Here is a 71,125-nt window from a genome sequence, read left to right as displayed (position 1 = left end):
GAAACAAAGAAAGATCACAATCTATCCCATTGGTTTTCCAAGTGTCATTTTTAAAATACTCTCTTCTCTTCCAAGTGCAACAAAGATAAGAATTTCACAGCAGCCTAGGGGATGTGGCTGACCAATTCCCACTCATTTTAATTGGAGTTGGGTGTTCAAATATATTAGGTAGTTTTGAAAATCTCAGCTAAAAAACACAAATGTAGTACAATATGAGAAAAACAACAATGAATCATAAACCTAATAGCCCTAAAACTGCATTAGCTGAGAAACCAAATATTTCAATACCACTTAATCAAAACTCACATTCATTCTTAAAAGGTCAGAATCTTCCACTCTTTTACTTACTAAGTGGTACTTTGTACTGCAAATATTCCCATTGAGGTAAAGAGTTATATTGTAGTGCTTAGCACAAGAAAGCACTTCTACCAATGAATGGTACAGTAACTGAATTTTAGTGTTAAGCTGTTGCCTTGTACGTTGTTATGTTATCATATTTGAGGTTGCGGTGAGGGTTGTGTGTTAGCAGGAAGTTCAGTCCTGCCTATGTGTGCTTGAGTTGGTAATTACATTGTTCCAATAAATCCCTGGGATTCTATAAGTGAACGTTACAATATACCACCCAATGTGAGGAATGGTTGGCCCATCAGGGCGGCACATATGCCTCTGCCCATTATTTTCTAAATGGCTGATTCTGCCACAATTACTGTGAAAGTTCTTGAGACCCCCAGCTACAATACTGTGCCCACTTCTGGTATCTGCACCTCAACGAGTACATTGAAAAAATGGAAAGGGTTCAGAAAAGAGCCACAAGAATGATCTGGTGTCTGGAAAACGTGCCTTATACTAAGAGACTCAAGCAGCTCCATTGATTTAGTTTATCCAAGAGAAGGTTAAGAGGTGCATTCATCATGGGCTACAACTGCCAACATGGGGAAGCTATTTCTGGTGTTGATAGTGTTTTTAATCTAATAGAAAAAGGCCTAACTAGAGCCAGTGAGTGGCAGGTGAAGCTAGACAAATTCCGATTAGAATTATGGTGCAAAGTTGTAACAGTGAGCGTACTGAACCATTGGAACAACCTACAAAGGCCTGGGATAAATTCTCCATCGCTTGAAGTCAGCAGTGGATGTTTTCTAAATGACACAGCTCTGAACCAAAAAGAAATTATGGGCTTCCTGCCGAGATTACTGGGTCAGGTTCTTCTGCCTGTGTTATATAGGCGGTCACAAGATGATCACTTCTAGCCTTATAATCCATGACTCTGAGAAGTGTATCTTATGCCATAACTTGTCCTATTGTGCTAGATTGTAACTTAACCCCTCCCCCAGGCACGTCACTCAGTAAGAGGGAGTGAGAACTCACTTACGACTCCATTTCTGCTTCCAAGACCTTGCATCCAAGAATCTTAATTCCATATCCCTTGAACACAGTTTGAGCCAGCTCAGGCCAAGGGGAGGGAACGATTTACTGCTCTAATATTTCAGCAGAAAAAAGCCCACTCCACCCCCCAGTAAAGTCAAAGGGAGTCCTTCCAGTGACCCCAATGGGAGTTTTATCAGTCTTTTTATGCTACAACCTTGGAAGGATAAATGTGAAAAATGTTGATCAAGAAGCCTATCTCTGAGATGCAATGACCTCTGGCGCTATTCCTCTGTGGTAGAAGCCTCGTTTCAAATGCTGCCTAAATTAAGGATCCTACCCTTTGCCCTAAAAGGCGCTGCTGAGGGGATGAGTGAATCCACCCCATGAGCAAGCTGAACAGAATCTGGGCCAGTGTCATGCTACTTTTTATCCACACCTGCTTCTGAAGGTCTGGAGTGTTTATGCAAAGTCAGCGGGGAGCTTCCTGTTTAAAAAGCCAACTTCTTGTCCACTCGGCGATAACCTCATTGAAAAACCAGGCCTGTCACCTCCTCTTACAGTGGAGAATATTAGCACTTGGCTTCACGGCAGAGGATAATTATGAGGCATTTTTTAATTTACCTTTGCTTGATGGCGGCTTATGCCGGTAAATTGAAAACACGGGGAATTTATAGGAAACTGGGTTAATGGGGATAAATCTGGAATGTTAATATTTATGATCTACTTTTCCTACAGGTGTCCAGTCAGAGGTTCAGCTGGTCCAATCTGGGGCAGAAATGAAGAAGCCCGGCGAGTCTGTGAAGCTATCCTGTAAAACCTCAGGGTTCACTTTCACTTCTGTGTACATGCACTGGATCAGGCAGGCCCCCGGGAAAGGCCTGCTTTGGTTAGGAAGAATTGACCCTGCAGATAGTGAAACAAAATATTCCGAGTCCTTTAAAGACAGAATCGCCATCACCACAGATAATTCCATCAGCACTGCGTATCTGCAACTCAGCAGCCTGAAAACAGAAGACACGGCTGTGTATTACTGTGCTAGACACACAGTGAGCAGAATCCAATTCATAGCCATGCAAAAACTCCCAGTGCGAGGGCAGGGCTGGATCACAGACTGTACATATGATGCAGCCCTTCCAGGCCATGTCTGCTCGATTTCCATTGTAGGGGCTGTAGGGATATCCGCTGTACACATTTCTAGTCTGTTCTGTTCTAGTCACATTCTTATGTGTTCAAGCCTTTGTATCGCAAAATGTTACTTGTTCCTAATTATGTGGTGTGCACCACTTCCCCTGAAATGTCCTTGCACTTACTTTCTTTCTTTCTTTCTTTCTTTCTTTCTTTCTTTCTTTCTTTCTTTCTTTCTTTCTTTCTTTCTTTCATTTTGTCGTGTTCAGTAGAATTTTGTAATATTTTCTTCCTGGTGAGATGTTTCTCTTTGTGCGACAATATGGATTTTAAGTATTTTTTATGATTTTCACCTATTTATATTTTCACAGTTGTGAAAAATTGTAAGTTGTCAGCTAACGAGAAGGTGCGAATCACTATTGACTGACAGAAGACGTCGAGATTCAAAAATGTAAACCTTTATAACTGTTAAAACACAAATTGTCAATGTATGCAAAGGAAATATCTTTAAAATAAACTCCAAGAAGTTCTTAAGCAGTGTTTTTCTTACTTTGCCTGTCTGCAACTTTCAGTTTTTATTGAGGGAAATGTTTTTGGTTGGTTTCCGTGTGCGGGGTCAAACTGACATTTGTCGACATTTACCTAGTCACACAGGAGGTGAGATGAGATGATCAGAGTGGCCTGGGACATAGTGAATCTATGAAAGGGAAAATATATCTCAAGTGGCCCGATCTGGGTGCAGAGGTATGAGGCAGGGCTAATCAGCTGCTTACTCCTTCCCCCGGGAAGAGGTGGAAAAGCAGGACTGGGGATTGGCAGAGTCCTGCCGCCACTCCCCTGCTCAAAGGTCACTGTAGCTGATGTTAGGGACAAGGAGTTATTTAGTGCTGGTAATTTCCAGCCGTAAAGGCCTGATCCAAACCCACTAAAGTCAGTGAGACTCCTTCTGGAATTGTAAGAAGAGGAACTGGATTAGATCCTGTATCACTATGCCCTGGGAAGGCGAAGGGAGCAAAGGAAGAGCTGTGACTCAGAACCGTATCTCTGAGCTGAGGCACAACGTCTCCCAGGGTTAGCCCTGGGTTACAGCAGATCCTTTCAGGGTTTTGCCTAAAATAAAAGCCTAACTCATTGTCCTCAGAGGCTCCACCGAAGGGGTGAGCGACTCCCCCACATGAGCAGGTGGATCAGAATCTGGGCCCAAGTGTCTTGCTGCTTTTTATCCCCCTCTGCTTCTGAAGGTGATGAGTGTTTATGCAAAGTCTGTGGGGAGCTTCCTGTTTAAAAAGCCAACCTCTTTCCCCTCTAGAATAACCACATCGAAACGACAAAGCTGTCACCTCCTTTTCCAGCTCAGACTATCAGTGCTTGGTTTGGCTGCAGAGGATAATAAATATGAGGCGTATTTTAATTTATCTTTGCTTGATGGCAGCTTATCCAGGTAATTTGAGAACATGGGGAATTCACAGGATGCTCGGATAATGGGGATAAATCTGCTGTTCCAATATTCATAATATGCCTTCCCAACAGGTGTTCAATCAGAGGTTCAGCTGGTCCAATCTGGGGCAGAAATTAAGAAGCCCGGCGAGTCTGTGAAAATATCCTGTAAAACCTCAGGCTTCACTCTCACCGAGTACTATATGGGTTGGATCAGGCAGACTCCTGGGAAAGGACTGGTTTGGCTTGGAAGAATTGACCCTGAAGATGGTGCCACTATCTATGCTGACTCCATGAAAAACAGAGTCACCATCTCGACAGATAACTCCATCAGCACCGTGTATCTGCAACTCCGCAGCCTGAGTGTGGAAGACACTGCTGTGTATTACTGTGCAAGAGACACAGTGAGAGACAACTAGTTCTAGCCATGCAAAAACTCTCAGTGTGAGGGCAGCACTAATTCATATACTTCTGATTTATGAAAATCTAGTGGGGTTATGTCTATTCCATCCCCACTAGGGTTCAGTGTAGACTCATCCCATAGACACAGATACATTTTAGTTGAGTTTATATTAATTCAGGGACTTGTCCCATAGTTTGATTGTTTTTTAATCATGATTAAGAAATTTAGGATTAGAAGCATTACAAGGGAATACCAACAAGGCAATTATACACGTATTGAATGACTAACAAACAGTAATAAGAACTATGGTTCTGTATTCTATGAATGGCTATGTGTGGGGAGAGACAGCTTTGGAGAAAAGAGAAAATGTGAACAATCTCAAGCTATTCCAGGAATTAGAGAAGAGAGGGAGAATTTTGTGTAAAGTCATGTGGGAAGAATTCAGATACAACAGAGAGAAAGAGAGGGGGCGGATGGGGATAGATAGATAGATAGATAGATAGATAGATAGATAGAGTGTATCGGGATAGATTCAATTTAAGTAATTTATTAGAAATTGGGTGTCCAAATCCCCTTTAGCAGCTTTGAAAATCTCAGCCTATATGTACATCTCCACTTACGACATCATGCAGCATACAGACACCGAATGCCCAGCTAACCCAGGTTTAGCAGCAGTGTAGATGGTGAGGCCCAGCTTTGGCGGGCAGAGAAGATGAAAGTTCCCCACATACCTTCACCCCCAGGGCATATACCCTACGTGGGCTCTCCACACACCCAGGCAGTGCCTTCCACATCTACACTGCTGTTGGTAGCAGTGTCGTGTCCCACTGCCCTCCCCTGCCTCTGCCGGAGCCTGTCACTGCGGTGTGGCAAATCTAGACACAGCCTGCCTTTTACTGTGGCAGGTGGCAACACATGCAGTGCCTGTACCCCACATGCCGCCCCAAGTGTAGACATCACCTCAGAGTCTACGACAGCTGGGTGCTAAAACAGCGACCCACTAGGTGCCTGGGTTTAGAGCTGACGATAGTCCTTGTTTCGAACCTCAGTGACCGTCCTAGAGGGGTTTTACCATGAAAGTGCAACTTCTACCTCCAGAGGCGTAGCTGGAGTGCTGGGCAGTTACCAGGGGATACACAATGGGCTTATGAGTCTAGCAAGCTGCGAGCAAAGCTAGGACTTGAGTCTACCCCCATCCCCCAATTAAAACCAAATAAGCAAATAAAAATCTTCACCGAGCAATGTAATGGGGCCACCAGGAAGGTTTCAGTAGCTTCCTCACAGGAACACTGGCGATTTCACTGAAAAATACACCCGAGTTACCAACCTAAAGAGCGTTCCAAGGGTGAAATTCCCCTGGATGTACAGCGCCAGCACAAGATCTACTCTATAGTCTAGAGGTTTTGGCAATCACCTGGAATTTGGGAGCTCCAGCTTCAAGTCTGTGATCTGAATCAGGATCTTCCGTATCGCTGGTAAGTACCCGTATCACCCTGCTAATTGCTATTCTGTAAGAACATTACAACATAAGACTGCCCATACTGGGTCTGACCAAAGGTCTTTCTAACCCAGTATGACAGTGGCCTATGCCAGGTGCCCCAGAGGGAATGAACAGAACAGGGGAATCATCAAGTGATCCAACATCCTCTGGCAAGGAGTTCCTCAGGTTGACTGTGTGTTGTGTGAAGAAATGCTTCCTTTTGTTTGTTTTACACCTGTTGCCTATTAATTTCATTGGGTGACCCCCTAGTTGTTATGTTACGAGAAGGAGTAAATAACACTTCCTTATTTACATTCTCCACACTAGTCATGATTTTATAGACCTGAATCATATCCCACCTTAGTTATTTCTTTTCCTAGCTGGAAAATGTGGGCTTGCTTTCAGAAATTCCAGCCTGGACATGCATTGAGTCTGTTTGACTGCACTCCTGAAGGTCACGGGCTTGAGTCTCGCTTGATCTCATAGTGAAAGGCCATGTCTGGTTTACCCGTCTGCAGAAGGGTACCTGATCCATTCGGTTTGGGCATTCAAAGGCAGGTTGACATGATGCTGGCCCCATCACGCCCCTATGTACTGTTAGCTATAGAACTGACGTGCCTTAACTGAGTCAGCCCGATGAGCCATTAGCTTGGGAGAACTTCTGGTGTCAGAAACCTTCCCGGAAAAGTTTCATTGGAACAGATGCAGCAAAGAATCCTGTGGCACCTTATAGACTAACAGACGTTTTGCAGCATGAGCTTTCGTGGGTGAATACCCACTTCTTCAGATGCAAGTGGTGGAAATTTCCTGGGGCAGGTATATATAAGCAAGCAAGAAGCAAGCTAGAGATAACGAGGTTAGATCAATCAGGGTGGATGAGGCCCTGTTCTAGCAGTTGAGGTGTGAAAACCAAGGGAGGAGAAACTGGTTCTGTAATTGGCAAGCCATTCACAGTCTTTGTTTAGTCCTGAGCTGATGGTGTCAAATTTGCAGATGAACTGGAGCTCAGCAGTTTCTCTTTGAAGTCTGGTCCTAAAGTTTTTTTGCTGTAGGATGGCCACCTTAAGATCTGCTATTGTGTGGCCAGGGAGGTTGAAGTGTTCTCCTACAGGTTTTTGTATATTGCCATTCCTAATGTCTGATTTGTGTCCATTTATCCTTTTCCTTAGAGACTGTCCAGTTTGGCCGATGTACATAGCAGAGGGGCATTGCTGGCATATGATGGCATATATTACATTGGTGGAAGTGCAGGTGAATGAACCGGTGATGGTGTGGCTGATCTGGTTTGGTCCTGTGATGGTGTTGCTGGTGTAGATATGTGGGCAGAGTTGGCATCGAGGTTTGTTGCATGGATTGGTTCCTGAGCTAGAGTTACTATGGTGCGGTGTGCAGTTGCTGGTGAGAATATGCTTCAGGTTGGCAGGTTGTCTGTGGGCGAGAACTGGTCTGTCACCCAAGGTCTGTGAAAGTGTGGGATCATTGTCCAGGATGGGTTGTAGATCCCTGATGATGCGTTGTAGGGGTTTTAGCTGGGGACTGTATGTGATGGCCAGTGGAGTCCTGTTGGTTTCTTTCTTGGGTTTGTCTTCCAGTAGGAGGCTTCTGGGTACACGTCTGGCTCTGTTGATCTGTTTCCTTATTTCCTCGTGTGGGTACTGTAGTCTTGAGAATGCTTGGTGGAGATTTTCTAGGTGTTGGTCTCTGTCTGCGGGGTTAGAGCAGATACGGTTGTACCTCAGTGCTTGGCTGTAGACAATGGATCTTGTGGTGTGTCCGGGATGGAAGCTGGAGGCATGAAGGTAGGCATAGCGGTCGGTAGGTTTTCGGTATAGGGTGGTGTTGATGTGACCATCACTTATTTGCACCGTGGTGTCTAGGAAGTGGACCTCCTGTGTAGATTGGTCCAGGCTGAGGTTGATGGAGGGGTGGAAGCTGTTGAAATCGTGGTGGAATTTTTCCAGAGTCTCCTTCCCATGGGTCCAGATGATGAAGATGTCATCGATGTAGCGTAGGTAGAGAAGGGGCGTGAGTGGACGGGAGCTGAGGAAGCGTTGTTCCAGGTCGGCCATAAAAATATTGGCATATTGTGGGGCCATACGGGTGCCCATAGCGGTGCCACTGATCTGGAGATATATATTGTCATCAAATTTGAAATAGTTGTGTGTGAGGATAAAGCCACAGAGCTCAGCAACCAGGTGTGCTGTGGCATCATCAGGGATACTGTTCCTGACAGCTTGTATTCCATCAGTATGTGGGATGTTTGTGTAGAGAGCCTCTACATCCATGGTGGCCAGGATGGTGTTTTCTGGAAGGTCACCAATGCATTGTAGTTTCCTCAGGAAATCAGTGGTGTCACGGAGATAGCTGGGAGTGCTGGTAGCATAGGGTCTGAGTAGAGAGTCTACATATCCAGACAGTCCTTCAGTGAGAGTTCCAATGCCCGAGATGATGGGGCGTCCAGGATTTCCGGGTTTGTGGATCTTGGGTAGTAGATAGAATAACCCTGGTCGGGGCTCTAAGGGTATGTTGATTAGTTCTGGTGTTAGTGTAGGGAGTGTCCTGAGTAGATGGTGCAGTTTCTTAGTGTATTCCTCAGTGGGATCTGAGGGAAGTAGCTTGTAAAATTTAGTATTGGAGAGTTGTCTGGCGGCCTCCTTTTGGTAGTCAGACCTGTTCATGATGACAACAGCACCTCCTTTATCAGCCTCTTTGATTATAATGTCAGGATGGTTTCTGAGGCTGTGGATGGCATTGCGTTCTGCACGACTTAGGTTGTGAGGCAAGCGATGTTGTTTTTCCACAATTTCTGCCTGTGCACGTCGGCGGAAGCATTCAATGTATAGGTCCAGACTGTCATTTCGACCCTCAGGAGGAGTCCATGTGGAGTTCTTCTTCTTGTGCTGTTGGTGGGAGGGTAACTGTGTATCCGTGCGCTGTTCAGTGTTGTCCTGAAAGAATTCTTTGAGTCGGAGACGGCGAAAGTAGGCTTCCAGATCACCGCAGAACTGTATCATGTTGGTGGGGGTGGCAGGGCAGAAAGAGAGTCCCCGAGATAGGACAGACGTTTCTTCTGGGCTGAGTGTGTGGTTGGATAGATTGACGATATTGCTGGGTGATGTTGTGGCTGATCTGGTTTGGTCCTGTGATGGTGTTGCTGGTGTAGATATGTGGGCAGAGTTGGCATCGAGGTTTGTTGCATGGATTGGTTCCCATCTGAAGAAGTGGGTATTCACCCACGAAAGCTCATGCTGCAAAACGTCTGTTAGTCTATAAGGTGCCACAGGATTCTTTGCTGCTTCTACAGAACCAGACTAACACGGCTACCCCTCTGATACTTGACACCATGCAAGGCACTGCATTTAGCCGTATGGAGTGGAAATCCATCAACCTCATGAAGAAACTTGCACAAATACAGACAGATATCATCTTCCTTTCCAAATGCAAACGGATGGACATCATACCTAATGGACTAAAGGTAAAAAATCCACTACTATCTACATACTGGGTGACAGACCAGTTCTCGCCCACAGACAACCTGCCAACCTGAAGCATATTCTCACCAGCAACTGCACACCGCACCATAGTAACTCTAGCTCAGGAACCAATCCTGTTAGTCTATAAGGTGCCACAGGATTCTTTGCTGCTTCTACAGAACCAGACTAACACGGCTACCCCTCTGATAATTGGAACAGATGTGTTTTCACAGAATGGTTTGGTTTTGATGAATCGGCATTCCCCAATGGAAAACTGTTCATTGAAAAATCCCCGACCAACTCTGATGTTTATCCCATTCTAGTGGTAACAGGTTTCAGTAAGGCAGTAGCAAAAGCTCAGGATTTTAGCACTGAGGCTTCAACTCCTGCTGATGTCTGTGATACACAGGCCTTGTGCTGCCCCTCTGAGCTGTAGGGTTCTTGGTCTCACTTCAATCCTCAGCACTGGCTGCGTAGGGGGATGCACTGGTTTGATTAATATTTGATGGCCCTCTGCTCAGCGAGTGAAACTTATTCTGGTATTTATCATTTGGGTATCTCTTGGTCACCTCATGTAGGCTGGGATTTTCAAAGCAGCCTAAAAGATTTATGCACACTAACCCCTTTGAATTAATGTGCTTAATTCCCTTAGTCTTCTTTGAAAATTCCAGCCCTAGCAACTAGGGTTTTTTCCACCAGAGAAAAGCAGCCAGGCTTCAGGAAACCCATGTTTTTGCTCACTGCATTCCAGAAGGCCGCCTTCACCTCCTTCTTTCTTATCGTGTAAATCAAAGGGTTCAGCGAGGGGATCAAGATGGTATTTAGCACTGACACTGCCTTGTTGAGACTGAATGAGGAATGCACACTCAGCCTCAGGTGCATAAACAGAACAGCCCCTAGAGTATCGAGACTACAGTCAGCTATGAAGCGCAGGTAGAAAATACCTTCTGGTGGCCTGTTGCAGAGGGGATGTGGAGGATGGTGGACATTATACAGATGTAGGATACCACAGTGAACATCAAGGAACTGAGAATAACTGTGATCACAGCCAGGAATCCCAGCAACTCAATGAGGCAGGTATCAGTGCAAGCTATTTTTAAGATTGACCCAATGTCACAGTAGAAATAGTTGATAATGTTGGAGTCGCATAAAGGCAGCTGGAAGACCAGAATAGTTTGGAAGAATATAGACATGAAGCCCCCGAACCAAGCCCCTATGGACAGCTGGAGGCAGACCTTGCTGGTCATGATTGTGGCATATAGCAAGGGTTTGCATATGGCCAAATAGTGGTCAAAGGATATCAGGGCCAGGATGAAGAATTCCGTGCTGCCCAGGAAGAAATGGAAGAAAGCCTAAACGAGTCAGCAGTGCATGCAAATTTTTGTCTCGACTGCTACAAAGGTTTCTAGCACTTTGGGCACCATGGCAGTGGTGTACCAGATCTCAAGGAATGGGAGGTTGCTCAGGAAAAAGTACATTGCGGTGTGCAGCTTGTGACGGGTCATCATGATGGTCAGCATGTACGTGAGTAAAATGATGAGGAGAACACAATGTGAAAACTGACCAATGGGGAAGCTCCGGAGAATGAACTCGTTCACTGTTATAGTGTTGCACATCAGGTCTCTGTCTCCTTCCTCCTTCAAGCCACGACTCGCAGGGACAGTAAAAGGTGCAGTCGTTTGGAGGTGGGAGTTCAGTTCAGTGGTGAGTCAGGGGAAGCAAAAATTGGTTTGGACCAAATCTGACCAAATCTGAACCTTTTCGGAATTAAGTATCAGAGAGGTAGCCGTGTTAGTCTGGTTCTGTAAAAGCAGCAAAGATTCTTCTTCGAGTGATTGCTCCAATGCATTCCAGTTAGGTGTGCGCGCTGCGTGTGCACGGCTTCTCCGGAACTTTTTCCCTAGCAACCCCGGCGGGCCGGCTGGCGCCCCCTGGAGTGGCGCCGCCATGGCGCTAAATATATACCCCAGCCGGCCCGTCCGCTCCTCAGTTCCTTCTTACCGCCCGTGACGGCAGTTGGAACTGTGGAGTGCTTGATAGCTCTTCACGTCCCTAGCTTTCTCTAGTTCATTGTTGTACATAGTTAGCATAGTTAGTTATAGTTGTTAAGTTAGCATAGTTAGTGTTGGTTAGATAGGCTAAAAAGGGGGGGTTCCCCCTTTTTTTGCCTTAGCCGGTGCGGGCTCATGCCCAAAGCGCCGGGCTTTAAGCCCTGCACGGGGTGCCAGAAACCGATGCCCGTAGGAGACCCGCACGACGCGTGTCTCCGCTGCTTAGGCGAAGGGCACCGAACTGACAAGTGCCAGATCTGTTTGAAATTCAAGCCGCGGACCCGCAAGGATCGAGATAGCCGCTTAAAACAGATCCTCATGGAGGAGTCCCTCCAACCGCCGGCACCGCCCGCGCCGCCTCCGCGGCCTCCTCCCGTGCAGGACACACCGCCGGCACCGACTGCGGCACCGCCGGCGAAGAAAGCGGCTCCGAAGACTCGGCACCGCTCGCTCTCGCCCGCCAGGAAACAAAGACTGGCGAAGGCTTTGGCTCAGGCGCGCGTGCAGGACTCCGCCAAGGCGACTCCACAGCCTGCAGCCCCTGTGGTGCCTCTGCACAAACAGTGCATTGCACCTATGACTCCGGCGCCGCAAGGGCCGTCGAGTCCGGCGCCGCCTCGCTCCCCGGTGCCGTCCGTGGTCGAGCCTCGGCGGCCGTCGACGCCGGAGACGTTCGCCTCTGCGCGAGAGCTGATACAGCTCATAGAGGCTCCAGGCCTCCGGCCCCCGGCACCGCCGGCGCGGGCTGTCGTCTCCAGAGGAAAACCGGCGGCAATGGTCCGACCACCCTCCATGGAATCAAGGCGTGGACGTCGGTCACGGTCCCGGTCTCGCTCCCGCACCGTCGACAGCTTGCCGTCCCGCCGATCGCGCTCCCGGCACCGCACCCCATCGAGGCACCGATCGCAGTCTCCTCGTCGGTCGAAGTCCCGGTACCGCTCCGTTTCACGGTACCGGTCGCACTCCCGACGCCGCACCAGATCGAGGTCGCCACCAGCTAGGCACCGCCGGTCTCAGTCCCGGCACCGTTCCCGGCACCGAGACTCCCGCGGTCGCTCCAGGCGTCGCAGTTCGCACTCTCGGTCGAGCTCCCGACACCGGTCGAGCTCCCGGCACCGCGGTGACCATGGTCGGTCTCGGCATCGGAGATCTTACTCCCGGTCGAGCTCCCGACACCGGACCAGCCCCCGGCACCGGCGCAGCTCCCGGCACCGGTCGAGCTCCCGGCACCGGTCGAGCTCCCGGCACCGTGAAGACCGTCGAGCGAGGTCGCCTTCCCAGCGCCGAGGGGAAGAGCATGCCCCGGCAGTGTGCCCTGGACCCTCTTTGGCACCTCCTTGGCCTTCCCGCCCTGAGTCGATCGCCTCCGGCGCAGAAGCCTATGGGCTCCCGCCTCCAACGCCACCAGCCCAGCCTAGCGGGGCTCAGCAGTGGGGTTTTTGGGTCCCATGGGCACAATATGAGTCGGACGCTATGCCTGCTCCGCCGAGGCCTCCAGGGGCCCACCGCAGAGTCCCAGAGGCGTCGATATCTCGACCACCGCCATCCCCACCGCCAGCCGTTCCGGTGGTGCCAGAGTGCCCCTCCAAACCCCCAGCCCACCACGCAGTGGACCCCTCTTCGGCTGAGGTCGTTCAGGAGTTATCCTCCTCATCCTCTCCCGATGAGGCGGTGGCCGGTGCGGCATCAAGGGAGCCGCCCCCCGTTGATGCGAAGGCGCATCAAGACTTACTCCGCCGTGTGGCGACGGCTATGGACCTCCCTATAGAGGAGGTAAAAGAGGACGAGGACCCCATCACAAACGTGGTGGGGTCAGACGTGCCACTCCGGGTTGCGTTACCTTTTGTGCGCACGGTCCAACGAAACACCACCACCATTTGGCAAACGCCCGCTTCCGTGCCTCCCACAGCCAGGGGAGTGGAAAGGAAGTACTCAGTCCCTCCCTCGGGCTATGAGTACTTGTACGTGCATCCAACTCCGGACTCCCTGGTGGTACAGTCCGTTAATGATAGGGAGCGTAACGGCCAGCCGGCCGCTGCCCCAAAGGCGAAAGAGGCACGACGGATGGACCTTCTCGGCCGAAAGGTCTATTCTGCAGGGGGCCTGCAGATGAGGATCGGTAACCAACAGGTCCTCCTGGCCAGATACGTGTTCGACATACTCACGTCCCTGGCCAAGTTCACTGACCTCCTGCCGTCAACATCCCGCCAGGACTTCACCACAATGTTGGAGGAAGGGAGGCGGTCCTCTCGCTCCTCCATTACAGCCGGCCTCGACGCGGCGGACTCAGGGGCACGGACCTTAGCAACAGGGGTCACGATGCGGCGCATCGCCTGGCTCCAATCTTCCACCCTGCCTCCAGAAGTCCAGTTTACTCTCCAGGATTTGCCCTTTGACACCAAGGGGTTGTTTTCGGAGAAGACGGATTCGCGGATCCAGTCGCTCAAGGACGGCCGGGTGGCGATCCGGACACTCGGGATGCATACGCCGGTTACGCAGCGTAGACCTTTCCGCCCGCAGCCCTCCCGCTATCAGTCGCGGTACCGACCCTACCCGGCTCGGCGACCGGCCCAAAATCGCCGTCGCCCGTCGGGCAACCGCCGAAACCGGGGCCAGGCCGCTTCCAAAGCCCCACAGGCGGCGAAGCAACCCTTTTGATGGGACGCACGAGGGCTGCACATCACTCTCCCCTACGGATCCTCCTCGTTTATTTCACAACCGCCTCTCCCGTTTTTTCTTGGAGTGGTCCCGAGTAACGTCGGACGGCTGGGTGCTCAGCACGGTCCACTCGGGATACCGTCTTCAGTTTGTTTCGCCCCCTCCTTCCCACCCACCTTCCCTGTCCCTCTTCAGGGACCCCTCTCACGAGCAAGTCCTCCTACAAGAGGTCCAGACTCTGTTGAGCGTGGGTGCCATAGAGGAGGTGCCTCCCTCCAGGCGGGGCAGGGGATTTTACTCCAGGTATTTCCTCATCCCCAAGGCAAAAGGCGGGCTATGTCCTATCCTGGACCTTCGCGGGCTGAACAGATACCTACTCAAGCCCAAGTTCCGCATGGTCACCTTGGGGACCATCATTCCCTCCCTGGATCCGGGAGACTGGTTTGCGGCCCTCGACATGAAGGATGCCTACTTCCATGTCGCTATCTACCCCCCTCATCGGCGCTACCTTCGGTTTGTGGCCAACGACGCCCACTACCAATTCGCCGTGTTGCCATTCGGCCTTTCGACCGCCCCCAGAGTATTCACCAAATGCATGGCGGTCGTCGCCGCAGCACTGAGACGGAACCAGATACACGTATACCCGTACCTGGACGACTGGCTGATTCGCGGTCTGTCCAGGCAGCTCGTGGAGACTCAGATAATAGAGGTCCTGGCTCTCTTCTGGCGCCTCGGTCTTCTTGTCAACACCGACAAGTCAACTTTGATTCCGACGCAGCGAGTCGAATTCATTGGGGCGGTCCTCGACTCCACGATGGCCAGAGCCTGTCTCCCTCGCGCTCGACACCAGACGATGGTCTCCATCATCCGAGACCTCGTCAATTTCCCGACCACGACGGTGCGGTCATGCCTCCGCCTCCTGGGCCACATGGCATCGTGTACATACGTCACCGCGTACGCACGACTTCACCTTCGTCCGTTTCAGTCCTGGCTCGCGACGGTGTACCGCCCGCATCGCGACGCCATCGACATGGTGGTCACAGTCAACAGGACGGCTCTCGACTCCCTCCGCTGGTGGCTCGACCCGGAGGTCGTGTGCGCCGGAGTCCCGTTCCACCCTCCACGGCCGTCGGCAACGCTGACCACGGACGCCTCTGCGCTCGGATGGGGGGCTCACCTGGGAGACCTCCACACTCAAGGCCTCTGGTCAGCAAGCGAGCTCACACTCCACATCAATGTCCGCGAGCTCCGAGCAATCCGTTTTGCATGTCACACCTTTCGGACCAAGCTGCAAGGCCGCTGTGTGACAGTATTCACGGACAACACAACAGCAATGTTCTACGTGAACAAGCAGGGCGGAGCCCGCTCGTCACCCCTCTGCAGGGAAGCGATCCTCCTGTGGGAATTCTGTGTGGCCCACTCCATTCACCTGGAAGCGTCCTTTCTTCCGGGAGTGCAGAACACGCTGGCCGACCATCTCAGCAGGTCGTTTCTCTCCCACGAGTGGTCCCTCCGTCCCGACGTTGCTCACACAATCTTCCAGAGGTGGGGGTTTCCCCGGGTCGACCTCTTCGCCTCCAAGGCGAACAGGAAGTGTCTCCAGTTCTGCTCGTTCCGGGGGCACTCGCCGGGCTCTCTGTCGGACGCTTTCCTGTATCCGTGGCAGACTCACCTCCTCTATGCCTTCCCTCCGTTTCCACTCGTGCACAGAGTGCTCCAGAAGCTTCGGAGGGATCGAGCCACCATGATACTCGTGGCTCCAGCCTGGCCGAGGCAGCATTGGTACACCCTGCTGCTCGAGCTCTCCGTTCGGGAGCCCATCACCCTCCCGTTGTGGCCGGACCTCATCACGCAGGACTTCGGCAAACTCCACCATCCGAACCTGCAGTCCCTCCATCTTACAGCCTGGTACCTGCGTGGTTGACCCACGCAGAGAGGGGCTGTTCGGCGGCGGTGCAGCAAGTCCTGCTTGAAAGCAGAAAGCCTTCCACTCGTACCACCTACATGGCAAAATGGAAGAGGTTCGCGCTCTGGTGTGACCAGCAAGGGCTCAACCCATTCGTGGTACCGGTCCCTACCATCCTAGATTACCTGTGGTACCTTAAGGAACAGGGTCTGGCGGTTTCCTCCTTGCGGGTCCACCTCGCATCACTGTCCGCCTTTCGTCCGTCGGTCGAGGGTCGAACCATCTTTTCCAATCCGATGGTCTCCCGCTTCCTGAAGGGCCTCGACCGCTTGTACCCGCCAGTACGTCGCCCTGCCCCGACCTGGGACTTGAACCTCGTCCTGGCCAGGCTCATGTGTCCGCCGTTCGAGCCTATGGCCACGTGTTCTCTCCTCTACCTCTCCTATAAAACGGCCTTCCTGGTTGCCATAACATCGGCAAGGAGAGTCTCGGAGCTCCGAGCGTTGACGGTGGGCCCCCCCTACACCGTCTTTCACGCTGATAAGGTGCAGCTTCGTCCTCACCCAGCCTTCCTACCAAAGGTGGTCTCGGCCTTTCACCTTAATCAGGACGTCTTTCTCCCGGTTTTCTTTCCGAAGCCCCATGCTTCGCCCCGGGAGCAACAGCTCCACATTCTCGACGTCCGTCGGGCGCTGGCGTTTTACATCGACCGGACAAGGTCCTTTCGGCGTTCCACGCAACTCTTCATCGCAGTCGCTGATCACATGAAGGGCGAACCGGTCTCTACCCAGCGCATTTCCTCCTGGGTGACTCAATGCATCAGGTCATGCTACGAGCTGGCTCACGTGACACCATGCCGACTCACCGCTCACTCTATGAGGGCGCACGCCTCGTCAGCCGCCTTCCTGAGCCATGTCCCCATCCAGGACATCTGCAGAGCGGCCACCTGGTCTTCGGTCCACACCTTCGCCTCCCACTACGCGTTGGTGCAGCAGTCTAGAGACGATGCAGCCTTCGGCTCTGCGGTATTGCATTCCGCCACGTCTCACTCCGACCCCACCGCCTAGGTAAGGCTTGGGAATCACCTAACTGGAATGCATTGGAGCAATCACTCGAAGAAGAAAGAACGGTTACTCACCTGTAGTAACTGTTGTTCTTCGAGATGTGTTGCTCCAATCCATTCCAGACCCGCCCTCCTTCCCCACTGTCGGAGTAGCCGGCAAGAAGGAACTGAGGAGCGGACGGGCCGGCTGGGGTATATATTTAGCGCCATGGCGGCGCCACTCCAGGGGGCGCCAGCCGGCCCGCCGGGGTTGCTAGGGAAAAAGTTCCGGAGAAGCCGTGCACGCGCGGCGCGCACACCTAACTGGAATGGATTGGAGCAACACATCTCGAAGAACAACAGTTACTACAGGTGAGTAACCGTTCTATCCTGTGGCACCTTATAGACTAACAGACGTTTTGCAGCATGAGCTTTCGTAGGTGAATGCCCACTTCTTCGGATGCAAGTGGGCATTCACCCACGAAAGCTCATGCTGCAAAACGTCTGTTAGTCTATAAGGTGCCACAGGATTCTTTGCTGCTTTTTTCGGAATTAGTGGGGAATTAAAAAAGTTGTCAAAAATTTCTGTTTGGGTCAAAGAAAGTATTTGTCATCAGACGCTACCGATGCGGTGCTCTGCTCTGTACAATGATGATAACAGTCGGCTGCATGCGTGTGTTCCCTCTGTGTGCTGCCCCGGCTCCACAGATCGCTGGCACAGCAAACCCTGAGAGAACCCCCAATGACCACAGACCCCGATAAGGTACGAAGGCACCGGCCAGGTTTATTGTCAAATGAAGCACAGTAATAGTTCCCTGCAGACTCTACAGGACATACTCCGAATATGAGCCCCTGACAATGGACTGGCTCCGTCAGTGGTGGGACTCTCCACTGCCCCCTAGGCCAGACAAAGACACCGCCCCAGGGATGCATTGTTATACACAAGTACAAACAGGTTTTGCATCATTGAATGCACTGATGTATAGCCCCTCTATGCCTTTCTCATGGTGCACAAATAAGTCTATCCATCATACTATCTATTCATCGTATTGTTCTTTCATATTGTTTATCCATCATATCATCTATCCATCCTATTGTCCTTTTATACTGTCTTTAGACTGGGTCTGCCTGTTCCTTGTTATCTGTGTGGGATGTGTTCGTACCCAGCAGTTCTGGTGCTGTCCTGGCACACGTTCTTTGAGCAGCCTCCCTCTTGCCAACTTCTGTGAGCAGGGCCTGCCTCTGGCTCACAGCCTCCTTTGCTTTATGTTAGCAAAGTCTTGACCATTACTTCAGTTCAGGCCTCAGGCCTCAGACCGGGCTTCTGATACCAACGGTTTATGTCTCAGGACCTCATCTTACTACAGTATTTTGTTATTTTGGGCTAGATTCACAACACCCAAGGAAGATGTTCCTCTGACCAATGTGGTGTCCGGGCTAAATGCAGTCTTGACCCCCATGTTGAACCCTTTGATTTACACAATAAGAAACAAGGAGGTGAAGGCAGCCTTCTGGAATGCGGTGAGCAGAAAAAAAAAGTGGGGGGTTCTCTGAAGATTGACTGCTTTTCTCTGGTGAAAAATACCTAGTTGCTAGGGCTGCAAAGAAGCCTAAGGGAGTAAAACACCTTAATTCAAAGGGGTTAGTGTGCATAAATCTCTTAGGCTGCTTTGGAAACCTTGGCCTAGAGGAGGTGACCAGGAGATATACCAGAGTAAGATTCCCTAAATGTCCTTTAGCTCAAGGGAGAAGCACTCACCTGGGATGCAACAGACCTATGTTAAAATCTGCTTTGGAAGAGAGATTTGAACTTAAGTCTTCCCCTTCCTGAGTAACCACAGGACAATGGGGCACTGCCTGATGGGGGTAGGGCTGTTCTTAATTTGTATAACAAATTAAACAGCCACTGGTGCAGGGACTTGAACTTAAGTCTACAACAGCCCAAGTGCTCACCTAACCACAAAGGTTCAAAGCCAACTTTCAACTGACTCTTCTTGGCCTGCTGATTTTATTGTTATAAGAGGGCCCTCACCATCTCCTCCTCCCCTATTTTGAGTGTGTTGCCTAAATCCCCTTGTGAATCTGGCATGATTTATTAATGTGTTATAATTAGTAATAGTACTACTACTACTACTACTACAGGGAAACCATTTGGCAAACGCATATCCAGGGGGCAAATTATTTCGAGGTTGATCAAAATTGCATTTTGGGGTGAATAAACTATTTTGTCTCAAATATTTCAAGCAGGTCTCCAGACATTAGCTGGTGTCTCATAAAAACTAGAATCAGCAAAGGAGATCAGGGCTTCTGCTACAACATTTTCTTATGAATATATATATGCAATTCCCAATCACCATCTATCTATCCCTCTATGTGCATCTCTCTCTCTCTCTCTCTCTCAAAGCTGATGAATTGTTGACTATATCGCTCTATCTACCATGGCACTAAAGACCAGATTTTGCTATCACTGCAGTCAATGGGGGATGAATAACAATTAATGCTTGTGAGGCACTCAGATCCTATGGCACTGGGAGTGATACGAGAAGCTAGATTAATAAAATGGGATCTTAGCTCTATAGGGTTAATCAAGTATAGTATCTGGATGTTTACTTCAAAAGAGATTAAATAATACCAATAAATAACTTGGCATTTCTATAACCTTTGAACACTGTATCATTTTATATACCAGTAGCCAAACTTCCACTGACTTAAGCATGAGCTGGAATGCCTCTGACCCTGAGCCTTTCGCTGCACTGGGTACACTCTCACTTCTTTGCACGGTCTCAGAGAGACAAAGCAGCTGCTGTATCCTCAGCTTAACTGCCCTGTTAAATTGTGTTCACTCTTGAGCTATCTGATCAGAGAGGCACAAAACATCTGGGATGTATTCAGTGACTCTGACCCCAAGTTTAAATTGCAGAGGAAGGGGTGACGAACTTCTTTAGCTAAGACAACAAGTTAGGAATCGTGTGCTATATTCGCTGGTAACCTCTAGCTACTTCGGTTAAGTCTGCTCTGCAAATGAGGGGTCTGATTGCAACACATGTAGGCATACCTCAACTAGCTTCAATCTTGGGTACCAATAGCAGTGAAACGATGGCAGCATGGACCTCAGCGTGGGCTATACAAGTCCACCCAGGACGCTGAGTAATGACTCACGGGACACTGCTGCTGGTACCTGAGCTAGATAGATGAAAGCTAGCGTGAATATGTCTACTGATGCTGAAATCATAACTCCGATTGCAGTGTAGACAGAGTGGCGCTCCACTGACATGGGGCAGTTGTGAATGACCAGACTGTACCCTGTGTCTGCTGTGTATCACCAGAATGGCACAAAACAGCCAGAGACTATCGATGAGTCTATGCCCACAATCTCCAGGAAGAACACAAGGAATTACTCACATCAGTGCTAGAATGTTCGACCTCCAGAATGAGATATCTGGGAGCAGGGGAGACAGCTTTCTCAGGAACGGGGCCATGGCTGCAGAACTTTCCTCTGGAATTGGTTGGAATGCTCAGAGCCTCCCAAAGATATAATCTCCACTTCTTCAGTCTGTCCGGGGCCGGCTCCAGGCACCAGCTTACCAAGCAGGTGCTTGGGGCGGCCAATTCAAAGGGGCAGCACGTCCTGGTGTTCTGCGGAGATTCGGCGGCGGGTCCCTCATTCCCTCTCTTCCTCTTTGAGCTGCTGCTGAATTGCCTCCAAAGAAGCAGCGCGGTTGAGCTGCCGCCGAAGTGCCGCTGCTCGTCTTTTTTTTTTTTTTTTGTCCGCTTGGGGCGGCAGAAATGCTGGAGCCGGCCCTGAGTCTGTCAGTAACCCGACTGAAATCAGACATTTAAGAAGCAAAACAAAGAAAACGACAACCTCTCATAAAATAGGGAAAGGGGAATGAAGGGACTACAGCTCTCTCAGTGTTCCATTTATGAATATCTATGGGCTGGTCCACACTAAGAAGCGGGGTCGAACTAGGGTACGCAAATTCAGCTACGTGAATAGCGTAGCTGAATTCGAAGTACCCTAGTTCGAACTACTCACCCGTCCAGACGCCGCGGAATCGAAGTCCGCGGCTCCAAGGTCGACTCTGCCACTGCCATTTGCAGTGGTGGAGTACCGGAGTCGACCGGAGCGCGCGGGGAGTTCGAACTATCGCGTCCAGATTAGACGCGATAGTTCGAACTCCGAGAAGTCGAACTCACCGCGTCGACCCGGCAGGTAAGTGTAGACTAGCCCTATGGCTTTTATATAGCTTCCTAGTGGTTGTGGTTTACCTGCCTGTGTAGGTGGGTAGATATGTAGCTTGATAGACAAACTGATGGATACGTCAGATAGAAAAAGAAAAATAGACAGATAGGAGGATTAAGAGAAAATTCCTTCAAGGAGAAGAAGATGAAGAACACTGAAACTGCCCATTTGAAATATTATAGGATATAACTTTTTATTTGCAAAGACGTGTGTTTTGCTTGATATAAAGAAAGCCTATTTTAGATCTAATGGTCCTAAACTACTTTCTGCAAATTTTAATCTCTGCAAAACATCCCTCTGAACTCAACAATGTTAGCACCCTTTCTCTGCTCACAGTACTCAGTTCAGGATGTTGCCAACACCAAGTAAAATATACAATGACATGGAGGTAATGTGCAATGTGGATTTGAATCCAACTAGTTCCAGCTAATTATTATATCTCCACAGAATCTTCTATTTTAAGCCTAATTTCTTTGCTGGCAGTATTTATTGTTGAGGAAGAAAAGTTATTTTGCATTTGCTCAACATCTTGTCTATACAGATTCCTCTGTTAATTCTCAGAGGACAAATGATCTAATGTTCCATATTTTAGATGCTGTCGCATATTCACAGCATGTGTCATTATGTGTTAAGCATTGCATGTCACTGAACTTGATTTTCCAACAAGTTTTTATAATAATATCCTTGCCGAGGAGGTATAGCTCACACTCATTCTAATGACTATGTCAAATCCTCAGACCTTACTATTAAAAATCTTTTTTCTTTCTCTTTCTTTCTTTCTGAACAGAAAACTAATGAGTTGTTTAAAAAAAACAACAGGAATCATACAAAAAACCCCACCTTTCCAAATATTTAAGTACAAATTCTATTCCTTGGAGCTCTCATGTAAAAATAAAAATTAAGATAATTTTTGTTTTTATATATTTATTTCTTTGGATTTATAACTTTTTAAAACTCACCTGTGTTCTAAGCACCTGTTTACATACATTAAACATACCACTCTTAAAAGGATATCCATAGCTTGGCAGTTGTAGGTCAGACAAAGGTATCATACACAAATGAAAACACTTTATCATCCCTCAAATGCCCAAACCTCACCATCTTCTGCACTTCTCTAAAGCTCAGGGAAGCAACATCTTTGCATCATGTTCTTAAGATCAATAGACACGTCCTAGATTGGTATATCTCCAATTATTACCTTTATTACCTTAGATTGAACCAAAGGCAATTTCAGTCACACAGATCCAGATTATCGTTTCACAAACAAATGAAAGGATCCAGTGACCTTTGGAGTTTGATTTGGGGTTAGATTTTGAAGGTATTTAGCTGCCTAAATTTGTAGATAGGTGCCTATAGGGATTTTCAGACGTACCTAGGCACCTAAGTCCCATTGGGAATTAGGCACTTTTGAAAATCCAAATAAGGACCGATGTGGATCTTTAGATGCTTAAGTATCTTTAAAACCCTGGCCCTTTGTTTTTACTCAACGCTGTGAAGGAATCTGACCCTTCATCCCTAGAGTCACTGGATCATATCTCCAGCCAGTGTCAATTGGAGTTGATCCAAGTCAGTGGGCCTGATTCCAGACAGTGTAAATTGCCCACAGCTCCACATAAGTCAATGGGGCTGAACTGGGTCACACCAGATGATGCTCTGATCCAATGAGATGTAGAATCATATCTTACCTGCTCTTTATCTTGACCTAGGAATGGGCAAGATTCTCAACCTGTGTAAATTGGCACCGCTTCATTTGCTTCACAGGAGCTGCACCAGTTTACACCAGAAAACGTTAGTGGAGAAGTGTATCTCTAGTATAGGCACACTCTGAGCATTCAGAATAGTGACATCTTAAGGGTGCTGGTAGTTCAAAAGCATCTCAGGGATTTAAGAGCAAAAATCTCCCATTGATCTTCAATGGGACTTGTCCTTCTAAATCCCCTAGGTGTTGTTTTAAATCTCCCCTAAATGAATAGCATAGCTTGATATACAAATACGAAAAGTTGGTAGCAGTTTTCACATTCATTGCTCAATTTAAACACAACTCATGATTAAGCCTATTTGTATTTTTCCAAAATAATATGGGGAAGAACTTCAGTGTCATGAAGAATATTCAACCTTTCAGTAAAACAGGCTTCAATTCTCTAAGGTGATTTGTGTGAGAGCAATTCAGACTTCTTAACAACAGAGCAAGACTGGCTCTAAACTATGGACTAAGAGACAGGAAATTAGAAAAGCCTGAAATCTACTTACCCTACCAGACTGACAGAACGTTACAGAGATAGACAGATTCTGGTTCATTTCCTGGGTATGTTTTACAGAACAGTCATTAGAAAGAATATGAGTGGAGAAAAGATTGTAATGTCAAAGAATTTAACTTAACATTGGGAGACTGATTCATGCTTTTTCACCAATTGTTGGATGCTGCTCTTATGTTCCTAGAAAAGAGAAAGAGAACTGAACCTACCATAACAAGGAGAAGTTAGATCAGATACCACAGGGATCTTTATGCTAGCATAAAAATGTAAAAAATTCTCCAATTCTTGGAGGGTATAAAAAAGACTGGATGACTTTCAAAAGGACATATTTTGTAACTCAAACACAAGTATTGTGCCCAGCACAGAATTACTGGGTGAAATTCTATTTTCCATCCCATAGAGATGTTCAGTGGGAAAATAATTGATTAGTAGATAGATGCCTACTGGGAATCAATGGTAGTTCAGTGCCCAGGCACTTCTGAAAATCCCACTAGATATACACTTGTTTTTTTGGTGCCTAAATTCTTTTGAAAATTTGGTCTTAAGTTACACAGTTACATTAAGCTTCATTGGAACTTGGGCACCTAAACCCCTTAGCTCATATGAAAAGCTCAGCTTTTGTTCTTACTATCCTGAATCTTGTTAGGAAGGAAAATTGGTTTTAGAGGATTGGCGTGCTAGTCTTGGACTTTGCTCTGCTACTGTCAATGCCGCATTTGTTCTGTGGATAATTGTACATTGATCTCAAATGTCTGACAGTTCTGCACTTTCAAGAAATGCTAAATTATTTTAATTGTTTCCATGAACATTAGAATTGACTAAATGTTTATTTATGAAAAATATAACTGGAGAAAGGACTATTACACAGAACTGTACTAGACATTAACAGATTGACTCAGGCCTTCTCATTATCATTTTGTTGCTTTACTTGTAGCTATCCAGAAGCATTTCACAGATTGGGGAACAACTTTGTTGTGCTCCGACTAAAGGTTTCTCCCAGGGCGAGTTTCACAGTCTTGTTTCTGAGGCTGTAGATAAAGGGGTTGAGGAAAGGGTACAGTACGGTGTTCAGCAGAGCCACCCCTTTGTTGACATCCGAGGAGAAACTTCCTGAAGGCCTGGCATACAAAACAATGCAGCTTCCATAGACAACAGCCAAAGCTGTGAGGTGGGAGCCACAGGTAGCAAAAGCTTTCTGTCTGCCTGTGGCTGTTGGGATTCGCAGAATAGAGAAGAAGATGCTCACATACGACAACATTATCAAGCATAATGAACTCAGCACTATAGTTGTGCTCAAAATGGAGTCTTCCCTCCTAATCCCACTGGTGTCTGTGCAGGAGAGTTGGAAGAGGGGAGAATTGTCACAGAAGAAATGATTGATCACATTTGACCCACAGAATCTCAGCTTTGAAATCAGGAGCATCCGTACACTTATGACTGTGAAACTTCCCAGCCATGAACCAAGGACTAGCTGGATGCAGAGTCTCTGCGTCATGATGGTGGCGTATTGCAAAGGGCGGCAGATGGCAACATAGCGATCAAAGGACATGACCACTAGGAGGCAGAACTCTGTACCACCCAAGGCAAAATAGAAATATGACTGGGCCATGCAGCCATTGAATGAAATGGTTCTGCTAACTGACAGAAAGTTCAGCATCAGCTTAGGGCTTGTGACCGAGGTGAACCAGATTTCCAAGAAGGACAAATTGGCAATGAAAAAGTACATGGGAGAGTGGAGTCGGCGATCCACCCACACTATGAAAATGATGACCACGTTGCCCGTCACTGTGAACAGATAGGTGAGGAGAAGAACCAGGAAGAGTAAAATTTGCAGTTTCTCACGAAGGCTGGAAAATCCCAGTAGGATGAACTCAGACACAGTCGTTTCATTTCTATCCTCCATGTCCAACGTCAGCCTGGGCTGTAGAAAGAGTAAAAGTGAAAATAAAAGGCATTTTCACAGATACAGTGATATTAATGCCAGAGGGAACCTTGTTAGTTTCTAATCTATGTTCATAGTCATATGACATAGGATTTTACCTAGTAACTCCTCCGTTAAACCCTAACTTGTTGCCATGACCTGCTCCTCCCTGGGAACACCCTTATTCAACACCACGTTTGGTACTGCAGCCTTTTGACCCCTCTAAACTTCCTCTACTGATGCTTGCAGCTAAATAAAAGGTGCCGTTTTTTTCCTAATTCTATTTCAAGGGCCCTGCAGGTCGTTTTAAAAAACACCGACAGACTGTGCCCCTGAGTTCTGTTTGAAAAACCAGTAATCTTGCATTTACCCTGACCAAACTTACATATAGACAAAGAATTTGGTCACCTTCTAGTTTCACGCTGCTAGTGAAGTCAGATTTTATCAGAGTCTGGCAACTATTCACTTCCTGATCAGAGTCCAAGTCCCTGAATGACCTCTTTCATCCAGCTCCCCCCGTCCTCTAGAGACAACTGGTGACCCTTTAAATAAATGAATGAAAACAAATAAGGCATCCAGGATTCCAAGCCTCTGTGAGTCTGAGCATTCAGCAGCATAGATTCTTTTTGGACTTTTTTTTTTTTTACAACGTACTCCATCTTAGATTCCAGGGCCTGAGGGAACCTCTCTGATCACTCTGATCATCTAGTCTGACAACATATATAACTCCAGATGTTGAATGTCCCAAAATAATACATTTTGAATTAGAGCCTATCTGTTAGAAAAACACCTAATCTTCATTTAAAAACTACTAGTGTTTGGAGAATTGTAAATTGTTCAGATGGTTAATTCCCCCTCTCTATTCAAAACTGTGCATCTTTTTTGCGGTCTGAATTTTTCTAGGTTTGACGTCCAGTCATTTGACCTTGTTATACCTTTTTCTGCTACGCTGAAATATTTGTCCTTCATGTACGGACTTACAGACTGGGATCAAGTTACTTCTTTGTTAAGCTGAGTATATTGTACTCCTTGAATACAACACTCTCAGGAATGTTTTCCAAATCTTTAATCAGTCTTGTGACCCATCTCTGAACCTCCCCAATTCATTAACATCCTTCTTCAACTGTGGACTCCAAAACTAGACACAAGTATTCCAGCAGCGGTTGCGCCAGAACCAAATACAAAGGAAAAACAACCTCTCTTCTCCTTCTCAGGACTTCCTGTGTTTATACCCAAAGACGGCATTCACATGTTTGGCCACAGGACCGAGCTAGGTGCTCATGTTCAACTGATTATTCACCATGACCTCTCAGTCTTCTCAGTCAATTTTCCTTAAGATTTATTCTACAATACATCTCACACAATGCAATTTCAAGTTAACATAGTCCACTCTTCACATTTATGCTTGATCTGAAGGAATATCCACCACATCTCTAGGTAAATTGTCCCAATAGTTAATAATTCTCACCCTTAAAAATGTGCACCATTCTTCTTGTTTGAATTTCTCTATCCTCAGCTTCAAATCACTGGATACCTTTTTCTGATAGTTTAAAGAGTCTTCTACTATCAGAACTGTTTTCCCTAAGTAGCACTGGTATGCTATGAAAAAGTCATGTATGTAGTTTTTCTTAGATAATCTAAATAGACTGAGTTTCATTACTGTATTCTATTGCTCCAGCACTACATCTACCTTCCTGAATTTTACCTTTGTACACCTTTTCTACAGCAGTGACATAACTAATGTGGTAGCTAAAGACCCACTTGAAGAAGCCATATGGACTGAAGAAGCTCAATCTATTTAGCTTAACCAAGAGGAGTGTAAGGGGTGACTTGGTTAGAGTCTAGCATATTAATTTGGGATGCAGGTGGGCTCTTCCACATAGCAGAGCAATGCATAACGTGATCCATTGGATGGAAGTTGGAACAAGACAAATTCACTCTGGAAATAAGATGTGCATGTTTAAGAGGGCAAATAATTAACAACTGGAACAACTTACCGAGAATTATGGTGGAGTCTCCATCAGTGACCATTTTTTCCTCTGGGAATTTTTAGTGGGAATTTCTATGGCTTGTGTTAAAAAGGAGACCGGCCTGGATGTTGACAAAGCTCCCTTCTAGCCTTCTAATCTGAATTTATGAACCACAGAACAGCATAGGCATAGCCATGCCATAGTTTCACATCTTTACCTTTCCAGACTGACCAAGCAATTGATGCTGTCGTTTAGAAAAGAAACAGAAAACACCTTTCTCTTTCTCTGAAAATCTCTCTCTCTCTCTGTCTCTGTTGCTCTCTCAGCATCTCTCCTTCTCTGTGCAACTGGAGAAAATCTTTGCCTTCACCCACTCTATAAATAAGTTTTGAAAGTGTGATGATTTCATCTGAGGACTGGCAACACCAATAGAAAATTACCAGAGGCAAGAAATCTCCTAGGACAACCTGAAATGCATGATCAAATTGAACACAAAAACGGTCATCTTTATAGCTCAGATTTTTAAGATGACTAAGGCAGTTAGGTGCAGAGCTCCCATAATCTTTCCATAGGATTTAGGTGCTCAAATCCCTTATGAATCATTGATAATCCCACCATATACTGTTAAGGGAGAACTGGGTGATTAATTCAACTTTTTTTAATTTCGCAACTTTTCATCTTTTTCATGATTATTTCCATCAGAGATTGGAATCATGCTGTCAAAGGAAACTGAAATATATTATTCTTAAACATGCATGAAGTTCTTTACCCATTTGCAAACCTTTCTGTTGATCATGTTCTAAAATAAACAGATTGTAGGTGGAATGACAGAGTAATGTGTTTTTGAGAGTGTAAGTGTGTGAATAATGGTTTTGCAGATAGCTGGTATCTGAAAAAAATAAAAATAATTTTTGGTGCAACTTGAAACTAATGGGAAAAAAAAGTTTGGTGAATGCAAATGATTAAAAAAAACCCTGCACATTTCTTTTGAGGCAAATAAAAAAATTGAAGTGTATAGCTTTGAATATTGACCCCATAAACTGTTTTCTATTTTTTTAAATCAAAGCAATGGAATTTTGCACTGAAGAACAGAAACATTTCATGTAGAAAATGCTGCAATGAGACATTTTGATTTTTTTTTAAACAAATGGCTAATACACTTCAGTGAAACCAACATGAATTTGCAAAACCTGTATGTGTTGCTAAATGTGAATTTGAGACCAAAAATAGTTTCAGCCACCAAAGGTCACTCACTTCTATTTCTGAGCTTCTGGATGTGTGTTGTGCCATTTTTTCAATGTGAATCACTTGATATTGAGATGGGACAGAATGACATTCCCTTTAGCAAATCAAATGGAAATATTGTTCTAATAGCAGACTGCTAACAGTATATTTTGGAGGCCAAGAACAGAGAACAGGTTATTATCCAAAGATACACAGAAAGACTGGGGAAGTTCGGTGCAGTCTCCCAGAGAAACCTGTCTATAATAAGTTACTTTTTAAAAAAAGGAATGTAGCAAACCCAGAATATTGTACACCAGTCAGCCTCACTTCAACACCTGGAATGATATTGGAACAATTTGTTAAACAATCCAAGTGCCAGCACTGAGATGACACTAGTGAAATAAGGAATGGCTGGCGTAGATTTATCAAGAACAAATCTTGTCAAACAAACTTAATTTCCTTCTCTGAGAGGTTTAGTGTCCCTGTAGACCAGAGTTTCTCAAAGAGGGGCAGGGACGTGCCTGTGGGAGGTCCACCGGAGCCGCGGGACCAGTGGACCCTCCGCAGGAACGCCTGCAGGAGGCCCACCGGAGCCGCCTGCCGCCCTCCCAGCAACTGGCAGAGCCCAAGCACGTGCTTGGCGTGCTGGGGCCTGGAGCCGTCCCTGAAGAGGGGTCGCTGCTTGTGTAGGGAAAGCCACTCGCGGGCCGGGCCGGTGTGTTTACCTGCTCCGTTCACAGGTCTGGCCGATCGCGGCTCCCACTGGCCATGGATTGCTGCTACAGGCCAATGGGAGCTGCTGGAAGTGGCGGCTGGTAAGTTCCTCGGCCCGCGCAGCTTCCCGCAGCTCCCATTGGCCCGGAGCAGCGATCTGCAGCCAGTGGGAGCCACGATCGCCCAAACCTGTGGGCGGGGCAGGTAAACACACTGGCCCAGCTGCCAGGGGCTTTCCCTACACAAGCGGAGACCCCTCTTTGAGAAACCCTGCTGTAGATAGAGGAGACGCAGTAGACAGGATCTACCTAGATTGTAGTAAGGTTTTTGACACAGCCCCACATGACATTCTCATAAGCAAACTAGGGAAACGGGGTCTAGGTGAACTTACCCTAAGGTGAGAGCACAACTGGTTGAATGACCATATCCAAAGAGTAGTGATCAGTGGTTCGCTGACAAACTTGGAGGGAGTATCTAGTGGAGTCTCCAGGGGGTCAGCCCTGGCTTTGGTACAGTTCATTATTTTTGCTGATGACTTGCATAATGGAGTAGAAAGTATGTCTATAACATTTGCAGATGACACCAAGCCATGATGTGTTGCAAGTACTTTGGAAGTCAGGGTTAGAATTCAGAACAACCTTGACAAATTAGAAAATTGGACTGAATTCAACAAGATGAAATTCAATAAAGAGAAATGCAAAATATTTCATTTAGGAAGGAAAAATCAAATGCAAACCTCCAAAATGGGGAGTGACTGGCTAGGGGGTAGAAGTGCTGAAAAGTATCTGGGGTTAATACTGAATCACAAACTGGATATGAGTCAATAATGTGATGCAGTTGTTAGAAAGGATAATATCATTCTGGGGCCTAGTAACAGGAGAGCTGTACATAGGAAATTGTGGGCAATTGTCCCACTCTACTTGCACTGGTGAGGCCTCAGCTGGAGTACTGTGTCTAGTTCTGACCCACCACATGGTAGCAAAGGGTGGATATAATGCAGTAGAAAGTGCGTCTATATAATTTGTAGATGGCATCAAGTTAGGAGGTGTTGCAAGTACTTTGGAAGACAGGATTAGAATTCAACGTGACCTTGATACATGAGAGCATTGGTGCTTTCATTACAGGACCTCCATTTTTTGCGGCTTAAGAGATAGCTAAGTGGTTTGAGCATTGGCTTGTTAAACCCAGGGTTGTAAATTCAATCTTTGAGGAAGCCACTTAGGGATCTCGGGCAAAAATCAGTACTTGGTCCTGCTAGTAAAGGCAGCAGGCAGGACTTGATGACTGGTCCCTTCCAGTTCTAGGAGATAGGTATATCTCCAATTATTATAATTTGTATTCCAGATTTCAAGTGTAAGTGTGAAAATATTTTTTCCTGACAGTACTTATTACTATGGGTGAAACAGAAAAGCAATGTGAAATTTAGAGCATCGGAAATGCTTAGTCAATCTGGTACAATGAGAATGGAAGACGGGGGGGCTAATGGGAAATCTAGAACTACATTTCATGGATCCAAAATGTGTTCTCCTTCTGCATCAGAATGAAACCAAGACCTTTTGTCATTTATTAGGAAACAGTTTTGCTGTTCAGGATAGTGTTGTTGGTCAATTCTAGAAAGAAAAACAGCATTGATCCTGGAGGCCAATGTCTTGGATTCTGGCTTGGAACTGGAGAGGCTCAGGTTCCAATCACTATTTGGCCTGATTTGAAGCTGGGAGTTGTACAGGTGTCTTTCACGGGATCTGCAGTTAAAGAATCTCTCTCTAACAATTTGTTCTATATCCTCCATACCGTGACTAACATTTTACTGCTACTGATAAACAGGATGGAAATCTGAACTCTCACCTCAGAGATAGTAGGCTATTGCATGTTTCTCTCTACAAACTAGGATATTGATCCATTGGATTGGTGAGCAAGACTTGGACTCAAAAATCCTGACTTCAGAGCCTACGTCAGCCACAGATTTTTTTTCAGACCTTAGGCAACTCAGTTCTTATACCCTTGCCTTAGTTATTTAGACATAAAACATTCAGACAGTGTTGTCCTACCCCACAAGAGTGTTGTGACATTTGCAGAAGCTGCAGTGATAACTAAAGAAGGGGTGTACAGACACCTAGTGCCAAGTGCTACTGAAAGTCGTGTAATTAAAGGAAGTTTACTCTGCTACTCTCAATGAAGTTTGAGTTCTGTGGATGATTGCACATTGATTTCCAGGGTCTGACAATTCAGCACTTTCAAGAACAGCTTAATAATTCTTACCATTTCCTTGAACACTAGCATTCAATGAACCTTTATTTATTAAAAAAACACCATGTGAATCATTACACATAACTTGGCCACACATTAGCAGATAGATTCATGCCTTTCTATGATCCCTCCATTGCTTTGCTTGTATCTGTTTGGAAGCATGTCACAGATTGGGGAACAACTTCACAGTGCTCAACTTAAACGTTTCTCTCAAGGCGAGTTTTACAGTCTTGTTTCTGAGGCTGTAGATGAAGGGGTTGAGGAAAGGATAGAGTACAGTGTTCAGCAGAGCCACCCCTTTGTTGACATCCGAGGAGGCACTTTCTGAAGGCCTGACATACAAAACAATGCAGCTTGCATACCCAATTGCCAAAGATGTGAGGTGGGAGCCACAGGTAGCAAAAGCTTTCTGTCTGCCTGTGGCCGTTGGGATTCGGAGAATAGAGAATAAGATGCTCACATATGATGACATTGTCAGGCATAGTGAGCTCAGGACTAGGGTTGAGATTAGAATGGAATCGACCTTTCTAACCCCACTGGTGTCAGTGCAGGAGAGTTGAAAAACAGGTTCGTTGTCACAGAAGAAATGGTTGATCACATTTGGCCCACAGAATCTCAGCTTCGAAATCAGGAGCATCCGGAAACTCATGACCATAAAACTTCCCACCCATGAGCAAAGCACTAGTTGGATGCAGAGTCTCTGTGTCATGATGGTGGCGTATTGCAAAGGGCGGCAGATGGCAACATAGCGATCAAAGGACATGACCACTAGGAGAGCTAACTCTGTAGCACCTAAGGCCAAATAGAAGAAAGTCTGGGCCATGCAGCCATTCAGTGAAATGGTTCTACTGACTGACAGAAAGTTCAGCATCAGCTTAGGGCTTGTGACCGAGGTGAACCAGATTTCCAAGAAGGACAAATTGGCAATGAAAAAGTACATGGGAGAGTGGAGTCGGCGATCCAGCCACACTATGAAAATGATGACCACGTTCCCTGTTACTGTGAACAGGTAGGTGAGGAGAAGAACCAGGAAGAGGAAAATTTGCAGTTTCTCATCAAGGCTGGAAAATCCCAGTAGGATGAACTGAGACACACCTGTTCCATTTCTTTCCTTCATGTCCAATATCAGCCTTGTCTGTAGAAAAAGTAACAGTGAAAATACTATCAGGCCTTTTTCACAGATTCTTGGATATTAAAATGAGATGGAAGTTTGGAAGCTTCTGACTCTGTCCATAGCATATGACATAGGATTTTACCTAATAACTCTTCCGTTAATCTCCCAACGTGCTGCCACAAGCTGCTCCTCCCGGGGAACACCCTGGTTTTCAACACCAGCATCCCAAATTTGGTACTTCAGCCCCTTTACACGTCTACTGTTCCTCTCCCGCTGCTTTCAGGGAAATAAAGGATGTGGGTTTTTTCATAATTCTATTTCAAGTGCCCTGCAGGTCATTTTAAATCCCACTGACAAACTGTGACTCTGAGTTCTGTGTTTGAAAAACCGGTAATCTTGTCTTTAGCCTGACCAACCATAAATATAGACATAGAATTCGGTCACCTTCTATTTTCACATCATTAGTAAAGCCAGTTTTTATCAGAGTCTGGTAGCAATTCCCCTCCTGATCAGGGTCCAGCTCCCTGAATAATCTCTTTGATCCAGTTCCCTCTGTCCTCTGGAGGCAACCGATGACCCTTTAAATAAATTTTAAAAAAAATCCAAATCAGCCCTCCAGGAGCCCAAGCCTCTGAGTCTAAGTTTGCAGCGGTATAGATTCTTTTGGAGATTTTTTTTTGTACAACACACTCATCATAGTGGTATCTTCTGGCCCTGGAATCTATGGTCATCTAGTCTGGCCTCCTATATAACTTCAGTCATTTACCTTCCCCAAAATAATGCCTTTTGGATTAGAGCCCATCTATTAGAAAAATACCTAATCTTGATTTAAAAATTAACAGCTCTGGAATATCCACCAACACACTTCTTCAGATGGTTAATTCCCCTTACCAGTCAAAAATGGGCACCTCAATTCCATGCTGAATTTCTCTAGCTTTGACTTCCAGTCATCTATCCTTGTTAAACCTTTCTCTGCTACACTGAAATATTGGTTCTCCAGGTAGATACTTACACACTAGGATCAAGTTACCCTTTACGTTTCTCCCTGTTCAGCTGAGAATTTTGTGCTCCTTAAGTGTAACACTCTAAGGAATGCTTTCCTAATCTTTACTCGTGGCTCATCTCTGAACCTTTTCTACAATAATCTAAATAGACTGAACTTCACTGCTATTTCTATTGCTCCACCATTCCAGCTACCATTCAAAAACGTTCCTTGTACCCCTTTTCTACAGCAGTGACATAACTAATGCAGGAGCTAAAAACCCATTTGAATAAGCCCTATAGACTCAAAGAGTTGAATCTATTTAGCTTAAGAAAGAGAATTGTAAGGGGTGACTTGGTTAGAGTCTGAAGTCTAGAGTCTAAAGTCTAAAGTACGAAGTTGGGAAGCAAGTGGGCTCTTCCCTCTGGCAGAGAAAGGCATAACATGATCCACTGGATGGAAGTTGAAACAAGACACATTCACTCTGGAAATAAGGTGGACATTTTTAAGAGGGAAGATAATTAACAATTGGAACAACTTGCCCAGGGTTATGGTGGAGTCTCCATCGTTGACCATTTTTAAATCAAGATTGAATGTTTTTAATATAAAAGATCTGCTCTAGGGAATTTTACCAGGAATTTCTATGGCCTGTGTTATAAAGGAGACCAGCCTAGATGATCACAATGTTCTAGCCTTTTAATCTATGAATTACGAACCATGGGACAAGCAAAGGAATAGCCATACCATAGTTTCATATCTTTACCTTTCTAGACTGGCTGAGCAATGGATGCTGTCATTTAGAAAATCAAAAGAAAACACCTCTCTCTTTCTCTGAAAATCTCTCTCTGTCTCTGTTGCTCTCTCAGAATTTCTCGTCTGTGCATCTGGAGAAAGTCTTTGCCTTCATTCACTTTATAAATAACATTTTGAAAGTGTGATGTTTTCATCTGAGGTCTTGCAACACCAGTGGGAAATTACCAGTGACAAGAAATCTCCTAGGACAACCTGAGATGCATGATCAAATTGAACACAAAAATGATCAACTTTAACTCTAAGGTTTTTAAGAAGGCTAAGTCAGTTAGATGCAGAGTTCCCATGATCTTTCGATGGGATTTAGGTGCTCACATCCCATAGGGATCTTTGTAAATCCTACCATAAACTGTTAAGGCATAATTGGGTGATTAATTCAGCTTTTTTAAATTTCCCAACTTTTCATTTTTTTCATGATTATTTCCATCATAGTTTGGAATCATGCTGTGAAAGGGAACTGAAAAATATTACTCTTAAACAGGCATGAAGTTCTTTGCCCTTTTTGAAAACCTTTCTATTGCTCATATTCTAAACAGGGATTGGCAACCTTTGGCACGTGGCCGCTTTGTTTACCTGCCACATCCGCAGGTTCGGCCGATTGTGGCTCCCACTGGCTGCGGTTCGCTGCTCCAGGCCAATGCGGGTTGCAGGAAGCAACGCGGGACGAGGGATGTGCTGGGATTATTTTCACTGACTTATATAATGGAGTAGAAAGTGTGTCTATAAAATTTGCAGATGACACCTGTCACGGGTTAGACCACAGAACCACCCTTGGGAGCTGCCACCCGATGTGCCAAGACTACCTCTACCCAGGGCCGGTTCCAGGCACCAGCTCATCAAGCAGGTGCTTGGGGCGGCAACTCCGGAGCGGGGCGGCACTTTCCGGGATTCAGCGGCAATTCGGCGGAGGGTCCCTCACTCCCGCTCGGAGCGAAGGACCTCCCGCTGAATTGCCGCAGATCGCGATCGCGCCTTTTTTTTTTTTTTTGGCTGCTTGGGGCAGCAAAACCCCTGGAGCCGGCCCTGCCTCTACCCCTGCTTTCCCTGCCAGCTCAGAGCTCCAGCACCCTGTCTTGCTGAGCCAGACACACCCGTCTGCTCCAACAAAGACCCAGGGTCTGAATTACTTGCCCCAAAGCTGCAGGTTTACCTGAAAGCAGCTAACAGAAGTGTTCCTGTCTTTAACACCCAGATGTCCAACTCCCAGTGGGGTGTGATTCCAAATAAATCCATTTTACCCTGTATAAAGCTTATACAGGGTAAACTCATAAATTGTTCACCCTCTATAACACTGATAGAGAGATATGCACAGGTGTTTGCTCCCTCAGGTATTAATACATACTCTGAGTTAACTAATAGGTAAAAAGTGATTTTATTAAATACAGAAAGTAGGATTTAAGTAGTTTCAAGTAGTAACAAAGAGAACAAAGTAAGTCACCAAGCAAAAATAAATTAAATGCACAAATCTATGTCTAATCAATCTGAATACAGATAAGATCCTCACCAGTTCCAGAATGCTCCCTTTTACAGACTAATCTCCTATTAGCCTGGGTCCAGCAATCACTCACACCCCCTGTAGTTGCTGTCCTTTATTCCAGTTTCTTTCAAGTATCCTGGGGGGTGGAGAGGTTCCCTCTTTAGACAACTGAAGACAGGGGTTTAAATAGACTTTCTCTTGTGAGTGGAGACCCCCTCCTCCTTCCTGTGCAAAGTCCAGCTCCAAGATGGAGTTTAGGAGTCACCTGGGCAAGTCACATGTCCACGCATGACTCAGTTTTTACAGGTAGCATCCATTGTTTACATGCTACCTTGAATGTCCTCAAGTAGACTTCTTATGTGGATTGAAGCATTCCAAGATCCATTGTCCTTTAAGTGTTTCTTGATTAGGTACTTAATTTCAACATTCCTTTCTCCACAAACTTACCAAATGCTCTACTAAGGTTATTTAGAAATCAAGCCAGTACACAGCCAACATTCATAATTTCGAATACAAAAATGATACATGCAGATGAATAGGATTAATAGATTCAGTAGATCATAACCTTTACAGAGATATGTTACATGGTATATGTAGCATCAAACACATTCTAAGCATATTTCCATAAATGCCTTATGGGAGGTACCATCACAACACCAAGCTTTGATGTGTTGCAAGTACTTTGAGGGACAGGATTAGAATTCAAAACAACTTTGACAAATGAGAAAATTGGTCTGAATTCAACTAGATGAAATTCAGTGAAGACTAGTGCAAAGTATTTCATTTAGGAAGGAAAAATCAAATGCAGAACTCCAAAATGGGGAGTGACTGGCTAGGGGGTAGAAGTGCTGGAAAGTATCTGGGGCTAATAGTGAATCACAATCTAAAAATGAGTCAATAATGTGATGCAGTTGCTAAAAGGGATATCATCACTCTGGGGTGTAATAATGGGAATGTCGTATCTAAGAACTTGGAGGTAATTGTCCCACTCTACTTGCACTGGTGAGGCCTCAGCTGGAGCACTGTGTCCAGTTCTGACCCACCACATGGTAGGAGAGAGGTGGATAAAATGGATAAAAGAGTCCAGAAGAGAGCAACAAAAGTGATAAAAGGTTGAGAAAACTTGACCTATGGGGGGAGACATTTTAAAATGGGTATACTTTGTCTTGAGAAAAGAAGAGTGGGGTGCACCTTATAACAGTCTTCCAATCTGTTACAGGCTGTTATAAAAAGGACCATGATGAATTCTTCTCTATGTCTGCTAAAGGTAGGACAAGAAGTAAGGGGCTTAATTTTCAGAAAGGGAGCTACAGGTTAGATATTAGGAAAAACATTCCAATTACAATGGTAGTTAAATTCTAGAATTGGCTTCCAAGAGTGGGTCTGGAATCCCTGTCATTGGAGGTTTTAAAGAACAGTTGGACAAACACCTGTGAGGGACGGTCTAGGTCAGCGGTTCCCAAACTGGGGTTCGTGACCACCTGGGGGTTCACAAAATGTTACGGGGGTTCTCGGGGAAAAGAATCCCTAATGGCGGACAGAGCTGTCCCTAGGAACCCCGAGCAGCACGGGGCCGGCGGCCTGGAGCCCCTGGACTTCCAAGAGCTATGCAGATCAAAGCAAGCCTATCTATCACACTGAGGAGATTTAAACTTCAAGACTCCTTATAAAAAATGGAAATGGAGGTGGGTATTTTTTGTTGTTTTGAAAATTAAATAGGCAGCTAGTGTTGTTTTTAAAATTATTATGAAGAACAAGTTTAAGCTGTGTTGTAACATGCGTTTTTTGCCTGGACTGCTCAAGACCTGAATGCTTGTGTCGGAGGAACTCTTTGAGTTGGCTTCTTAAATACCTTCATGCTGTTTCACATCTGAAACGCCACTTCCAGCAGCTCCCATTGGCCCGGAGCAGCGATCCACGGCCAGTGGGAGCCACGATCGGCCAGACCTGCGGACGGGGCAGGTAAACACACCAGCCTGGCCCACCAGCGGCTTTCCCTACACAAGCGGCGACCTCTGTTTGAGAAACCCTGGACTAACAGACCTGCTGGAGCATAAGCTTTCGTGGGTGAATACCCACTTCATCAGATGCAACTTCCACTACATGCATCCGACGAAGTGGGTATTCACCCACGAAATCTCATGCTCCAATACGTCTGTTAGTCTATAAGGTGCCAAAGGACTCTTTGTCGGTTTTTATCAATGCAGTGTTTGTTCTCTGGATAATTGCACATTGATCTCAAGTGGGTGACAGTTCAGTACTTTAAAGGAAGGTTTAATTATTCTAATTATTTTCTTGAATAATAGAATTGACTGAACATTTAGTCATAACAAATACATGTGAAGGAAAGAGTATTATGCAAAACTGGACTACAGATTAGTGGATTGATTCATGCCCTTCCATTAGCTTTCTGTTGCTTTTCTTGTATCTATTTGGAAGCATGTCACAGATCGGAGAGCAACTTTGCAGTGCTCAGCCTAAACGTTTCTCTCAGAGCGAGTTTCACAGTCTTGTTTCTGAGGCTGTAGATAAAAGGGTTGAGGAAAGGGTACAGGACAGTGTTCAGCAGAGCCATCCCTTTGTTGAGGTTCAAGGAGGAATTTCCTGAAGGTGTGGCATACAACGCAATGCAGCTCCCATAGGCAATTGCCAAAGATGTGAGATGAGACCCACACGTAGCAAAAGCTTTCTGTCTGCCTATGGCCATTGGGATTCGGAGAATAGAAAATAAGATGCTCACATATGACAACATCGTTAGGCATAATGAGCTCAGCACTAAAGTTGAGATCAAAATAGAATCCACCCTTCTAACCCCACTGGTGTCAGTGCAGGACAGTAGGAAAAGGGGTCTGTTGTCACAGAAGAAATGGTTGATCACATTTGGCCCACAGAAACTCAACTTCGAAATGAGGAGCATCCGGAAACTCATAACCATAAAACCTCCCACCCACGTACCAAGAACTAACTGGATACAGAATCTCTGCGTCATGATGGTGGTATATTGCAAAGGGCGGCAGATGGCAACATAACGATCAAAGGACATGACCACTAGGAAGGCTAACTCTGTTGCACCTAAGGCGAAATAGAAGAAGGACTGGGCCATGCAGCCATGGAATGAAATGGTTTTGCTGACTGAGAGAAAGTTCAGCATCAGCTTAGGGCTTGTGACCGAGGTGAACCATGTTTCCAAGAAGGACAAATTGGCGATGAAAAAGTACATGGGAGAGTGGAGTCGGTGATTCACCCACACTATGAAAATGATGACCACGTTGCCCGTCACTGTGATCAGGTAGGTGAGGAGAAGAATCAGGAAGAGGAAAATCTTCAGTTTCTCACCAAGGCTGGAAAATCCCAGTAGGATGAACTCAGACACAGCCGTTTCATTCCTTTCCTCCATGTCCAACGTCAGCCTGGGCTCTGGAAAGAGTTACAGTGAAAATAAGTTTCAGAGGGGTAGCCACGTTAGTCTGTATCAACAAAAAGCTTTCATGGACTATAACCCACTTCATCAGATGCATCTAATGAAGTGGGTTATAGCCACGAAAGCTAATGCCCAAATAGTGAAAAGAAGAGCATGCCATTTTCATAGATTCATACATTTTAAAGCCAGATGAGACCCTTTGGATTTTCTAGTCAGCTTGTTTGCCTAACATAGATCATAGCATTTTACCTTTTATCTCTGCCATTAATCATCTCACTTGTCATGAGCTGCCCCTCCCTCATTCAACGCCGCTGTCTCAGGTTTGGTACTACTGGCCTTATACTCCTTTAATATTGCTCTCCGGACACTTGCCGTAAATATTCGGTGATGCTGGCTGTTTTCCTTCTTCTATGTCAAGGACATTACAGGTCAATTCCAAACTACAGATACTACTCCTCTGAGTTCTGGCTTTGAAAAACCATTATACTTTTATTTAACCAAGCTAAACATAAACATAAATATAGCATTTAGTAACCCTTCCATTCCTACATCTCGAGAGAGACCCTGATCTTATCAAAGCATGACCATTCTTCATTCCTGATCAGGGTCCAGCTCCCACATCCACTTCGTGGTGCTGCTCCCGCTCAACTCTGCAGAAAACTGATGCCCATTCTCTATGAAAAAAAGTCTGAATAAGCCATTTAGGTAGAACCTCCCTCCAGGAGTCTAAACTTCTCTGTCTCTGAGCACCCAGCAGCATATATTCTTTTTGGTGTTCGTTCCACAACATCCACCATAATAGATTAATAAATTCCAAGGTGAGAAGGGACCGCCGTGATCATCTAGTCTGACTTCCTGTATAACTCCAGCCATAGAACTTCCCCAAAATAATTCCTTTTGAACCTCAGCCTACCAGGAATGGTGAATACACCACACCACCCTTGCTAAGTTATTCCAATGGGCAAGTCTCCTTAATATTAAAAATAGACACTAAATTCAGTCTGAAGTTGTCTATCTTCAACTCTCAGCCATTAGATCTTGTTATACTTTTGTCTATACTCTTGGAACTTTTTCCTGAGATGTTCTCTGGCCGGTGTTACAGAGAAAATCATATTAAATTATCACAACAGTCCCTCCTATTCTACAAATAAATGAACTATGGAACACCAAAGCATATTATAGTTTTATATATTTACCTTTTCAGACTAGTGGAGGAATGTCTGCTGTCATTTAGAAAAGAAACAAAACCGGCTCTGATCTCTGAATCTCTCTCTCAGTAGCCGTTGCTCTCTCACCATCTCTCCTTCTCTGTTCATCTGGGGAAAAGTCCTGCTTTCACCCACGCATTAAATAAGGTTTTGAAAGTGCAATCATTTACTCTGAGCCATGGCAACACCAACAGGAGATTACCAGAGGCAAGAACTCTCATAGGACACCCTGAGATACCTGATCAAATTGAACCCTAAAATTGTCATCTTCTTTAAGGCTAAGATATTCAAAAAATCTACAGTAGTTACGTGCAGCACTCCCATTATCTTTCCATGGGATTTGGGTGCTCAAACACTTAGGAATCTTTAAAAATCCTACCACAAAATTTTAAAGCAGACTAGGAAGATGAATTCATCTTTTTGTGATTTTTCAAAATTTGGGGTTTTTTGAATTATTTTTAATTAGAATTTGTATTCATGCTCTGAAAAGAAACAAGAACATCTTCCTCAAACAGTCACAAAATTATTTACTCTTTTTCCCAAACACTTCTAAAGATTATGAGCTTAAATTGACAGATTGGCAAATTAATGTGTCAATAAAAGCTATTTCAGTAAGGTGACCTTTTAAAAAAATTAACATTGTTTCAGGTTGAAATAATTTTTTAAAAGAATTTGCAGTGAATGAAAAAGTTAAACTGAAACAGTAAATTTGTGTTGGGTCAAATGAAAACATTGACATGTAATTGTTTCAGTTTGGGCCATTTTTAAAGGTTTTCCAAACAAAAGCAAAGGAAATTTTCAGACAAAAAAAGTTGTTTTGCACTAAAAAATCCCAAAGCATTACATTTTCAAAGTGCTGCAATAAAATGTTTTGATTTTTGTAAAAAATGGTCGACACAACTCAGTGAAACCAACAAAAACTTGCAAAACCTTTGAGCGGTATATCAGCATTTTCGACCAAAAAGAGTTTCTACAGAAAAATTTCACCTACTTCTACTTATGAACATTTGTGTGTGTTCCACTAGGTTTTGGTATGAAGTCCTTGATGTTAAGACGTGCCACAATAACATTCCACTTAACAGTTGAAATGGGAAAGTTAGACTCTTTTTCTAATACAAGATTGTTAGCGGTATCATTTTACAGGCCGAGATTAAGGAAGAACAGAGACTAGACTTCCATCCAAAGACAGGCAACACCACTCAAGACTAGTGATTTTATTGTAGCAATAATTATTTGTCGTGGTGTAGGAGCTTTGGTATGAGATGAGCTTACCTGAACATTCATCACTTGCATAGAGCAATAATCTAGGAAAATGATGGGGTTCTACAATTTTGTTCTGTGTAATGAAATCCCAGGTACATCTATTAGGCCCTGTCCACACTGTGGCTTAGATTTTTCCAAGCTACTTAAGATATTTGGGCACCTATTCCCCAGTCTTCCAGACGATTGAGAAGAGCAATCCTAGTACCTATCTTTAAAAGGGAAAGAAAGAGGAGCCAGGGAATTGAAGACAAGAAAGCCTAACTTCAATGCCTGGAAACACAGTGGAACAAACTGTTGAACAATCAACGTGTAATCATCTTGAGAAAAAATTGGGATATACGGAATAGCCACCATGGATTTATCAAGAACAAATGTTGCCAAACCAACCTAATGTCCTCTTCTGTACTTACTGGCCCTGTGGATATGGGAGTAGTAGTAGACAGGATATATCTAGATTACAGTAAGACTGTTGGCATTGCCCCACATGGCATTCTCATAAGCAAGCTAAAGGAGATACAGTTTAGGTGAAATTATTATAAGTTGGGTGCATAACTGGTGAAAGTCGATAATCAAAGAAGAGTTACCAATGGTTCTCTGTCAAACCAGGAGGGTCTATCTCATGTACTGAAGGGGTCAATCTTGGGTCTGGGACTATACGATATGTTCATTAATAACTTTGATAATGGAGAGCTTATAAAATTGGCAGATGACACCAAGCTGAGAGGATATGCAAACACTTCAGAGGATGGAATTAGTAATCAGAACAGCCTTGACAAATAAGAACATAAGAACATAAGAACGGTCGTACCGGGTCAAACCAAAGGTCCATCTAGCCCTGTATCTGTCTACCAACAGTGGCCAATGCCAGGTGCCCCAGAGGGAGTGATCAAGTGATCTCTCTCCTGCCATCCATCTCCATCATCTGACGAACAGAGGCTAGGGACACCATTCTTACCCATCCTGGCTAATCGCCATTTATGGACTTAGCCACCATGAATTTATCCAGTTCCCTTTTAAACATTGTTATAGTCCTAGCCTTCACAACCTCCTCAGGTAAGGAGCTGAATGAGAGAATTCATCTGAAACTGACAAGATGAAACTCAAGAAATACAATTACAAGGTACAGGGGCGGCTCTAGGATTTCCGCCGCCCCAGGCAAGGCGGCACACCGCAGAGGGCGCTCTAGCGGTCACCGGCCCCGCGGCTCCGGTGGACCTCCCGCAGACGTGCCTATGGAGGGTCTGCTGGCCCCGCGGCTCCGGTGGACCTCCCGCAGCATGCCTGCAGATGCTCCACCGGAGCCGCGGGACCAGCGGCCCCTCCGCAGGCACGTCTGCGGGAGGTGTACCGGAGCCGCGGTCCCAGCGGACCTTGCGCAGGCATGCCTGCGGGAGGTCTGCCGGAGCCGCCTGCCGCCCTCCCGCTGGGATGCCGCCCCAAGCGTGCGCTTGGCGCGCTGGGGTCTGGAGCCGGCCCTGACAAGGTACTACTCTTAGGAAGGACAAATCAAATGCACAACAACAAAATGGAGACTATCAGGCTAGGTGAAAATACTGCTGAAATGAATCTGGGGGCTAGAGTGGATCACCATCTGAAGGAGAGTCAACAGTGTGAGGCCATTGCTAAAAAGGTTAATATCATTCAGCGGGGGGTGGGGAGGAACAACAGGAGTGTTGCACAGAAGACACAGGAGGTAATTGTCCCACTTTCTTTGGCACTGGTGAGGCCTCAGCTGGAGTATTGTGTCCAGTTTTGGGTGCCACACTTTAGAAAAGATGGGCACAAATTGGATAGAGGCCAGAGGAGAGCAACATAAATAAATGAATAAAAGTTTAGAAAACCTGAGCTGTAAGAAAAGGTTAAAATTGGGACATGTTTAGTCTCGAGAACAGAAGAGCAAGGGGGACCTGTTAACGTCTGCACATGTGTTAAGGGCTGGTGTAAAGAGAATAAGGATCCATTCTCCAGTCCATGGAAGGTAGGACAAGAAGTAATGGGATCCATCTGCAGCAAGGGAGATTGAGGACGATTTCCCTAATTTTGAATCTAACTGTAAGGACAGTTAAGAACTAGAATAGTTTCCAAGGTAGCATGTGGAAACCCTCCCCCCACTGGAGATTTTAAGAACTGGTTGGACAAACACCTGTGAGGGCTGGGCTCTGTTTATTTGGGTCTGCCTCGGTGCAGGGCGCTGAATTAAATGAGCTCTCTAGGCCCCTTGCAGCTGTGGCCTGACTCTTTTAAAGATTAATCCTATTTGGCAGTTGATCAGAAGGTCATAAGGCTCTTGTCCCAAGAACCAGGCTACAGAGAATTAAACCCAGTGAGTTCAATATCTTATTGGGGGCCTCGGGGTGTATGGTAAAGACGATAGATCTTTATTAGAATAATGAACAAAGCCAGAAAAGCTCTGAGCCACATAAAAAGATAGGAGTAGCACAGTATTGGCGTATCATTCTTGACATGAGCTCTTAAACCTGCCTACTTACAGCCTTTGTTGAGGACCTGGTGATGAGAGATGAAAGACCAGCCCTGGTGTGCCCAATGAGTCCGATGGCCCAGGTTCCTCAATGCCAAAGATGGATGGCAGATAACAATAGAGCTGAAGGGTCAAATGGTAGCTAAGCCCAGAAAACGAACTCTCCACATGGTGGTCTGCCCTATTATAAGGCCTCTGCACCATTGCGAATATTCATGCTAATGCTCAAGCTAACTTCCTCTGCCACATAACACGGAGATGTATATGTTCTACAGGTTAACACAGGAATACATATTAATGCCATTGTAGCTCACTATGATACCTGTCACTTCTTGTTTAAGCCCGTATATGCTTATTACTTGCATGTTCCTGCCATGTTCCTGCTGTTTCCGTGCACCGTTAAGTTCCAGCTCCTGCCATTGAGCAAGCTAGGCCAAATTCCCCCAAATCTGAGGATAACTTTCAGACCGCTTATCCATGCCAAAGGTTACAGGCCTATTATATTTCACTATACTTATGTTAACCTGCTTAAGCTACTGTCTTACAGGATACAGGCCTGTAGGTTCCTTGCATTACAGCTGAAGGTAATACAGGCTAAACAGCCCTACATTTCTAGGATACTAGGAAAGTTAGGGCAAAGTGCAAGGCTGAACTGTGCTGCAAGAAACAGGGGGTGGATTTCCTCTCGGAGTCAGCACTGATCCCATGAACATCACTATGGGACAATGTGCATCAGGCAGCCGTGTCCGTGACTCAATATAGGCTGCTGTTGTCTTTGAGTCAAGGTTGAGGCCAATGCCCCGGTGTGGTGCTAGGAAGTGGTGGGCTGCCTGCAGGGGCCTTTTCGCCACACCAGAGAAAATGTTTTCAGGAAGATTAATTGGTTAAATTGTTTTCTGATACACGGTGGGAGTGGGAGGTTGGGGGAATATTTAATTTTAAACAGTAAAAGCAAAATCTATGCCTCACTTGCTGTTATTTTGGCACATTCTTTCTTGGGGTTAATTATTTGTGTTCCATCTTTCATAGTGATTTTTTTCAACACTTATAATGAGAGGTGAAACGGAAAAGCACTGTAAAAATTAGTGTGTCTGATCTTCGTTGATCTTGTACCATGACAATGAAAGGGAGGGGGAAGGAGAGGGATTCTAATCGGAAATCTTGAATTCCATTTTATGATTTCAAAGTGTGCTTTCCTTCTAGGGTGACCAGATGTCCCGATTTTACAGGGACAGTCCCAATTTGGGGGTCTTTTTCTTATATAGGCTCCTATTTCTCCCCCCCCATCCCGATTTTTCATACTTGCTGTCTGGTCACCCTATTTCCTTCTGCATCAGAATGAAACCAAGACCTTGTGACAGTTTGTGTGAAACAGTTCCTCTCTTCCAGGGTGGTATTGCTGGTCACGCTAGAGAGCTCAGCTCTGTCCCTACAGCCCCATGGCTTGGGTCACGGCTGGTACACGGGCGATGCAGGTTTCAATCACTATATGGCCTGACTTGAAGCTGGGAGTTGAGCTGGTGTCTTCCACATCCCACACACGTAGCCTAACCACCAGGCTCAATAATTGGAGAACCTCTCTCTACCAGTTCATTCTGTATTTTAGAAACCTCCATAATGCAACTAACAGTCCACATGTACTGATAGAAATCACAAAAGTCTGAAATCGGACCTCAGCTGTATTTGGGTACTGAGTATTTGTCTGTACAGACTAGGCTATTGGTCCACTGAAAGGGTAAGACTTGTACTCAGGAGCCAGACTCCAAATCCAAGCATGTCCACAGATGTTTTGTCAGACATTGGGCAATTCATTTATTATATCCTTTGCCTCAGTTCTCTATTAGTTGAAAGTCAGGACAACGCTTTCCTATTCCACCAGGGTGCTGTGAATGCTCAAACTACAGACAGAAAGAATAAATGTGTGCCTAGCTTATATCTGTCACCCAAGTGCTTTTGTGCAGCCCGAAGAAAGCTTGCCCTGCTATGATCTGTGAAGTGTTTGATCAGCGGATAATTACTCATTTGTCTCAAGCGTGTGATAAATCAGCATTTTCAAGAGAGACTGAATAAATCTAATTATTTCCTTGAAGAGTAGAATTGACTAAACTTTAATTTAAAAAAAAATGAAGCTCGAGAAAGGACTATTAGAGATACGGTAATTTTCTAATCATAACAGATTGACTCTTTCATTATGGTGGTGGGTATTTTTTGTTTGTTTGTTTTGCTTTTATATATCTATCCAGAAGCATGGCACAGATTGGGGAATAACATTACAGTACTACGACTAAAGGTTTCTCTCAGGGCAAGTTTCACAGTCTTGTTTCTGAGGCTGTAGATAAAGGGGTTGAGGAAAGGGTACACTATGGTGTTCAGCAGAGCCACCCCTTTGTTGACATCCAAGGAGGAATTTCCCAAAGGCCTGGTATACAAAACAATGCAGCTTCCATAGGCAATTGTCAAAGCTGTGAGATGGGAACCACAGGTAGCAAAAGCTTTCTGTCTGCCTGTGGCTGTTGGCATTTGTAGAATAGAGAAAAAGATGCTCATGTAAGACAACATTGTTAAACATAATGAAGTCAGTACTAAAGTTGAGATCAAAATGGAGTCCATCCTCTTAACCCCACTGGTGTCAGTGCAGGAGAGTTGGAAGAGGGGAGAATTGTCACAGAAGAAATGATTGATCACATTCGGCCCACAGAATCTCAGCTTTGACATCAGGCGCATCCGTAAACTTATAACTGTGAAACTCCCCACCCATGAGCCAAGCACTAGTTGGATGCAGAGTCTCTGCTTCATGATGGTGGCATATTGCAAAGGGCGGCAGATGGCAACATAGCGATCAAAGGACATGATCACAAGGAGGCAGAACTCTGTAATCCCTAAAGCAAAATAGAAGAAGGTCTGGGCCATGCAGCCGTGGAATGAAATGGTTCTGCTAACTGAGAGAATGTTCAGCATCAGCTTAGGGCTTGTGACCGAGGTGAACCAGATTTCCAAGAAGGACAAATTGGCGATGAAAAAGTACATGGGAGAGTGGAGTCGGCGATCCACCCACACTATGAAAATGATGACCACGTTGCCCGTCACTGTGATCAGGTAGGTGAGGAGAAGAATTAGGAACAGGAAAATCTTCAGTTTCTTACCAAGACTGGGAAATCCCAGAAGGATGAACTCAGACACAGCCGTTTCATTCCTTTCCTCCATGTCCAACATCAGCCTTGTTTGTAGAAAGAGTAACAGTGAAAATAAGTGAATGGCATTTTCACAGATTCATACATTTTAAAGCCAGATGAACCCTTTTGATCTTCTAGACCCACTTTGTACAAAACATATGACAGGATTTTACCTAGTAACTCCGTTACTCCCCTAACTTGTTGTCATAAGAACAGCAACGCGGGCTGAGGGACTTACTGGCCACTGCTTCCAGCAGCTCCCGTTGGCCCGGAGCAGCAATCCATGGCAAATGGGAGCCATGATTGGCCGGACCTGTGGATAGGGCAGGTAAACACACCAGCCCGGCCCGCCAGGGGCTTTCCCTGCCTCATATGGAAGTTGTTCCATATCTCTAATCATTTTTGTTACCTTTCTCTGTAACTTTTCCATTTCTAATACATCTTTTCTTATATGGGGTGACCAGAACTGCCCACAGTGTTCTACGTGTGGGAATAGTATGTATTTATATAGCTGCATTATGTAATTTGCTATCTTATTATCTATCCTTTTGCTAATGGTTCCTAACATTGTTCTCTTTTTTGACTGCTGCTGCATATTGAGTGGATGATTTCAGAGAACTATTCACAATGACTCCAAGATCTTTTTTGAGTGGGAACAGCTAATTTAGACCCCAACATTTTGCATGTATAGTTGGGATTACGTTTTCCAATGACCATTACTTTGCATTTTTCAACATTGAATTTCATCTGCCTTTTTGTTTTCCAATCACCGTGTTTTGTGAGATCCTTTTGTAACTCTTCTTTGCATTTAACTATCTTCTGTAATTTTGCTTCATCTGCAAACTTTGCCATCTTTGTCCAGTGGCAGTCAAAAAAGCTAGCAGAATGTTAGGAACAGATAATAAGACAGTAAATATCATGATGCCGCCATATAAATCCATAGTATGCCCACATCCCAGAAATATATATTAGACATAGAAAAGGTACAAAGAAGGGTAATGCAAATTATTAGGTGTATGGAACAGTTTCCAAATGAGGAGAGATTAAAAAGACTGGGACTGTTCATCTTGGAAAAGAGAGGATTATGGGGGGATAGGTAGACAACTATAAAATCATGAATGATCATCTTGTCTGACCTCTTGTACAACTTCTGCCATTGAACTTTCTCAAAATAATTCCTTTTGAACTAGAACCTAGGAAAAACAGTCAATCTTGGTTTAAATATTACCAGGAATGGAAAATCAATCACAATACTTTGTGAATGATTCAACTAGTTAATTCCGCTCACTATTAAAAAATGTGCATCTTAGTTACAATCTCAATTTTTCTAGCTTCAACTTTCAGCCATTTGATCTAGTTGTACTTTTGTCTGCTAGACTGAACTATTTGTTCGCCAGGGCTGTGCTCAAGTTACCTAGAGTTCCTTGAGTCTGTTACTATCAGTTATCTTCCCCAGAGCTGCAGTCATTCTTGTGGCTCATCTCTGAACACTCCCCAGTTTGTCAACATCCTTCTTCAACTGTGCACTCCAAAACGGGACACGGGATACCACCAGTGGTCGCACCAGTGCCAAATACAGAGGAAAATTAACATCTCTTTTCCTTTTAAGTATTCCCCTGATTTTACACCCAAGAATGGCATTAGACTTTTTGGTCACAGCTCCGAACAGGGAGCACTTTTTCAGGTGATTTTTCATCATGACCCTTGAGTCTTTTTCAAAGTTGATATTCCATAAGACTTATCCTATACAGGGTTTCTCAAACAGGGGTCGCCGCTTGTGTAGGGAAAGCCCCTGGCGGGCCGGGCCAGGCCGGTGTGTTTACTTGCCCCGTCCACAGGTCTGGCCGATTGCGGCTCCCACTGGCCATGGATCACTGCTCCTGGCCAAAGGGAGCTGTGGAAAGCGGCGGGGCTGGAGGGACTTACTGACTGCCACTTCCAGCAGCTCCCTTTGGCCCGGAGCAGAGATCTACGGCCAGTGGGAGCTGCGATCGGCCAGATCTGAGGATGAGGCAGGTAAACACACCAGCCCGGCCAGCCACGGGCTTTCCCTACACAAGCGGCGACCCCTGTTTGAGAAACCCTGTCCTATAACATCTCACACAATGCAATTTCAAGTTAATATAGTCCCATCTCCGCACTTATGCTTGACCTGGAGTAATATTTTTCAATGTTTCATAGTTGGTGAACACTTAAAATAAAAAATGTTCACACCACCATTATATTTATTATAAACCCCATTATATGACTATAGAGAGTAAAATACTTATCAACGATAACAATGATAAGCCTATTTAATATAACTGTTACATTGGAGCTCAGAAACTTTTAAGCTTTTAATGACCTCTTATTTATTTGGGAAATTTTATTTTCTTTGCATCAGAATTATAATAAAAAACTCAATGCCTAACATTTACCCCCAATTGCCTTTCATGTCACCACCCCCAGAGCACACAACTCATCAGTTGCCAAAGAAAGATCTAATCTGCCCTCAGCATCCCATAAACCATACAATCGTATCTAGTAATTTTGCCATTTAGCCCACAACTTGTGGTTGAAGTAGAGGATATCTTCTAGGAAGACATCTAAACTCAGTTTAAAGACTTTGTGTGATGGAATATTCACCACATCTCTAGGTAAAGTGCCCCAATACTTAATAGCTCTCACCCTTAAAAATGTGCACCTTACTTCTTGTCTGAATGTGTCTAATTTCAGCTTCCAACCATGGGATATTTTTTTCTGCTAGATGAAGGAATCTTCTACTATCTTTTCCCCATGTAGGCACTTGTACACCACAAAGTCATCTCTGATCCTTTTCTTCAATAATCTAAAAATCGACTGAATTTCACTACTATATTCTGTTGCTACACCACTCTGTATTCCTTGCTAAATTCTTTTTTACCCCTTTTGTAGAGCAGCGACATAAATGCAGTAGCTAAAGATCCACTTCTATATGCCTTCTAGTGATAGACTCAAGGAACTCAATCTATTCAGTTTAGCAAAGAGAAGTTTAAGATCCCGGTGACTTGGTTGGAGTCCAAAGTACCGACATGAAGAGCAAATGGACTCTTCTATGTAGCAGAGAAGCACATAACATGAGCCATTGGATGGAAGTTGAAATACGACAAATTCAAACTGGAAATAAGGTGTAAATTTTAACAGTGAAGATAATTAACCATGTAACAATTTACCAAGGGTTGTGGTGGATTCTTCATAACTGACAATTTCTAAATCAAGATTGGATTTTCTTTTCTCTAAAAGATCTGCTCTAGGAGTTTTTTCCTGTGAAGTTCTTGGCCTGTGTTACACAGGGTTTCAGACAAGATGATCAAACTGGTCCCTTCTAATCTATGAATTTCTGAACTGTGGAACATCAAAAAATAGGAATAGGTGCACCTCAGTTACAGACCTTTACCTTTTCAGACTGGCTGAGGAATGGGTGCTGTCATTTAGAAATGAAGAAACACCTCTCTCTCTTTCACTGGATTGTTCTCTCTCTGTCGTTGTTGCTCTTCTCAGCATGTTGCCTCTGTCCATCTGGGAAATAAACTTTGCCTTCAGCCACTCTATAAATAAGGGGTTTCAAAGTGCTATGACTTCATCTGAGCTCCGGCATTACCAGTGGGAAATTACCAGATGCAAGAAATCTCATAGGACACCATGAGATATGTGTCCAAATTGAATATAAAAATGGTCATCTTTTTATGGCTCAAATTTTCAAAAAAGCCTAAGGAAGTTAGGTGCAGAGCGCCCATGGGATTCAGGTGCTCAAATCCCTCAGGAATCTTTGAAAATCCTACTATAAAATTGTAAAGCAGAACTGGGTGATTAATTCAGGTTTTTTGAATTTTCCAAATTTAGATTTTTTTCATGATTTTGTCCAACAACATTTGGAATGATGCTATCAAAACAAACTGAAAAATATTTCTCTTAAATATTCACAATTTTTTTACCCATTTAGAAAGTACTTCTATTGGTTATATTCTTAAACAAACAGATTGTAGGTGGAATAGAAAATTAGTGTGTGTTTGTGAGTGTAGCTGAGTGAATAATGACTTTCAATTAGCTTGCAATTGAAAAGTAAATGGTTTGAGGTTGAACCAAAAATTAATATATTTTTTGTGAATGCAAAAGTAAAAAAAAAGAAAAAGAAAAAACAAATTCTTTTGCGTCAAATGACACAGCTGAAATGCATTGTTTCCATTTTGACTCTTTAAAAATATTTCTATCTTTTTTTAAATAAAAGTGAGAAAGTTTTAAGGCAACATTGTTTTGCTCAAAAAAGCTGAAACATTTCATGTGGAAAATGCTGCAATGAAATATTTTGATTTTTTTAAAAATGTGGTTAACCCAATTCAGTGAAAACAACATGAAATTTCCAAAACCTTTCAGTGTTGCTAAATCAGTGTTTTAGATTGAAAGAGTTGAGCATCTGTATGTGTGTTATACTGTGTTTTTGTGTGAATTTCTTGATATTGAGATGGGCCGGAATGACATTCTCTTTACCACATCAAGTGGAAAGGTTAGCCTATTGTTCCAATAGAAGATTGCAAATAGTATTATCTTGGAGGCCGCTACTAAAGAAGAAGAAGAGAGAACAGATTTCTATCCAAAAATAAGCAACACCAAGTCAAGACAACGGATATTATTGCAGTAATAATTAAAGTTTATATCAGGGGTTCTCAAACTGGGGATTGAGACCCCTCAGGGGGTCAAAAGTTTATTACACAGGGGGTCGTGAGCTGTCAGCCTCCACCCCAAACCCTGCTTTGCATCCAGCATTTATAAAGGTGCTAAATATATTTATAAGTGTTTTTATTTTATAAGGGGGTGGGAGGGTCACACTCAGAGGCCAGCATGGATTGTCAAGAACAAATTGCACCAAACCAACCTAATTGCCTTCTCTGAGAGGGTTACTGGCTTAATGAATGTGGAGAGGCTCTAGAGGTGATGTATCTAGATTGTAATGCCCTTGACACAATCCCAAATGACAGTCTCATATGCAAGCTAAGGAAATGTGGTCTAGATGAAATTACTATCAGATGGGTATAAAATTGGTTTAAAGACCGTACGCAGAGAATAGATATGAATGGTTCATATCTAGTGGGGGTCTCACAGGGATCAGTCCTCGGTCCAGTACTACTCAATATTTTAATTAATTACTTGGATAATTAAGTATCAGAGGGGTAGCCGTGTTAGTCTGGATCTGTAAAAGCAACAAAGAATCCTGTGGCACCTTATAGACTAACAGACGTTTTGCAGCATGAGCTTTCGTGGGTGAATACTTCTCTTGCATCTGAAGAAGTGGGTATTCACCCACGAAAGCTCATGCTGCAAAACGTCTGTTAGTCTATAAGGTGCCACAGGATTCTTGGATAATTAACAGAGTGCTTATACAATTTATGGATGACACCAAGCTGCGAGGGGTTGCAACTTTGGAGGACAGTATTAGAATTCAAAATAACCTTGACAAATTAGGGGATTGGTCTGAAATCAACAAGATGAAATTCAAGAGAGACAATTACAAGTCAGTATACTTAGGAAGGGGAAAAAAAACAATTGTGCAACTACAAAATGGACAACATAGCAGTAAGTGTTAGAACTATTGAGAAGGATCTGGGCCTTAATTAAAAACTTTCCAACCAGAAGTAAGATGGAAAGATAAGAAACTAGGCTGAGATTTTCAAAGAAGCCTGAGGAAGGCACCACACTTCCACTGAATCCAAAATAAAAACTCATTTGAAAATTCCAGACCAAATTAACTCCTTCATGTGTAAATGTGGGCAAGGCTCTTAGTCTGTCCTGTGCCTCGTTTCCCCATCTGTAGAAGCTGGGGGGTGAGATTGTGAAGATAAAACCCATCAATAATTATGAGGCACTTAGTGGTTGTAAACTAAGTGTAACTTGCTTCTGTCAATGCTGTATCTGTTCTGTGGAGCAATACACATGGGCATTCAGTGTTTCCTAGTCCAGCACTTTTCAAAAGAATGAAATAAAGATTTTGAATTAATTCCCCCAGACAATAGACTTTATTAAAAAAAAAAAAAAGATGTAGAAGAGGCTATTGCACAGAATTTGGCTACATGTTGCAACTCTGAACTATGCTTTTCTAATTATTATTATTATTACACGTCTTGCCTCCATCAAGAAGCATAACACAACTTGGGGAACAACTTTGTCCTGTTATGACTGAAAGCAACGCTCAGGGCAAGTTTAACACTCTTGTTTCTGAGGCTGTAGATGAAGGGGTTGAGGAATGGGTACACTACGGTGTTCAGCAGAGCCACCCCTTTGTTGATTTCCAGAGATAAGTATCCTGAGGGACTGCCATACAAAACAAAGCAGCTTCCATAGGCCATCGCTACAACAGTAAGATGGGAAGCGCAGGTGGCAAAGGGTTTCTGCCTCCCCGTGGCAGATGGGATTCTCAGTACAGAGTAGAAGATGCAAGCGTACGAGATCATGGTTAAACATAATGAAGTCAACACTATGGCTGACAGCAAAATGGAATCCACCCTCTTAATTAGTTGGGTATCGGTGCAGGAGAGTTGGAAAAGCGGGGTGCTGTCACAAAAGAAATGGTTGATCACATTAGGCCCACAGAATCTCAGCTTGCACACCAGGACCATCCGTAAACCTATAACCAAGAAACCTCCCACCCAAGAAACAAAAACTAGTTGAATGCAGAGTCTCTGTTTCATGATGGCAGCATATCGCAATGGGTGGCAGATGGCAACATAGCGGTCAAAGGACATGACCACGAGAAGGATGAACTCCGCAGCTCCCAGGGCGAAATAGAAGTAGGATTGGGCCATGCAGGCAAGGAATGAGATGGTTTTGCTGTCTGAGAGAAAGTTCAACAGCATCTTTGGGTTTGTGACCAAGGTGAACCATATCTCCAAGAAGGACAAATTGCTGATGAAAAAGTACATGGGGCTGTGGAGTCGGTGATCCACCCAAACTATCAGAATGATTAATGAGTTCCCGGTTAGTGTGACCAAGTAGGTCAGTAAAAGAACAAAGAAGAGAAACATCTGGAATTTGTCACAAACTCCAGAAAACCCCAAGAGAATGAATTCAGCCACTGTGGTTTCATTTGCTTCCTCCATTTCCAATTTCAGTTTCCCCTGTAGAAAGAGCAACAATAAAAAAAATAAGAGCATGAACCTTTATCACATTTATGGATTCAACCTAATGTTTTGGAGCAGGGATCAGCAACCTTTGGCACGTGGCTCGCCAGGGTAAACACCCTGGTGGGCCGGGCCAGTTTGTTTACCTTCCGCGTCTGCAGGTTTAGCCAATCGCGGCTCCCACTGGCTGCAGTTCACTGCTCCAGGCCAATGGGGGCTGCGGGAAGCAGCGGCCAGCACATTCCTCGGCCCGCGCCGCTTCCCGCAGCCCCCATTGGTCTGGAGCGGGGAACTGCGGCCAGTGGGAGCCGCGATCTGCTGAACCTGCAGACGTGGCAGGTAAACAAACTGCCCGGCCCACCAGGGTGCTTACCCTGGAGAGCCGTGTGCCAAAGGTTGCTGATCTCTGTTCTGGAGGGTTGTGAAACAGAAAAGCTGTACACTCAATATCACACACTAAGGAAGGAGACAGAATTAGTGAGCTTGACACAGAACATGGGTTCCCAGGGTAACTAAGTTGATATGTCTATTGTATTTTATACAACAAATTAAACTTGAGGAAAGAGCTGGTTTCCAAATAATTGTCTTTGCTTGATATTCACAAACAAGCAACACCTGGCTATATACATACAGCTCCTCTCAGTGCTTTCTGGTGCCTTCTAAATCTTAGAACACAGTGAGCACAACTAGAGAGAACTTACCAACCATTTAAAGAGATCTTACTCCGTTTCTACAAAGTACACACAAACTACATGGGGCCTTTAAAAAGCAACAAAGGGTCCTGTGGCACCTTATAGACCAACAGATGCATTGGAGCATAAACGTTCGTGGGTGAATACTCACTTCATCAGACACATGTCAGTATTCACTCATGAAAGCTTATGCTGCAATACGTCTATTAGTCTGTAAGATGCTACAGGACTCTTTGTTGCTTTTTACAGATCCAGACTAACATGGCTCCCCCTCTGATACATGGGACCATTGTCACTCTCATATCGGAGAACCTCGCAAATATTGGTGCATTCTCACAGCACCTGTGTAAGGTATTATCTGAATTTTACAGATGGGTTCAGCTTAGACGAAATGACTTTCCCAAGATCACACAGGGAGTATGTGTCTGAGGGTGGCGCTGAATTCCACATATCCCAAATCATAACATACTCTCTTATCTATTAAGCAACCTTTCCTGTCCCTGGACTAAGACTCCCCCTGTCTCTGCCATTCCCATATTGCTAAACAGGAAGGGTTCCTGGCTACATCCCAGCTAGAGGGGAGAAGGATTCCAGGATGGAGTAGGGAAAACAGGCATTGAAAAAAATGAAGATCCCCATCATGGAAGAGCTATTGAAAGTGTTGGATTTTCATGCTCAGCTAAGGGATCTTCTTGCCTAACTCCTATGAATTTTAAAGGACATCTGTATCATCTAGGTGGCTTTGCATTTTTCAGCCATCTCATGCAACAACAAGGCAAAAGGAAATTAAGATTGGCAAGATTCCCTGTAGGTAGAATGACACATATAGGTCTTCCAAAGTCATTTAAATGTGAAGAGAGTAAGAAGAACTTGAGGATGAGTTCACAGAGCTCATAGGAAAAAGACCCTTTCTTACTTCGCATGACAGTTTTCAATGCTGCCTAAAGGATGGGGTGGGAATGAGGCATCCAAATACATAAATCAAAGATAAATTAGCCACCAAATCAGAACACTGAGCAACTCATACTAGGACTCTATAATGATTTAATCAATTCCTTCACACTGAATTAGGCATATAAGATTGTTGTAACATAGGTTTAATTAACTTCTTTCAGATAAGAAACGTTAATATTTCCTACTAGATTTTTTTCCTAATAGATTTTTTTTCCAGCATAGAAAATGTAATCAAAATATAAATAAAAAGAAAATGAAATGTCATGGTTTGCTACATTAAGCCTAATGATTTACACCTGAAAGATTTACCTTTCTCATTCAGCTGAATCTTCAATGCCGTGATCTTACAACAAAAGAAAACAAACAAAAAACCATGTCTTCTTCTCTGTTCCGATTAGGGAGAAACATGTCTCGTCTTCACTCATTTTATAAACAACATTGGAGAAATGTTATTTTTTCACTGGCACCACCCAGGGGAGATAAGAATGTCTAAGAAATCTCAGAGGGTTTCATATGTGCAAATTGAACATACAGAAGTTTGTCACCTTTAAAGAAATGGGCAGCTTCTAACTTGTCACACGGTTTGGATAACAGGTTTGATTCTCATTTACACTTTACTCTGTCTGATCGATGAATGGGAATTCAGCCCTGAGGGGTGTGTGCGGGGGTGTCTGTGAGAGTGTATATGGCACCTCTAAACACTTACCTGGTCTTTAGAGGTGCCATATATAATTAAATAGAGCAGGGTTTCTCAAACAGGGGTCACCGCTTGTGTAGGGAAAGCCCCTGGTGGGCTGGGCCGGTGTGTTTACCTGCCCCATCCGCAGGTCCAGCCGATCGCAGCTCTCACTGGCCGCAGATCGCTGCTTCTGGACAATGGGAGCTGCTGGAAGCGGTGTGGGCCAAGGGACTTACTGGCTGCCACTTCAGCAGCCCCCATTCGCCCAGAGCAGCGATCCCCGGCCACTGGGAGCCGTGATCGGCCGGACCTGCGGACGGGGCAGGTAAACACACCGGCCTGGCCCGCCAGGAGCTTTCCCTACACAACCGGCGACCCCTGTTTGAGAAACCCTGCCCTAGGTTAAAGAACACTTGACATGAGTGGGTGACCTAGGAATAACCCTATGCCAGTAGATCACAAGATTATGTAAACGATTTGCCAATAGTGATGTTACAGAAAACTAGGCCATGTCCACACTACAAAATTAAGACTTCCTGATTTACATTGACATACAGCTGCCACCGTGATTACATTGCTTATGTATGTCTACACTTTGCTTCTTGTGTCAGCGGTGCACATTGTCATCAGGGGCGCTTGTATTCATTGTTGTGTCACTGTGGGACATTGTGGGATGGCTCCTGAAAGCCAATAACAGTTGCCGTAAGCAATGCAGTGTCTACACTGACTAGAGTGACCACTTCCCTATGCTGAATATGGAACACCTGGTAAAATTACTTGTCTTCAAGTGAGTTCAATGGCAATCAGTCAGAACTATGCAGCACAAACATTCACATTAACATCAAGTTGCCTGAGACCCTGTTAAAAAGTAATACTGCTTAATTGGCTTCTTTTTATTTACCTTCTTATCTTTAAGGCTTTAGGGTTCACACATGGAGGGGTGACACACACACACACACACACACACACACACTCACACACAGGGAGAGGTGATGCGCACACACTTCTGTCCATCTCTCTCACACGGGGCGGGGGCAGTGACTGGCCTAACCAACCCTCCCTGCCCAGTGCTCTCCGCCCTCCATGCCAGGCTGGGTCCCCGGGACAGACCCGCCTCTCACGGTACCTGGCACCGTGTCTTCCCGAGGCACCACACGGGGGAGGGGGCATGCAGGGTCACATCTCCCCCATACACACACGATTTCTTCCAGGGTTCACACCAGAATGTGGTCAGCAGCAGCCTTTTGTCACTGTGCGGGAGGGAAGGGACAGGATCTGCTTCCAGCCACAGGGGAGGAGCGGGAGGGGAAGGGATGACCTGGCCCGTATCATTGCCGAGTTCATCTCTTTCTCCCCATGCCACACGTGTGGCTGGAAGCAGCTTGTCCCTTCCTGCCCACACAGAGTCGAAAGGCAGCTAACACGTCCAGTAGTGTTGACACATATCTGGTTTTTGACCCCCAACTCCATCTGGAAGGAGGGTCCCAACTATGGGAAGGTTTCCCTCTGCTCCCGTTGACTGCGTTGCTTCCCTAGGCCTTTCATCCTCCTCAACAGCGCAGGGGCTGTCTGACCACAGGTGGGACAATTCTACAGTGTCCCGGAAAGCCTCATCAACATACCTCTCTGCCTCCCTTAGCTCCTCCAGTTCCACCACCCTGGCCTCCAAAGCCCGTACGCAGTCTCTGAGGGCCAGGAGCTCCTTGCACCGAATGCGCACATACGCCACCCGCCCACAGGGCAGGGAATCATACATGCTGCACTTGGCGCAATAAATTGGACAGCCCCCACTCTGCTGCTGGGCTTCTGCCTGCATTCTCTCCTACAGCTACTTAAGTTAATGAAAGGGTTTTGTTTAAATCAAGAAGTTTTGAATGTAGTTTAGTTTACAGGTTTTAGAGAACGGCAAGTGAACCTTGGCCCCTTCCCATTCCCCTTCCAAACTCCCTTGCAAAACTCCCTGTTAGCAGCCCCTGGTCACAAAGCTCCCTGGTCACTTGCTCACTGCTTTATAAAGCCCTGGCCTTGTTGATAGCCCCGCCCACTGAGTAAGGCTCAGCCAATCTTTGCCAGAGGAGTATCCCTCATTCCCCCTGGCCCTCTCATTGTTCCTGGAGGTCAAGCTGTCTTGCCAGGAGACATCAGTGGGTCACCCTGTCAGTGGCTGCCCTTCCTTCAGCACTCTTTAGCCCTCTGACCCTGGCTCTGTGGCTTGGGGCCTGCTCATATCTGGCAGCAGTCATCTGCTCTTCTTCTACCTATCGGACCTTTTCTTGCTGCCTAGGTGCTGCCCAGCCCTCTCAACAGGAGTGCTGTTCCCACTTGCATGTAGTGGGCCACCTGCCCTGTTGCTTTATGTAAACCCACTAGGTGTCTAGCTGCATCTTTAGGTACCTAAATACCTTTGAAAACTTGATCCTAAGAGTCCATGGGAGTTTGGTGCCTTAATCACTTGAACCCTCACTCTACACCTACCTCACATGCTGCATTCAACTGTCCTGTGATAGCCCTCCCTTCCGTTCCTCTTTAATGTCATGGCCTGTGATACACAGGAGGCCAGGCTAGCTGACTGGGTTGTCCCTTCCTAAGGAGCTAGGAATCTTTCCAGTTTTGAAAATCTCACCAGGTTCTGATCTCCATCTTTAGGATCCTAAATTTCTTTAAAAATCTGGCCCGGAGGGACTTGCCCAAACTCACACAGGAGGCCAGTGGTATGGGAAAAATGTAAAGCCAGAACTCTCAAGTTTCCACCCTAACTACTGGACCATCCTTGCTTGGTGAGAGCTACAATGTTAAGTCAAATACACCCACTACCACTTGGCAGAATGAATATAGAAGCAACACTTTGGTTTTCAATGTTAATAAAGAAATGATCAGAAGAAGAACTTATATTTGGTAGTGCCTAGCGACCCCAATCATAAATCAGGTGAACACTGCATTAGGTACTATACAAAAGCCCAACAATAGGATGGTATCTGCCCTAAGAACTTTCAAACCAAGTTTAAGACAAGAGACAAACTCTACTTAGCACTGAAAAAGTCTCAGCTAGAGTGCTGTCTCCAGCGCTGGGTGACACATTTCAGAAAAGATCTGGACGAACTGGAGAAAGTCCAGAGAAGAGCAGCAAATATGATTAAAGGTCTAGAAAACCTGACCTGCAAGGAAAGAGTTCACGAAACTGGGTATGTTTAGTCTGGAGAAGAGAAGAGGTGACAACAGTCTTCAAATACGTAAAAGGTTATAAAGAGGAGAGTGATAAATTGCTCTCCTCTACCAGTGAGGAATGGACAAGAAGTCATGGGGTCAATTATTAGCAAGGACATTTCAGATTAGATATTACAAAATACTTCCTAACTGTCAGGCTAGTTAAGCACTGGAACGATTTACCTAGGGAGGTTGTGGAATCTCCATCACTGGAAGTTTTTAAGAACAAGTTGGACAAACACCTGTCAGGGATGGTCTACATAATACATAGTGTTGCATCAGGGCAGGGGATTGGACTAGAAGGATAAACCTATTTCCACTCAGGACTCACAGCCATGAACCCTCTCCTGGAGTTAAGCAACTAAGGCAGATCAGGTCTTTCTCATGAAAAAATTACACAAACCATTAGATCCTACAATACTCTAGCCAAAAGCCCAGTGCTTAGGGCACACATCTGGGGTGTAAAAGACCTGCTTTCAAATTGCCATGCTGCCTAATTTGGAGAAGGGATGGGACTAGCCCTAAACACTGAGGCATTGGGAATTATGGGGCACACACTTCCTAGCCCAGAAGCTTCCCAATCTGTTTCCCCCCAGCTATCTGTTCTGTGCCTTTGAGAATGGCTACCAGATAAGGCCCCACAGGGGCGGAAAGTTATATTCTCTTGTGGTGCCCAGGCTCCAGCAAGCTTCAAGCCCCACCAATGTTTGGAGCCGGGTCTCTCCCTCGGCCCTGCCTGGAGCACACACACACACACACACACATCCCCGAAGTGCCCCTGCCTGAGTGAAAGCAGCGTGGCTCTCCCTGGCCTCCGCTGCTGGCAGCTACAGCCCAGCACAAGAGCAACGTCGCCGGCAGCAGGCTGAGGCAGCGGCTGCTGCTACTGCACCTCGGGAGGGGGAGAGGGAGGGGGCACACACAGCCCTCCCCTCCCCCGGCACCAGAACCCTAGGGGCTTCCGGCGGGAGACATCTGGAGTGGACCTCTGTGACTCACCTGAGCAGCTGCTGGGGCTTCAGTGGTGTTTGACCCTGTGATCCACCACCACCCCCATACACACCCGCAGTCCCCACTCCTGCAGACACTGGGCAAGGGGCAGCCCCATCCCCCATCCCCCACCCCCAGTGAGGCTACGGTGAGGGGCAGCAGGGAAGGAAGGAAGCCACATGTGATGGCAGTCCCCTCCCCTCAGCACCCACCATGCCCTCCGAGAGCCCACACCCCCTTTCTGGCCCCCAAACTCCCTCCCAGAACCTGCATCGCCAGCCTAGAGCCTGCACCTAAACTCTGTACCAGAGCCTGCACCCCTCATCCTCTCTTATACCCCCAGCCCCTGCCCAGAGCCTGCACCCAGCCCTCCATACTCCCTCCCAGAGCCTGCACCCCTCCACCCATCCAGCACCCCATCCCATGCCCCAGCCCGGAGCCTGCACCTAGCACCCACTGCACTCCCAACCCCTTCTCACACACCCCCTCCTACACCCAAACTCTGTCCCAGAGCCTGCACACCTCTTACCCCAGCCCAGGACCTACACCCAAACTCTGTTCCAGAGCCTGCACCCCCTCCCATCCCCAAACTCCCTCCCATCCCCAAACTCCCTCCCAGAGCCTGCGCTCCCTCCCAGAGCCTGCGCTCCCTCCCATCCCTAAACTCCCTCCCAGAGCCTGCATCCCATACTCCATCCCAGAGCCCAACCTCTCAACCGTCCTACACACCAATCCTCTGCCCCAACACAGGGCCTGCACCCCAGACCTTCTCCCCCCACCCAAATTCCCTCACAGAGCCTTAGGCAGTTGGGGGGCAGAGTCTGGGGGGGGTGAGCTCTGAGCGTTCTGGGCACCACCAAACTTTCTACAAACCTGCCCCCCTGCCCACATGCATGATCAGTGAGGAAACACCTGGTTTGAGAATCTCAGTGGGGCTTAGTCATGAGCTAGGGCAGACACCCGCTTGGTGACCCAGCACATGGTGCTTTCAGACATGCCCACCGATGGAAATTTAAGCACCATGGGGACTTTGGTGTCACAAACATAGGCACGTGGGGAATTTAGGTGAGTCCAGGTTTAAGTGACAGTTGAGTAGAGGTTGTGAGGATCTCAGTGGGGCATAAAGTGACCATTAGGTACCTAAATCTCTTTATGCATCTAGCCCCTAAATTCCTTTGAAACTCTGCCTCCAAGGGCCTCAGTCACTCTTGGAAATGTAAGTCAGGCCCTCCTGGCCTTTTATTTACTATTTTCTCCCCTTTTAAAAAGTCATATTTCCAGAATGGACCTTCTTTGAGTAACCTACATAACATAACATAAGAACATAAGAAAGGCCGTACCGGGTCAGACCAAAGGTCCATCTAGCCCAGTATCTGTCTACCGACAGTGGCCAATGCCAGGTGCCCCTGAGGGAGTGAACCTAACAGGCAATGATCAAGTGATCTCTCTCCTGCCATCCATCTCCATCCTCTGACGAACAGAGGCTAGGGACACCATTCTTACCCATCCTGGCTAATAGCCATTTATGGACTTAGCCACCATGAATTTATCCAGTCCCCTTTTAAACATTGTTATAGTCCTAGCCTTCACAACCTCCTCAGGTAAGGAGTTCCACAAGTTGACTGTGCGCTGCGTGAAGAAGAACTTCCTTTTATTTGTTTTAAACCTGCTGCCTATTAATTTCATTTGGTGACCTCTAGTTCTTGTATTATGGGAATAAGTAAATAACTTTTCCTTATCCACTTTCTCAACATCACTCATGATTTTATATACCTCTATCATGTCCCCCCTTAGTCTCCTCTTTTCCAAACTGAAGAGTCCTAGCCTCTTTAATCTTTCCTCATATGGGACCCTCTCTAAACCCCTAATCATTTTAGTTGCTCTTTTCTGAACCTTTTCTAGTGCTAGAATATCTTTTTTGAGGTGAGGAGACCACATCTGTACACAGTATTCGAGATGTGGGCGTACCATGGATTTATATAAGGGCAATAATATATTCTCAGTCTTATTCTCTATCCCCTTTTTAATGATTCCTAACATCCTGTTTGCTTTTTTAACCGCCTCTGCACACTGCGTGGACATCTTCAGAGAACTATCCACGATAACTCCAAGATCTTTTTCCTGACTCGTTGTAGCTAAATTAGCCCCCATCATGTTGTATGTATAGTTGGGGTTATTTTTTCCAATGTGCATTACTTTACATTTATCCACATTAAATTTCATTTGCCATTTTGTTGCCCAATCACTTAGTTTTGTGAGATCTTTTTGAAGTTCTTCACAATCTGCTTTGGTCTTAACTATCTTGAGTAGTTTAGTGTCATCTGCAAACTTTGCCACCTCACTGTTTACCCCTTTCTCCAGATCATTTATGAATAAATTGAATAGGATTGGTCCTAGGACTGACCCTTGGGGAACACCACTAGTTACCCCTCTCCATTCTGAGAATTTACCATTAATTCCTACCCTTTGTTCCCTGTCCTTTAACCAGTTCTCAATCCATGAAAGGACCTTTCCTTTTATCCCATGACAGCTTAATTTACGTAAGAGCCTTTGGTGAGGGACCTTGTCAAAGGCTTTCTGGAAATCTAAGTACACTATGTCCACTGGATCCCCCTTGTCCACATGTTTGTTGACCCCTTCAAAGAACTCTAATAGATTAGTAAGACACGATTTCCCTTTACAGAAACCATGTTGACTATTGCTCAAGAGTTTATGTTTTTCTATGTGTCTGACAATTTTATTCTTTACTCTTGTTTCAACTAATTTGCCCGGTACCGACGTTAGACTTACCGGTCTGTAATTGCCAGGATCACCCCTAGAGCCCTTTTTAAATATTGGCGTTACATTAGCTAACTTCCAGTCATTGGGTACCGAAGCCGATTTAAAGGACAGGTTACAAACCTTGGTTAATAGTTCCGCAACTTCACATTTGAGTTCTTTCAGAACTCTTGGGTGAATGCCATCTGGTCCCGGTGACTTGTTAATGTTGAGTTTATCAATTAATTCCAAAACCTCCTCTAGTGACACTTCAATCTGTGACAGTTCCTCAGATTTGTCACCTACAAAAGCCAGTTCAGGTCTGGGAATCTCCCTAACTTCCTCAGCCGTGAAGACTGAAGCAAAGAATCCATTTAGTTTCTCCGCAATGACTTTATCATCTTTAAGCGCTCCTTTTGTATTTTCATCGTCAAGGGGCCCCACTGGTTGTTTAGCAGGCTTCCTGCTTCTGATGTACTTAAAAAACATTTTGTTATTACCTTTGGAGTTTATGGCTAGCCGTTCTTCAAACTCCTCTTTGGCTTTTCTTATTACACTCTTGCACTTAAGTTGGCAGTGTTTGTGCTCCTTTCTATTTGCCTCACTGGGATTTGACTTCCACTTTTTAAAGGAAGTCTTTTTATCTCTCACTGCTTCTTTTACATGGTTGTTAAGCCACGGTGGCTCTTTTTTAGTTCTTTTACTGTTTTTCTTAATTTGGGGTATACATTGAAGTTGGGCCTCTATTATGGTGTCTTTAAAAAGGGCCCACGCAACTTGCAGGGATTTCACTTTAGTCACTGTACCTTTTAACTTTTGTCTAACTAACCCCCTCATTTTTGTATAGTTCCCCCTTTTGAAATTAAAGGCCACAGTGTTGGGCAGTTGAGATGTTCTTCCCACCACAGGGATGTTGAATGCTATTGTATTATGGTCACTATTTCCAAGCGGTCCTGCTATAGTTACCTCTTGGACCAGCTCCTGCGCTCCACTCAGGATTAAATCTAGACTCAGGATTAAATCTCAGGATTAAACCTATAAGCCTAGCTACAGTATCTCTCAAGACGTCCTTAACGCTAACATTCCCAAGGCTATAGATGAAGGTGTTTAATAGGGATGTCACCTCTGTGGGTGAGCAGAGATGCTGCTTTATCATAAGCCAAGGATTGGCTCTGCTGTGGCCAGACAGACACAAAAACGGAACTCCCGTAGGCTGCGATGGTTACTACGGTGATGTGAGACACACGTGGAAAAGACCTTTATGTGCCCTTCAACGGGGGCTATCCTGAGGATAGAGGCTATGATATAGGTGTAAGACACTATGGTCAATGTTAAGGATCTCAGTAATACAATGGAGGAGAGAATAAAGTCTAGTATTTCAAGGTAGCTGATGCCCACACAGACAGCTTTCAAGACGGGTGATATCACAAAAGAAAAGGTCTAGTTCTTGGCCACAGAATGGCATCCTGGCATATACAGTGGGTGCACCAAGCATGAACAGAAAAGGTGCTAGCCATCAGGAAAGGACAAGCATGTATCATCCCCTGCCATTCATAATGACTGCGTAGGGCAAGGGGGTGCAGATGGCCACGTCTAGATTGTAGGACACCATGGCCAGTTGGATGAACTTCACCGTGCCCAAGAAGATAGAGAAGAAGGTTGGTTTCCTGTGTGTCCTAATCCAGAGCTTTTCAAAAATATAAAATAAAGAATTTAAATTCATTCCCCAAACAATAGCCTTGACCAACTGACTTTTTATTGTAAAAATATACAGATGAAGAAGAGGCTATTGCACAGAATAGCTCTACATACTGCAAGACTGATTCCTTCTTTTCCATTTTTTTTTGGCCTCCATCAAGAAGCACAACAGAACTTGGGGAATAATTGTGTCCTGCTCTGACTGAAAGCATCTCTCAAGGCGGGATTAACACCCTTGTTTTGGAGGCTGTAGATAAAGGGGTTGAGGAAAGTGTGAACTATGGTGTTGAGCAGAGCCATCTCTTCGCTAAGATCCAGGGATAAGTTTCCTGTGGGCCTGGCATACATAAGAATACACCTTCCATGGGCCAGTGTTACAAGAGCAAGATGGGAAGCAGAGGTGGCAAAGTTCATTGCTTTAAATAGTTGGCTGACAAAATGCATTTGAAAATCCAACCCCCAACCCCAGCTGTCTTGGAAAAGATCGATCTCTAATCTCTAAGCCGTGTGTTAGGGGGCGCTTTGCTGCAGGGTATGGGGGTTCAGTAAGGGACTTCTTTGGCAGTCAGCATGAACCCCGATGTCCGAGCTTATACCTATGGGGCCATGTGCTTTAAGCAGCAGGGTTTGTGACTCGGAATAAGGTACAATTTCTGATGAGTCACAGCTGACTCCAATGGCCCAGTGTGATAGTAGAAGGGGATGGGCCAAAGAGGACTCTTTCCCTGACCAGAGAGAATGATTTCAGCAAGGGTCATCAACAAAAACATTCTCAGGGGGTGAGGGCTGATATCTGCTTTGCAACATTAAAAGCGAAATCAACAACTTTGTGTGTCTTTATTTCAGCACTTTCTCTCTTGGGATTAATTACTTTTGGTCTGTGTTTCAAACAGTAGAGAGGAAAATATTTTTTCTCCAAGTACTTATAACTGCAGATGAAATAGAAAACCACAGTAAAAAAAAAAGTGTCAAACACGTAAGCAATCTAGTACCAGGCTAGGGGAAGAAAGCGAGATGCTGGCTAGAAAATAATTCCATTTCAGGGCTTCAAAAATTGTTTTCATTCTGCATCAGAATGAAACCAAGACTCTTGAAACTGTTTGTGAAACAGATGAACTGGTCCAGTCTAGCATTTCTGGGCCGTGGTAGGGAGCATCTCTTCCAGCCTAGAGCCCAGTGTGTAGGGTGCAGTGTTAGAACATGTGAAGACACAGTTAAAACCCCTGCACTGCCTTGCTTGGAGCCAGCAGTTTAATCGGGTGTCTCCCATTTGGGGCTAGTGCCTAACCAGCAGGTTATATGGGCCAAAAATCTCTCTGTCCATTCCATTCTGCACCTGAGAAACCGCTACACTGTAACTAATGTTCTATGTCTGCTGACAGAGCAGAAGAAAGTCTTTAATTTGACTTGAGATTTTAGGCTATTGAGCTGTTAGCACTAAAGAAAAAGACCTTCGGGACTCCACAGATATTTGTCTGAAAGTGTCAGCTCAGTGCACAGCAGTGGATTTAAAAAAAATAGTTGACTGAAGGCTAGGAACCAATAGGGAAGGGATCGATAATGAAACAAAAAAAATCATAATGCCACTCTATAAATCCATCGTACGCCCACACCATAAATATTGTGATCAGTTCTGGTTTCCCCATTTTGAAAATGTTATAGTGGAACTGCAAAAGTTTCAGAGGAGGACAACAAAGATGTCCAGGGAAAGGAACTACTTCCGTAATAGGAGAGTGTGAAAAGATTAGGGCTTTTTGGTTTAGAAAAGAGATTATTCAAATAGGATATGATAGGGTTGTATAAAATCATGAATGGTGTGGAAAAAGTCAATAGAGAAGTGTTATATCCTCATTCCCATGATACAAATAGCAGAGGACACCTAAAGACATTAATAGGCAGCAGGTTAATACAACAAGAGGAAGTACTTTTTCACACAATTCACTTGCGGAACTTCTTGCCAATGGGATGTTGGGCTAGACAAAAGTGCAAATGGGTTGGAAAAATTATCTAGATGGAGGATAGGATCATGGAGGATAGGGCCATCAGTGGATATTAGCCGAGGTGCTCAGGGATGCAACCCCATGCTTGGGGTGACCCTAAACCTCTGATGACAGAAGCTAGGTGTGGATCACTGCAAAATTGCCATGTTCTGTACATTCACCCAGAAGCTTTGTTACAGGCTACAGTTAGAAACAGGAGACTAGACTAGCTGGACCATGGATTGGACCCACGGTGGCAGCTCGTATGTTCTGATTTAACTCCACAAGCCCAGGGCAGGAGGGGGCTGCAGGGAATATGAAAGACACAGGTTCAAATCCTGTCTCCAAATCAGACCAAACAAGGAACCTGAGTGTCTCGCCTCCCACAACATCGCTCTAACCATCGTGCTATTCAGATTAATTCCCTGAGCAAGAGATTTGAGTGAACTTTAATTTTAAAACTATACAGATGGAGAAGAGGCTATTTTGCAGAGTCTGTTGCAAGACTGACATCTCCTCTTCCACTGTGTTTTTGTTGTTCTTACCTCCATCAAGAAGCACATAGTAACTTCGGGAACAACTTTCCCTTGCTGTGACTGAAGGCATCTCTCAGTGCAAGCTTAACACTCTTGTTTCTTAGGCTGTAGATGAAGGGATTGAGGAACGGGGTCACAACAGTGTTCAGCACTGACACGGCTTTGTTGTGATCCAAGGAGTAGCCGTGGGTGGGCCTGGCGTACATAAAAATACAGCTCCCGTAGATCAGCGTTACAACAGTAAGATGGGAAGCGCAGGTGGCAAAGGCTTTCTGCCTCCCCGTGGCAGATGGGATTCTCAGTACAGAGTAGAAGATGCAAGCATACGACATCATGGTTAAACATAATGAAGTCAACACTATGGCTGACAGCAAAATGGAATCCACCCTCTTAATTAGTTGGGTATCGGTGCAGGAGAGTTGGAAAAGCGGGATGCTGTCACAAAAGAAATGGTTGATCACATTCGGCCCACAGAATCTCAGCTTGCACACCAGGACCATCCGTAAACCTATAACCAGGAAACCTCCCACCCAAGAAACAAAAACTAGTTGAATGCAGAGTCTTTGTTTCATGATGGCAGCATATCGCAATGGGTGGCAGATGGCAACATAGCGGTCAAAGGACATGACCACAAGAAGGGTGAACTCTGTAGACCCCAGCGCAAAATAGAAGTAGGACTGGGCCATGCAGCCAAGGAATGAGATGGTTTTGCTGTCTGAGAGATAGTTGAGCAGCATCTTTGGGTTTGTGACCGAGGTGAACCATATCTCCAAGAAGGACAGATTGCTGATGAAAAAGTACATGGGGGTGTGGAGTCGGTGATCCACCCACACTATGAACATGATTAACGAATTCCCTGCTAGTGTGACCAAGTAGGTCAGTGAAAGAACAACGAAGAGGAACAACTGAAGTTGGTCACCAACCCCAGAAAACCCCAGCAGAATAAACTCAGCCACCGTGGTTTCATTTGCTTCCTCCATTTCTGATTCCCCTGCAAAAAGAGCAACAATACAAAATAAGAGCATGAACCTTTATCTATCTGGTTTATGGATTCAACCACGATATTCTGGAGGCCTATGAGACAGAAAAGATGTACACTCAGAAAGAGTATGGTAGGCTCACAAGCTAATGAAGGAGATAGAGAATTTCTGAGATTGGCAAAGAACATGCTTTCCCAGGCTAACTAGTTTGATGTATCCATTGCTGCTTATATAACAAACTAAACTTGGGGAAAGAGCTGGTCCCCAAATAATTGTCTCTGTTCGATATTCACAAACAACCAAGACCTGGCTATATACGTACAGCTCCTCCCATCGCTTTCTTAGAACACGGTGAGCACAACTAGAGAGGTCCCGAACTAGTTACAGAAATGTTACCCTTTTTTCTAGACACTATACAGTCAATAGGCAGACTGGGGGCCAAATCCAGACCACAGGAGGCTTATGAACGCACCCCAAAATCTTTTTATTTACTTTTTCTTATTATTGTTATTTTGTTATTATTTTCTCTGGCATGTGAACCTTGACCAAGAAACTTTGACCTTGACAAAAAAAAATGAACCACCGCTGCTATAAAGGAATTACATGGGCCTCATCACTCTGGTATCACAGATCCTAGTTAATATTAGTGGATTCTCACAGCACCCATGTGAGGTATTATCTGAATTTTACAGATGGGAACTGGGGCACAGCTTAGACGAAGTGACTTTCCCAAGATCACACAGGGAGTTTGTGCTTGAGGGAGGCGCTGAATTCCACATCTCCCAAATCATAAGATACTCTCTTATCTATTGAGCAACCTTTCCTATCACTGGACTAAGACTCCCGTCTCTGCCATTCCCATATTGTTAAACAGGCAGGGTTTCTCACTACATCCCAACTATCCAGGAGTAGGATTCCAGGATGTTTCCAGGATGGAGAATCAAGATCTAGCATGTAAAAATTGGAGATCCCTTGTCACAGAAGATATAATGACAAGTTTGGATTTTCATGCTCACCTAGGGGATCTTCTTGCTTAATTATTATGAATTTTAATGGACTTCTGTATTGTCTCAGGGGCTTTGCAAATCTCAGCCAATGCAGGCAACAATGTGGCAAAAGGAAGCTGACATCAGCAAGATTCCCTGTAGGTAGAATGACATAAATTGTGTCTTCCAAAGTCACTTAAATGTGAAAAGAGTCAGAGAACTTGTGGATGAGCTAAAAGGAGAAAGACCTTTTCTTCCTTAGGATGACATTTTTCAAAGCTGCCTACATGGTTTGTTGGAACGGGGCATCCAAATGAATCAAAGATAAATTAGCCACCAGACCAGAACTTTGAGGAACTTACACTGTGCAGTTATCATGTTTTAATAATTTCCTTCGCAGGGTATTAGGCCTGTAGCAAACAAAGATCTGTTGTAACGCAGGTGTAATTAACTTCTTTCATATAACAAGAAAAAGTATTTTTCCTATTACATTCGTTTTCCCATGAGAATTTTTTCCAGCATAGAGAATGTAAACAAATACAAGACAAACTAAAATAAAATGTCATGGTTTAAGCCTAATGATTTACATCTGAAAGATTTACCTTTCTGCTGCAGTTGAAACTTGAAAGTTGTGATCTTACAACAAAAGAAAACAAACATTTCTCCTTCTCAGGCTGGTCTTCACTCCCTTTATGAATAATATTGGGGGAGTGTTCTGTCATTGGGAGACTGGCAACACTCCTGGGAGATAATGGAACCAGAGGGGATTGTATTTGCAAACTGATGCAAATAACATACAGAGGTTTGTTTTCTTGTAAAGAAAAAGGCAGCTTCTACCTTGTCACACTGATAATGGTTTTGACTCTCATTCACACTGTTAGACTGATCAGTGGGACTTCAGCCCTCAGATTGGTGTGTGTGTTTTGGCAGTTGTAGCCAATTAGTGTATTTTATCATTCACTTATGATTGTGTTATTTGCTCTTACGGTCAATTCGTCTGTTTTTTCATATCTAATCAATGTACGTTCCATTGATTTAAATTGTAGGATTATAGGAGTAAAAGACTGACAAGTATTTATAAGTGTGTATTAGGTAGATA

At 45.1% G+C, this 71,125-nt stretch overlaps 6 protein-coding genes and 1 pseudogene across 6 annotated transcripts; all 7 read right to left on the bottom strand.

Annotated features, from left to right (window-relative positions):
• Window positions 1–9,931: 9,931 nt before the first annotated feature.
• LOC123347771 lies at window positions 9,932–10,803 on the bottom strand (annotated as a pseudogene).
• Window positions 10,804–24,387: 13,584 nt separating this feature from the next.
• Window positions 24,388–25,350, bottom strand: LOC123347770 (olfactory receptor 6M1-like). The gene has a single exon (XM_044984968.1). The coding sequence runs from the start codon at window positions 25,339–25,341 to the stop codon at window positions 24,388–24,390; it is 954 nt and encodes a 317-aa protein (XP_044840903.1). The 5' UTR covers window positions 25,342–25,350.
• Window positions 25,351–31,677: 6,327 nt separating this feature from the next.
• Window positions 31,678–32,631, bottom strand: LOC123347769 (olfactory receptor 49-like). The gene has a single exon (XM_044984967.1). The coding sequence runs from the start codon at window positions 32,629–32,631 to the stop codon at window positions 31,678–31,680; it is 954 nt and encodes a 317-aa protein (XP_044840902.1).
• A 5,709-nt stretch (window positions 32,632–38,340) lies between these two features.
• LOC123347768 (olfactory receptor 6M1-like) lies at window positions 38,341–39,294 on the bottom strand. Its single transcript, XM_044984966.1, has one exon. It carries the CDS (start codon window positions 39,292–39,294, stop codon window positions 38,341–38,343), a length of 954 nt encoding a protein of 317 aa, XP_044840901.1.
• Window positions 39,295–46,503: 7,209 nt separating this feature from the next.
• LOC123347767 (olfactory receptor 6M1-like) lies at window positions 46,504–50,963 on the bottom strand. Its single transcript, XM_044984965.1, has 2 exons — window positions 50,857–50,963; window positions 46,504–47,485 (listed from the first exon to the last, which is right to left on the bottom strand). Exons 1-2 carry the CDS (start codon window positions 50,961–50,963, stop codon window positions 46,504–46,506), a joined length of 1,089 nt encoding a protein of 362 aa, XP_044840900.1.
• Window positions 50,964–53,584: 2,621 nt separating this feature from the next.
• LOC123347766 (olfactory receptor 49-like) lies at window positions 53,585–54,550 on the bottom strand. The gene has a single exon (XM_044984964.1). It carries the CDS (start codon window positions 54,548–54,550, stop codon window positions 53,585–53,587), a length of 966 nt encoding a protein of 321 aa, XP_044840899.1.
• Window positions 54,551–68,074: 13,524 nt separating this feature from the next.
• Window positions 68,075–69,040, bottom strand: LOC123347764 (olfactory receptor 49-like). Its single transcript, XM_044984962.1, has one exon. The coding sequence runs from the start codon at window positions 69,038–69,040 to the stop codon at window positions 68,075–68,077; it is 966 nt and encodes a 321-aa protein (XP_044840897.1).
• Window positions 69,041–71,125: the final 2,085 nt, after the last annotated feature.

The sequence above is a fragment of the Mauremys mutica genome, chromosome 13 (genome assembly GCF_020497125.1).
Source record: "Mauremys mutica isolate MM-2020 ecotype Southern chromosome 13, ASM2049712v1, whole genome shotgun sequence".
Taxonomy (NCBI): domain Eukaryota; kingdom Metazoa; phylum Chordata; order Testudines; family Geoemydidae; genus Mauremys; species Mauremys mutica.
This window is presented reverse-complemented; position numbering and strand designations above follow the sequence as displayed.

What these genes read in the sequence shown, in the direction of transcription:
- LOC123347770 (XM_044984968.1), bottom strand. Translation starts at nt 25,341, where the DNA reads ATGGAGGATAGAAATGAAACGACTGTGTCTGAGTTCATCCTACTGGGA.
- LOC123347769 (XM_044984967.1), bottom strand. Translation starts at nt 32,631, where the DNA reads ATGAAGGAAAGAAATGGAACAGGTGTGTCTCAGTTCATCCTACTGGGA.
- LOC123347768 (XM_044984966.1), bottom strand. Translation starts at nt 39,294, where the DNA reads ATGGAGGAAAGGAATGAAACGGCTGTGTCTGAGTTCATCCTACTGGGA.
- LOC123347767 (XM_044984965.1), bottom strand. Translation starts at nt 50,963, where the DNA reads ATGCTGAGAAGAGCAACAACGACAGAGAGAGAACAATCCAGTGAAAGA. An exon ending in TCCTCAGCCAGTCTGAAAAG is followed by an intron (nt 47,486 to 50,856) that starts GTAAAGGTCTGT and finishes TCTACAAACAAG; the next exon opens with GCTGATGTTGGACATGGAGG.
- LOC123347766 (XM_044984964.1), bottom strand. Translation starts at nt 54,550, where the DNA reads ATGGAGGAAGCAAATGAAACCACAGTGGCTGAATTCATTCTCTTGGGG.
- LOC123347764 (XM_044984962.1), bottom strand. Translation starts at nt 69,040, where the DNA reads ATGGAGGAAGCAAATGAAACCACGGTGGCTGAGTTTATTCTGCTGGGG.